This window comes from Lactuca saligna, chromosome 9, assembly GCF_052625555.1.
Source record: "Lactuca saligna cultivar CGN05327 chromosome 9, ASM5262555v1, whole genome shotgun sequence".
Taxonomy (NCBI): domain Eukaryota; kingdom Viridiplantae; phylum Streptophyta; class Magnoliopsida; order Asterales; family Asteraceae; genus Lactuca; species Lactuca saligna.
The window spans coordinates 149,977,958-150,050,046 of NC_136425.1; the positions used below are offsets into that span (position 1 = coordinate 149,977,958).

Sequence of the window (72,089 nt, forward strand, 5' to 3'; positions counted from 1 at the left end):
GTTATAACTCGGATTTTAGAGTTCTTTATATTTCTGAAAACCTTGATATGATAACTATCATTTATGAAATCTTGTAGATGACTTTTGAACATTTTATTTTTGACAATAATTTCATTATATTAAAAGGGTTTACAATTCTTGACTTTTTAGGTCATTACATTGATTCGAAATATCGGTTTGTCACACAAGGTATCTTCCTATAATTTATTCTATCTTTGGAGTATCATTATGCCAGGAGTTTTTTGTGATCTTCCATACATGTTAGTGAGATTTTTAGGGAAGAAGCCAGTAAATTCTTTGCTCGGTGGTCCTATTATTGGTGGACATTTGGTTACTCAACTCGCTCTTTCATATGGGATCTTGAGTCCTAATTATATTCACAACCTAACACGTTTCAAGGACTCCAATTTGACAACTCAATTTTTGAGTCTTATGCAAGTTGTGGTGAATGTTGGTGGGGGATATGTTATACCCCCGCAAGATGAAGAAGTCCAAGTTGGTCTACCCAAGGAGCAGCCTCTTCCGAAAGGAAGAAGGAACGTGAGACGGTGAGGTGAAAGAGGTCAATCGGTGCAACAAAAGGCACCCATGGGAGGAGAACCATCTCACGATGAAATGATGGCAGGTTATTTGATCGGATGAGCGTGAGTATGAACTAGATAGGTGGTACCATGGAAAATATGATCCAACATTTTCACATTGAGCAACCACCTAACTTGGGAAATCAATACCTAATTTGCCCTTCATAGAGCGAGTACTGGTCAAGGCAGGGAGACAGAGCAGGGACTAGCGGAGGACGAGATGACAGAGATGAAGAATGATGTTTATCCTTTTTATTTTTTTTATTTTTTTTCTTTGCTTATTTTGGTGTGCTTTAATTATGGCATGGTTTAAAGACATGTAACTGAAGTATGAGATGGTTGTTTTCTATTTTTCCACAATTGGTAGTTTTGTGCAGATTTATTAGAGTATCGAGAGAGAAGAGAGAGAGAGAGAGAGAGAGAGAGAGAGAGAGAGAAGAGCGTACGAGAAAAGCTGTGTGTTTTAAAGTTACAAGTCGTAGCCCATAATTTTTTATAAGCGTGGGATGATTTACGTGTGTGAAGAGAGATTAGAGAAAAGTGAAGGGTCAAGCAAAATTAAGGTCTTAGAAGAGTCTTACTATATTAAGAAGTTCAAATGAAATGAAGAATTGTTGCAAAAACATTTTGATGTGACCCATTTTTCACGACGTGACTCACTATTTTCACGATGTGAGCAGGATGCCATCGCGATTCAGAATTCAATTTATATCGACACCACGTTGTGATTCAATGAAAAATGGCATTTTTATTCTACTCTTTCAACCTTAGAATGTGGCGTATGTTTTCCCACATTGAGATGCTCTACTTTGAAGATTTTATGCACCACACTTTTTAATTTTCAAGTTTCTGATTCACATTTTGCCGACACATTCACACGTATCAGTAGATTCCAAGTCCCAGTCACATACTCAAGGTGTCCAAATTTTCCACACACGTTTAGAATTCAATCTTGCCACTACTACCCTAGGGGAATTTGTTCCTTTTTCTCCTTTTATTGCTTTTAAATTATTTTATGCATACAATGAAGACATTGTATGATATAAGTGTAGGGTAGGGGTCGAAGAAGGTAAATGCTAGAAAATTTAAAAAATTTTAACAAAATTAAAAATAGATTTAAAATAATAATAAAATTAAATCTAATAATAATTAAAACTTAAGTTGCTAGTATTATGTGAGATGATCCAATGCGAGCTCAAATGTTTAATTGAGTCAATATATGTTATAGTATATTAGTGGCTTCCCAAGTTCTAGTGAAAAGTCATGAGATATGAAAGGTAATCAGGTAATTTTCACAACATAATAAGTTTGGCAGCTTGTACCAGAAATCTATCCAGGAGAGCTTATGTAGTCACTGCACTTATACTAATACCTAGGGGTGACACGACAAAAATACACGACGCAAAACAAAATTGGGACTATACTGAAATTCAATTTCGTGTTCGTGTTAAGTGTAAAAAACACGATGTCATGTCGTGTCGTGTTCGTATCTAAAATTTGACAAGAAGTTGACATGATTTAGCATTTTTTGTCGTGTTTTTCAAGTTTTTTGTGTTATGTATGATTAAATATTAATTAAATAAACTAATTTTTTTTATTATGTTATCTTTTTTGTATCGTGTCATGTTTGTAATTTTTTAATCGGTTTGTTTTCGTTTTAGTTAAAAACACAAGACATCGTGTCGTGTTTGTGTTACATAAAACATTGTCGTGTCGTGTCATGTCAGACAAAAACACGACATGATGACCCGATTTGCCACCCCTTCTAATATCTCTAACCAATAAAGATCGAAGTTAAGCTCTCTTGCTTAAGTATGTAGGATTTGAGCGTAAAAAAGTGAGATATTAAAAAGAAAAAGAAAAAGAGAAATTACCAAAAAGTTGTAAGAATTTTGGAGCTATCAAAGTATGAGTATTAAAAGATAAAAAATTCTAAAGAATCAAAAAGTTGAAGATACAAAAAATCAAAGAAAAAGGTGGTGAACTCAAAGAAATCAAAGAGCAAATATCATTGAAGAGATGAATTCCAAAGAACTTCATTATGGTATCAAAGTTGTAATTTTTCTAGATTATGTATGTTTGGGTAGCTTAACCAAAAACACCTTAAGGTTAAGAAAGATTTCTAAGGATGGATTCGAAGGGTTGAAAAAATGAGTGCCATATAAACTAAGGGGTGAAGGTTCGTAAGGATTGTGAGTATTTAGAACTTGGGCAGTTATTATGAACCTTAGACACAAATATGCACATTGAGATCTTGGTATAATGGTTGAGTTCAAAATGAATTGTCTTATGTGATATTAGTAATGAAACTTTAATTTAGAAATTAGTTTTGCTTGAGGACAGGCAAAAGATAAGTGTGGGCTATTTTGATATTGACATATTTATACACATTTTTAGGCCATATTTTAATACATTTTAAGTAATATTTTGGTTAATTGCAAAGATATGTGATACTTATTGAATTAAATTGTATTTCGCAACCAAAATGAACACTCTTAAAGAATATGGACCAAATTTGACGAGGATTGGAACTTTTAAGGATGGAAGATTGAAAAAAGAAAATTCCAACGAAAAACCAAGATCATGACGTGACATCTCAAGGTCACAATGTGAAGAGTGTATTCTAGAAGATAAGTATGCGGAGGGAAGAATCCTTGTCCAAGGCGGATATTTATTAAGGCCACAACGTGAGAACCCTATTTCACGTCGTGAACCTCGTATTTTCCAAATCTATATAAACTCATTTACATTATCGATTAAAAGAGATTTTGGGAGGAGAGGTATTCGGAGATATCCGATTTTAGAGTTCAGAGGAGTGCACAAAACCTACTTTTGAAGGAGAATTTGCTTGAAGATTAAGGAATTTGAAGAACACATCATCACATCGGTTTGATTTACTTTAATAATGCCGATTTATGTTGAACTTGTGTTATCGTTTTCAGCCACGACTAACTAAACTTATTTGCTTTCGTTTAGCTAGATGAAACCTTGAATCTATGGCTGAGATTATTAATTTATGGATTTTATAAGTTGGGTTTGTGCATGTGTTTGATTATCATTACCTAGCATGTTAAATTTTGTGACTTTGTTGCTTAAATTCAAGTTAAATGTAGCTTAGACCATTATATTACATGAACTTGATTACCTAGTGATTTAGTGACCATTAAAATTACTAGAGCTAGGATCGACTAAATCTTAGATAAGTAATAAAAGTAACAAATTTAGATGTGTTGGAGAACATAATTGTGACCATGATTGTGTTTGATTAGATAAATCTTACATAGCCCATCTATAATCAATAACTAATTATGTGTTAGCTTGTATATGACCATACATGGTAGTTCATGAATTGGTGAAAATATTAGTAAATTTGGACTTGAATTGCTAATTACAAAATAATTGGTAACCAACTTTAATAATCCATAATTACATAGAGAAGAGGTAGATTCGAGCTAAACGAAAGTGTTTTTAGTATATTGATTAAAATCATTAGTTAAGTGTTTAAGTTTGTCTGAACTTGAAAAATCAGATAAAAAAAACCTTTTTAACTTTTGCTTGTTTTTCAGGTTAGTCTGCTAGTAGTTAGGATAGTAAATTAAATCTTTTCCATGTGCGAGAAGGTCCACTGTCTTAAGTCGTAATAGTTAGTTAGATAACTAGTAAAACTGTTAGGTGTAATATTACGACACATCACATAAAATGACAATTATACCCTTTTGATTTAGTTCATGCTTCATGTTCTGATGATTATCATCTCGTGTTTCATGTTCATTGGCTCCAAGATCATAGCAACACCCTCTTCACATGATTATCGTCAGTGTACACCCACACCTACCTATTGTCTTGTTCTTCTTCATCCACCACGAATCTTCCATCACCCCATCATCATCTTATCACAAAACTACGACACAACAAGTATACACTATCACCCTACGCATCAGCCTACATCTTCGAACACATCAGCACCAAGACAATACTTTTGTCTCCACTACAACATCATATTAACACCACCACCATCTTAAATTGGCATATATTCATCGACTTACATCCAAAATTCCTTGTTATTTTGTTTTTACACCCAAAATCACTGGTGATCAGTGGTTTCATCATTCCTGAAGGTTGGTTTATAATCATGCAAATAATTTTTTTGACGAAATTCCTTAATGACTTTAATCAAGAAATTTGCGTTAATAGGCCAAATCCTAGACTGGTGAGCATGGTATTGGGTTCCAGTACTCATTACATACGCTTATAATGTCATCACAATCAATTAAAGAGATGTTTGATGATAAATGAATGAATCAAATATCTTGTGTTTTTACTACAGAACTTACAACATATCTTTGTGTTGAAACTGAACCTTTAAATAAATAATTTTGGTCATGGTTCCACCGTAGCAGGTTAACAAGGTACACTAATAATAAGAGATAAATAGAGAGAGAGAGATATATATGGAGAGAGAGAGAGAGAGAAATTGGCGCTCCAATATGCTTTTTTTTAGAGATGTGAGAGTGGGGTAAAGGGGGAATGCCTTCGTTGATGGTATGGTCGATGGTCACTACCAAGGGAAGAGAAGGAGAGTGTAACGTCCCAAGGTCCAAATCATGGTTATTCATACAATTTCCAAGGTCCAAATCATGGTCTTTCATATAATTGTCAAGGGCCAGATCATGGTCCTTCATACAATTGTCATGGGCCAAATCCTAGTCTTTCATATAATTGACATGGGCCAGATCCTAGTCTTTCACGCAAGAGTCACAAAGACAACTAGCATCCTACATAGTATAGTGAGAAGAATTACCTCAAAAACAATGATAGATACACCAAACTCATATAGATGTGAAACCAATACTACACCCCACCTAATGAAACACCCAAGGGCAAACTCCAGTCTACCTTCTCAAACTAGCAATTTGGAAGAGCTTTGGGACTTCAGTATCAACTATAGCAAGAGCAAATCTTTAGATCCTATGCCTCGTGAGGGATACTGTTAGTATTGTTTGGACCATTCTCGGCACACTTGAGATCATTTTCCTTAACTTTTGAAGTTCCTTGTCCATGATCAGGCTCATTCCTGCATCATGATCCGTAAAGTTAGTATTAAAAGTATTATCATTCATGAAGTTACCATAATCCTTGTTATTAGGGTTTGTGGATCTTCATCTTCATTCTCTCTATTTCTTTGAGTGTCGTCCTGTTGTCCTCTTGTTGTTGAGTAACCTGGCGTTCCAGTCTCTTCATCATAATGAAGAGCTCATTGTTGGAAATCGCTATAAGAGGATCCTGAAATCCTTGGGTAGTGACCGAAGAGGTGTTTTTCTTCGGTGCCTTTGAAGTCTTCTTAGGTGCTTCACTTGTAGGCGGCGGAAGGTTTTTATAGGAAATTGGAGAAATAAAGGAAGAGGATAAATTGGTTAGGTAGACATGATTCTCAAATGATTGTGAACACCACGGTCCCACAGATGGCGCCAAATTGTTTTGGTCAAAAATTGATCAAGTAATATTCAACCAATGTGTATGAGAGGTTGTGGTGTTTGAGGCAATGCAAATATCGAATAGTAATCAAAGTGAGACAACTAAATTACAAGGAAATCCCTTGATCCTTTATAAGATCTCCAGCATATTGCACTTCAATGGCATGTTTAAATCTCGATATGCACTTCAAATTTGCAACTGTGATGCCGAGGATCACAAACAAGTTGTGAATAACCATGCGAATCAACATGGTCAATGTCTCTATCACCTAATCAATGTGTCAGTTAGCCATACACGCTCCATTGATCTATGACAAACATCGAGCCAACCTTTGCCACCAATGTAAATCCCAAATTAGTGTGTCGGTTAACCACACACGCTCCACTAACGTTTGACAAGGGTACATAGTGTAATTCCATGGAATAGCATCATTTTCACATTTTACCCTAAAGTAACTAAGATTGGGAATTTGTAAAACATGTTAGTTACTTTGTAATATTCATTATACTTATAATGAGGTATTAAGTGCACTATCATATCCGCTCGGCTAACGACCCCCCACCAGTCAAGCAAGAGGTGGGTGTGAGTGTACACCCATTAAGCGTCATTTTATAGGTAGCAACCTTATACCCACCTTATAGACCGGCTTCGTGAATGAGGCCTACTAGCGATAAGACTAGCTTTTATTCTTATATATATATATATATATATATATATATATATATATATATATATATATATATATATATTAATCTTATAATAGATAAAGTATAAGGTTGCTTTTTAAATTTGTAAAATCTAAGGGTTGAAATTTAAAACTTTTCAATAATTAAACTTTTAATCAAAGAATTTAAATTTCAAAACTTGAGGGCAAGTTTCAAACTTTTCAAAACATAAGGGATCAAATAACAAATAATATAAATCAAAAAATTAATTTAGTGATTATCTATATTTTACCTAATTCAATTTCTTGCAAGATAAGTTACCCAATTAATTCAAATAATCAATTTTAATCATATAAGGAATTTATTATCTAATCAATTGGTAATTATATTGTGTTTTGGCAAGGATAATCTTTCAATAACAATAAAATTCGTATTTTATCAGTTTAAAACATATATTGCAATTATCCTCTAGCAAAACAGCAAGAAAATCTGAAAATCCCACTGTCGGACGCTCCGATTCGCCGAGTCACTCACTGGACTCGTCGAGTTGGTTTGACTCGCCGATTCCATGAAGTGAATCGCTGAGTCAGTTCGAACAGAGGGCCAGAAAATGTTTTTCAGCAAATAAACAGTCATAGCATGACATACGACAGAAACAAAGCAAGGCTCTAATACCACTGATAGGATTTAGGCATAAGAACAATCCTATGTGCTCATACAAACCCTAATGCTTGGATCTAGGTTTCTCTATTGTATATGCAATGAATCCAAGACTTGCAAACCTTAATCTAGCATACGTAATTTTGAAATTAGCTGATAACATCAGATCTAGATGTTTACCTCTTCAAATAGTGGCTTGAATCTTCTTCTTGAGCTTAGAGTCACAATTGTAACTCCTCTAATGGTTCACAAATACCACAAGCAAGAAGGAAACTTTTGGAGAGGAGGGAGGATGCTAATTTTTGGCCCTAGGGTTTCTTTTAGAAGCATGTGGTCGAAAATTGAAGCCTTGGGGTCTTATTTATAGTGTAGGCTACTAGGGTTTTAGTCTAAACCCTAAAGGACAACTTAGCCACCAAGCAGCCCAAGGAACCTTCTGGAATAAGGCCCTTGGACGAAAATATGATGATCCTTCATCATAATTTTTCTCCCCCTTATTCCATTAGGTTTCCTAGTCCAAAAATCAACTATCTCACATTTGACAGTTTATGCCCCTTTATTTAATTAATCTCTTTTAGTCACCAGATTAATTCCTAATTAATTTATGACTAACACTAATTAAATAAATATTATTCTCATTTAATATAGCATGTCGTTGAAGTCCAAAATCAAAGCTTTAGGGAAGTGGTAATCCAAAATCGAAGCTTGAAGATTTGTTTGAAAGGGGAGGTAAGCCAAAATCAGAAGCTGAAGATTTGTTCATTGCTCGGTTGGGTTTTATTTTTTGGCATATTATTTACAAGTTGTAATTTGATCTATGTTAGAACTACGGATTAATCGAATAATTGTATTTTGGTTTTTGGCAAAATTAGAGCCCTTCGTCTTCCTCCTCCCTCCACTATCATTAACATTTTGCTCCAAACCACCTTTTTCATTGAGGTTCATATACATCTCCATTGAAGTTGTCATATTACAATTATAGAAAAACAAAGAAGATCAGTTTGTAGAAATAGAAAACAGCTAAAGTCGATAAAAGGAACAATCAAAGATATATAATTGTAGAAATCAATATAGTCTCGATTGTAGAAGTCGATACACTCCAAGCCGATACAATCCAACTTGATACAGCCCAACGATGTTTTTCCAATTTACACTATGATTTTGACTTTTACTATCTGATTTTGACTTTGAAATGGCAAGAATCTGGATACTAGAGATATAGGTATGAAAAAGACAAGTCACTATCTACTTTGTTCCCTTAAAAGACATGAAAATAACATAAAGGACTAAATGAGCAAACATGAAATACATTGTTGTGCTATAATTACATTTTCCCATGTTTTTGTAACATAAAACTTACTCAAATATATGATCACTAGGTTATAACCTGTGTACGACACGGTTAACAAAGTAAAAATAAGATAGAAACTATGAAAATTGTAATCATTAATTATAAACTTACAAACATTTATTTTTATACAACATTAGATGCTTTATTCGTAGATATGTCATCGTTATTTTTAATTAATATTTAAAATGGTATCAAAATGATAGTGACCAAAAGAAAAGATTAATTATGTCATTAAACGGAGGACAAATTTTAAAATAAAATAAAATTAAAAAAAAAATTAAATAATAAGAAAACCATAGTATTTAATGAAAAACATAACTAAAATGTCTACATGCCAATCACCCGAAAATAAATACATTAAAGGCTTTTTTCGAATTACTCTTACAGAAGAAAAAAAAGGTATGGAAAACAATTCAAAATATGAGAAGAGAAACTTCAAGGCTCCATTTTATTCCTATATAAAGTGTACTTGATTACTATTCTTAAATCTAAAATTCGTTTGTTTAATCCATGCAATCTATATTTCACTCCAGATCAACTTCAGTTCAGTTCTCCGTTCATCTATAAGTTTTTTTATTCCCATGTAATGTTATTTCTTTAAAAAATCATATGATAATTCTATTAGTTTTTAAATTAAGAAATTGGCTAACATATTTTAACAATATTGTTGGTTTCTACTACGCGGACAATAAATAACAACCAAATAAAAATTACCAAAATGTCCTCAGATGTGGTAGATGCAAATAGTTAGCATATTCTATTTTACCCTTTCTCTTGTATATAAACTTTAATGGTGGCTTAGCAAGGTTACTTTAAAAAGCAAAAATTAGAAAGCATCAAACCTAGAGTTTATGATATATTGATTCAGATCTTGAATAATCATCATTATTGACACATTTACCCTTAATAAAAAAAACGGTTGCCTTGAATTAAAAGAATAAAAGATAGCCAAAATCATAACATGCCTGCAGTTTACTACTAAAACATTTTTCACACATTTACCCTTAACAAAAAAAATGTCCATGATTACATGAGCCATCAAACTTTAAAACAGACAACAAAAAGATAGTATATGCCTTTTTTCATGGCCACCCGGTTACTCCTAAATAACCTAACATGTTTTCTATATTTTGAATTTGTATAATCAAGTACAATTTTTATGAATATAATTTAGTAATATGTCACACCCCCAGACCAAGGATAGCGGAAACGTCCGGGGGTGGAGGACTTCATGTACAATATCACAACAACGTGTATAATAGTGCTCAAAGTAATTGAAAAAGTTACACCAAAGTATATGTTTAGATGTTTCAAAATCAATTACATTATGATGACAAGAGTAAATTGTTGACGGTTTAACATCCCATCCTCAAAGCGCTGAAGTTTTCCTGTTTCAATAATTTCCTGAGAATACAAGTAGTTTTGAAAAAGTGTCAACAATTAAGTTGGTGAGTTCATAAGAGTTTTGTTTGAAGTAGAAACCGTTTTCCTTGTAAAATCGATATAATTTGATTTCCAGAAAATCCAATATTTTCTTAGTTAAGTGTGAATAGAAATATGCCTATATGATGCATAAATGAACCCTAGAATGACATGTAGAGTTCCTCTATAATCGTCCAGCGTATATAAGTTATATAAGGTTTAAATTAGATAAAACGTTGAATATAGTGGGTCTGCCCTAGGTCCACAACCAAACAAGGAACAGGAGATGAGGCGGGCACCACTAATTCTAGGCCAATCGAGACTAAATTCTTATATGACTCAAACATATACGCTCATCTATTATAGTTGAAGTCTAACAATTCTATATGAAATATAGTTTTAATATCATAATAGCTATCCTAAGTGACCCTGGTACATTGTATCGGTACCCCTTTTTGTATATATAAACCGGCACTTTGTATTTGTACCCATTTTGTATAAAAACCCGGTACTTTGTAGTTGTACCCCTTTTTGTATAAAAACCCGGTACTTTGTATTCGTACCCCTTTTGTATAACAACCCGGTACTTTGTATTTGTACCCATTTTTGTATATATAAAACCCGGTACTTTGTATTTGTACCCATTTTGTATAACAAGCCGGTACTTTGTATTTGTACCCATTTTTGTATATAAAAACCCGGTACTTTGTATTTGTACCCTTTCTTTTTGTACGAAGGTGTTATGTAAATGATCATAAACTATACCTATTATAGTTTAATAAAATGTTTGAAATGTATATGTACCCTAACTATACCCATTATAGTTTAGTATATTTCTTTGTGGTGTTTAAGAATTTCATCCTATGTAAGTCAAACGTATAGTACGATATAACTATGATTAACTTGCTTTGTTTTGTACTAATGATTATGATGGAGGATTCTTATAAATTCAGCAAGTAATTCCCTATTATATAAATATATCATAACAAGAAATACATGTAATATATGAAGTTATCAAAGATCTAACACTTTGCTCAACATGTTACAAAGTGTTTTGATAGTTAGAAGCTGTTAATTAATTCTTAGTCTTTCAGCACTGTTTTAGAAAAATCATACGAAGTCGAAAACTAGATCCGTAAATTCTGAGAGTTCAAAAAATGTGTCTAGTTTACTCATAATTTTATCTTGATTTTTGGAAACTTTTAACTTGTCTTAAAATGCTCATATTCACAGACTGGTCCGGATTGTTGTTTGAAATGATAGGCAGTTTTGTAAAAATCACCATAAATTGTAGAAAAATCGTATGGAGATGTGCAAGTAGTCATTTTAAATCTATGAACGTGAACTATTTGCACCTTGTACAGTTTTGAAAACAAAAATGTTTAAGATGCCCAAAACAGTCCGTGAATGGAGTTGAACTTTTCTGATGAAGGCTGTTAGAAAATTTTAGTTATGTTCTTGGTGTTTTAACTTATATTCCCCCCTTAAAAACTTGAGAAAACATGAAAATGTAGGGGTATGAACTCACCTTGAGTGATTTCAGTGGATGGATGATGGAGAGAAGGGGTGTTCAACTCAAGAACACTTGAAGAATCACTTGAAGATTTGAAGATCTAACACAAATATGATGGAGTTTGTGTAAGATATCTTTGATTTGTGTGGAAATAAGTGAGATAATCACAAGGAGAATGGATTATGCTTACCAAATGTGGAAGAACACTTGATAATCAGCCTTGAATCTCGAGTTTGGTGGAGAAAAAGTTTGAGAGAAAAGTGGTGTTTGATACTTAGTGAAATGAGACAAATGAGAGAAATGAGGAGAGAGGATGTTTGTTCCAGCTCTAAAAATGTGGGAATGGGTGGAAAATGAGTGCAAGGGGCATTAATGTGACTTAGGTAAGGTGGGGAGGTGTGGTTAGTCAAAGAGTGGGTGTGGGGTGGTTGCTTGTGACATTGGATAAGGCAAAGTCAACACTCCACCTTTAATAATTCACCCATTTGATTTTTATTATTTAGATAATGATTTTCATCAAAATATGTTTAAATTATGAATATTTAGAGTTTATTATGTTAAAATATAATTTATGGAGAAAATCCCGCTTTAAAATCACGAAAAACGGGCTTAAAATGTTAAAAATATCAAAAATGGGCTAAAAGTGACAAAATCCCGAAATTTGGCCGAGGTTCGGTCTTCTGATGCTGAACCGAGAGAGAGGAAGGCAGAAACCGAGAGGGGAGAAGAGGGAGGGCAGGAACCGAGATGGGAGAATAGAGACCGAGAGAAGAGAAGAGACAGAGAGGAGAGAAGACAGAACAGAGACCGAGAGGCCGAGTAAAGACAGAGAGGCGGAGGCCGAGAAGGAGCAGAGACCGAGGCTCGGTCTCGCATGCCTCAGCCAACAGAGGCTCGGTTCTGGTCCTAAGAGGCCTCTCTTCTTGGTTTCGGTTCCTAAAGCCTATTTTTCTCGTTTTCGCCCCGTTTTAAGCCGTTTTTGACCCGGTTAAGGGTCGGAATGACCCGAATGATTCTAAAAAGTCACGGGAACTTTTGAGAGAGATTTGGGAGAGATTTCACATACTTGGAGAGATTTGGGAGAGATTTGACATTCTTGAAGAGATTTCTCATACAAAGAGATATTTGAGAGAGATTTCACATACTTGGAGAGATTTGGGAGAGATTTGACATTCTTGGAGAGATTTCTCATACAAAGGGATATTTGAGAGAGATTTCACATACTTGGAGAGATTTGGGAGAGATTTGACATACTTGGAGAGATTTCTCATACAAAGAGATATTAGAGAGAGATTTCACATACTTGGAGAGATTTGGGAGAGATTTGACATACTTGGAGAGATTTCTCATACAAAGAGATATTAGAGAGAGATTTCACATACTTGGAGAGATTTGGGAGAGATTTGACATACTTGGAGAGATTTCTCATGAAAAGAGATATTAGAGAGAGATTTCACATACTTGGAGAGATTTGGGAGAGATTTGACATACTTTGAGAGATTTCTCATACAAAGAGATATTTGAGAGAGATTAAGGGACAACGATTGAGAGAGGTTCCATGTGGGACAGTTGTAAGTGTCCGGCTTCACAATGCAAGGCTTGTAAATCCTGTTAAGCCTTGCTTAAGGATCTTACACACTCCCGATGAGTATGCAACATTGTTTTATCGGTTTGGCTTGCCACTTACCGCAGTTTTTAGGTTAAGGAGATCTAGTTGTACGTACTTTTCGATTTATGATTTCTTATCAGAATAGCGAGTTGTTTAGTAAATACTGAACGTAAGTCCTAGTACACAAGGGTTAGTTGAGCTGACCGGTTTGACTTGTTGACTTTATTTGACTTTGAATTGACCAGAATTTGGCGGTTGTCACATCATCCCCCCGTTAAAGGGAATTTCGTCCCGAAATTTGCACTTCGAATGGGGATCCAAGAATTTAGAGGAAAGATGGGGGAAACTTTTCGTAGTACAAGAAATTGGTTATGGTGAGGAATAACTCGCCCGATGTCACATGATTATTACTATGCATGCTTTAATCGATGCTAGATTTAACATATATAGAAATTCGGGATTTAAATGTCGATGTTAGAAACACGTACTGATATTTGGGGCAGTTCCGGGGTGGTTTCTCCCTCGGTGATTGCAAGCACCCTTCCACCACCACCGGCATCTCTTGTTCTTGGGCATTCCCTTTTAAAGTGTCCCGTTTCTCCACACTTGTAACAGGTTGGGCTTACTCCAAAGCCAGGGACCTGGTTGATGGGTCGTGTTGGTGCCTTACAGAAACGAGCAGTGTGCCCCTCTCTGTCGCAGTTTTTGCAATACATCTTTCGGCAAGCCCCAGTGTGATGGAAGTTACACTTGTTGCATTTCGGAAGGGTTCCAGCGTATGGTTTCATGGGAGTTGGCGTGGTGAGGGTTGTGGCAGGATGAACAGCAAAGATCTGTTGCTTCTTAGCGAGGCCTTGGGCTGATTGGTCCTTCTTGTTGTCCCAAAACTTTCTTTCACTATTCCCTCCTCTTGCTTGGGTAAGGGTGGTTGTCATAGTGTCATGGTTGGCATGATGGTTAATGAGTTGTTGTGCTAACTCCTTGGCACTGTCGAAGGTAGTTGGTCTTGAATTTCGGGGGACAATCCCTAAAGGTATCGCTCCAACTTTTTGTCTTCCGGGGTGACCATAGCGGGATAAAGGAGTGCTAGATCACAAAATCGGTTGGTGTAAGTTGTAAGGTCGGAGCCTGCCATTCTGAGATTCCATATTTCTTGCTCCAGCTTTTGCACTTCACCTCTTGAGCAATATTCCTTCAGCATCATCTTCTTTAAGTCCTCCCAGCTTAACGAGTTAGCCACTGCAAGCGTAAGCGACTTAACTCTGCCGTTCCACCAAGTGAGAGCTCTTCCGATGAAGGTGAATGTCGCGTACTTGACTTTGCTCGCTTCGGGGCAAGCATAAATCTCAAAGATTGCTTCGGTTCTCTCAAACCATTGAATTAGTGCGAGGACACCCCCACTTCCATCGAAGGAATCGGGTTTGCCATTTGTGAAGTCCTTGTAAGTGCATTCCTTTGTGCGTCCTGCACTATCCCCGTGGTTAGGGTTTGTGGCTCCAGATCCAGCACCACCAGTGCTATTTGTACCAATTTGTGACATTGCAGCTACCATGGCTGCTGTTACTGCAGCTTGGAACATTTCGGGATCAAACTGAGGAGGTGGCGTTGGAGGTGGTGGCGTTGTACTGCCGGAAGGTCTGGGTCTTTTCCTTGGTGGCATCGTTCTGTCATGAGTTTGCAAAAACAAAATGATCATATGGTAAGTTTCTACTAGTAAAGACAAGTCAGTTGTTATAGAATTAGATTTTTCCTGCATTATTCTCTGATTTAAGAATGCCTTATATATAATTCATAAAGGAAGTCCATATGAATGAACTTCATGAGTTAGTAGGTTTTGTGGTCTCTCTTAGATTTTTTTTTCTCGATCGTGCTCAAGGTGATTGGTGCAGATTGTATGCATTCACGCATTTGCATAAACATCTGCAGTACGATGGAGAGTTGCTCTGCTTTGAATCTCGTTCGGGTAACCCTACGGACCAGGATTGGAAGGATTCTATCTGCTGAGCTTCCTTCGCTTATGTTGTAGAAGCTTCGGTCTCCATTAAATAGCATAGTTTGGTCTTGTTCTTCGCTCCATGTTTCCAAGCACTCTACCCAAGGAGGCGTCGAGCCTTGAAAAATTGGACAAGGGTTAGGATTTAGATCAAGAGTCATCGGGGTTAAGTTCTCCACTTCAGGATCGGAGTCAGAACCATCAGCATAGCCTTCAGTTTGGTGACCATTCCCAGGGGTTGGGTAATCATTCTCTGGCTCCTCTCCGAGCCATTTGGTATTGTCGTGGTTAGGGTAGTACGGGTCGTCGTGTGGATGGAATCCAGCCAGGATATCTTCGCGAGAAATGGAGATATAAGAAATAACTAAGCAAACGTACTAATTAGTTAATTATATGATGATCTTTATCAGGTACTTCAATGCATTGTTTAGTGCATACTAGTCATATGTATTCGGGACAGGATAGACCTTCGAATAAGCGACCCTAACTCTAAATCCCCAATCCAACGAGAACAGGAAGTAAAGCAAAGATCCACAGATTCTAAGTCTATGACGTCCTAGATACATATAATGTTAATGTATCACCTAAGCAATTATCGACTTATTGATAAAAATCTATTTTGTTCTAAGATAAGTAATTATAATAATGCCAAAATACCCCTATGGTATTTCATTGTGGTAGTGTTGGTAAGTTTTTAGACTTGTTGTCACATCACAACCATTCTTGGGCATATGCTAATCACTCCTCGGACCAGCATAGTTGATCAGGCTATGCCACTCCCAAGACTGACCATACATCCCTAGGCTTACCTGTGATATCCAACAATCATTACTTTTGTTTTGTCCTAAAATGATGCTGACCTTAGTATGTATGCATGCATGTATACTTTTAACAAAAGCTATTTATTCCTAAAGGTATATTTGTTTTGAAAACTTTAAATCAGAGACCTTAGTCCCAATGCATTTATAGTTTGTATATCTTATGTGGTTCGATATACTTAGCTCACTATAAACAATGCTCTGATACCAATCTGTCACACCCCCAGACCAAGGATGGCGGAAAGGTCCGGGGGTGGAGGACTTCATGTACAATATCACAACAACGTGTATAATAGTGCTCAAAGTAAATACAACCATCATAAATATAATTGAAAAAGTTACACCAAAGTATATGTTTACATGTTTCAAAATCAATTACATTATGATGACAAGAGTAAATTGTTGACGATTTAACGTCCCATCCTCAAAACGCTGAAGTTTTCCTGTTTCAATGATTTCCTGAGAATACAAGTAGTTTTGAAAAAGTGTCAACAATTAAGTTGGTGAGTTCATAAGAGTTTTGTTTGAAGTAGAAACCGTTTTCCTTGTAAAATCGATATAGTTTGATTTCTAGAAAATCCAATATTTTCTTAGTTAAGTGTGAATAGAAATATGCCTATATGATGCATAAATGAACCCTAGAATGACATGTAGAGTTCCTCTATAATCGTCCAGCGTATATAAGTTATATAAGGTTTAAATTAGATAAAACGTTGAATATAGTGGGTCTGCCCTAGGTCCACAACCAAACAAGGAACAGGAGATGAGGCGGGCACCACTAATTCTAGGCCAATCGAGACTAAATTCTTATATGACTCAAACATATACGCTCAGCTATTATAGTTGAAGTCTAACAATTCTAGATGAAATATAGTTTTAATATCATAATAGCTATCTTAAGTGACCCTGGTACTTTGTATCAGTACCCCTTTTGTATATAAACCGTCACTTTGTATTTGTACCCATTTTGTATAAAAACCCGGTACTTTGTAGTTGTACCCCTTTTTGTATAAAAACCCGGTACTTTGTATTTGTACCCCTTTTGTATAACAACCCGGTACTTTGTATTTGTACCCATTTTAGTATATATAAAACCCGATACTTTGTATTTGTACCCCTTTTGTATAACAACCCGGTACTTTGTATTTGTACCCATTTTTGTATATAAAAACCCGGTACTTTGTATTTGTACCCTTTCTTTTTGTACGAAGGTGTTATGTAAATGATCATAAACTATACCTATTATAGTTTAATAAAATGTTTGAAATGTGTATGTACCCTAACTATACCCATTATAGTTTAGTATATTTCTTTGTGGTGTTTAAGAATTTCATCCTATGTAAGTCAAACGTATAGTACGATATAACTATGATTAACTTGCTTTGTTTTGTACTAATGATTATGATGGAGGATCTTATAAATTCAGCAAGTAATTCCCTATTATATAAATATATCATAACAAGAAATACATGTAATATATGAAGTTATCAAAGATCTAACACTTTGCTCAACATGTTACAAAGTGTTTTGATAGTTAGAAGCTGTTAATTAATTCTTAGTCTTTCAGCACTGTTTTAGAAAAATCATAGAAAAATCATACGAAGTCGAAAACTAGATCCGTAAATTCTGAGAGTTCAAAAAATGTGTCTAGTTTACTCATAATTTTATCTTGATTTTTGGAAACTTTTAACTTGTCTTAAAATGCTCATATTCACAGACTGGTCCGGATTGTTGTTTGAAATGATAGGCAGTTTTGTAAAAATCACCATAAATTGTAGAAAAATCGTATGGAGATGTGCAAGTAGTCATTTTAAATCTATGAACGTGAACTATTTGCACCTTGTACAGTTTTGAAAACAAAAATGTTTAAGATGCCCAAAACAGTCCGTGAATGGAGTTGAACTTTTCTGATGAAGGCTGTTAGAAAATTTTAGTTATGTTCTTGGTGTTTTAACTTATATTCCCCCCTTAAAAACTTGAGAAAACATGAAAATGTAGGGGTATGAACTCACCTTGAGTGATTTCAGTGGATGGATGATGGAGAGAAGGGGTGTTCAACTCAAGAACACTTGAAGAATCACTTGAAGATTTGAAGATCTAACACAAATATGATGGAGTTTGTGTAAGATATCTTTGATTTGTGTGGAAATAAGTGAGATAATCACAAGGAGAATGGATTATGCTTACCAAATGTGGAAGAACACTTGATAATCAGCCTTGAATCTCGAGTTTGGTGGAGAAAAAGTTTGAGAGAAAAGTGGTGTTTGATACTTAGTGAAATGAGACAAATGAGAGAAATGAGGAGAGAGGATGTTTGTTCCAGCTCTAAAAACGTGGGAATGGGTGGAAAATGAGTGCAAGGGGCATTGATGTGACTTAGGTAAGGTGGGGAGGTGTGGTTAGTCAAAGAGTGGGTGTGGGGTGGTTGCTTGTGACATTGGATAAGGCAAAGTCAACACTCTACCTTTAATAATTCACTCATTTGATTTTTATTATTTAGATAATGATTTTCATCAAAATATGTTTAAATTATGAATATTTAGAGTTTATTATGTTAAAATATAATTTCTGGAGAAAATCCCGCTTTAAAATCACGAAAAACGGGCTTAAAATGTTAAAAATATCAAAAATGGGATAAAAGTGACAAAATCCCGAAATTTGGCCGAGGTTCGGTCTTCTGATGCTGAACCGAGAGAGAGGAAGGTAGAAACCGAGAGGGGAGAAGAGGGAGGGCAGGAACCGAGATGGGAGAATAGAGACCGAGAGAAGAGAAGAGACAGAGAGCAGAGAAGACAGAACAGAGACCGAGAGACCGAGTAGAGACAGAGAGGCGGAGGCCGAGAAGGAGCAGAGACCGAGAGGGGCAGAGACCGAGGCTCGGTCTCGCATGCCTCAGCCAACAGAGGCTCGGTTCTGGTCCTAAGAGGTCTCTCTTCTTGGTTTCGGTTCCTAAAGCCTATTTTTCTCATTTTCGCCCCGTTTTAAGCCGTTTTTGACCCGGTTAAGGGTCGGAATGACCCGTATGATTCTAAAAAGTTACGGGAACTTTTGAGAGAGATTTGGGAGAGATTTCACATACTTGGAGAGATTTGGAAGAGATTTGACATTCTTGAAGAGATTTCTCATACAAAGAGATATTTGAGAGAGATTTCACATACTTGGAGAGATTTGGGAGAGATTTGACATTCTTGGAGAGATTTCTCATACAAAGGGATATTTGAGAGAGATTTCACATACTTGGAGAGATTTGGGAGAGATTTGACATACTTGGAGAGATTTCTCATACAAAGAGATATTTCACATACTTGGAGAGATTTGGGAGAGATTTGACATACTTGGAGAGATTTCTCATACAAAGAGATATTAGAGAGAGATTTCACATACTTGGAGAGATTTGGGAGAGATTTGACATACTTGGAGAGATTTCTCATGAAAAGAGATATTAGAGAGAGATTTCACATACTTGGAGAGATTTGGGAGAGATTTGACATACTTGGAGAGATTTCTCATACAAAGAGATATTTGAGAGAGATTAAGTGACAACGATTGAGAGAGGTTCCATGTGGGACAGTTGTGAGTGTCCGGCTTCACAATGCAAGGCTTGTAAATCCTGTTAAGCCTTACTTAAGGATCTTACACACTCCCGATGAGTATGCAACATTGTTTTATCGGTTTGGCTTGCCACTTACCGCAGTTTTTAGGTTAAGGAGATCTAGTTGTACGTACTTTTCGATTTATGATTTCTTATCAGAATAGCGAGTTGTTTAGTAAATACTGAACGTAAGTCCTAGTACACAAGGGTTAGTTGAGCTGACCGGTTTGACTTGTTGACTTTATTTGACTTTGAATTGACCAGAATTTGACGGTTGTCACATAATAGGATTCATGCTATTACAATTTAAAATAAAATCACAAAAGCGATATCACAAATCAATACCAACAGTTAACCTACAATGTCATTTTGTGCTTGTTTCTTTATGTTTTATGTTACCATTGAACCACAATCCAGAAACATTTTTGGAATGTTCAATTCCCATGATCCCCAACTACAACATAATATTCTTTTATCAAGATTCCAATACATTACACAAGCATATATTTTGCAAAATAAGTTTTTTTGTCACAACACCAACGTAAATGACTTCTTAATCCTAGAAATTCACTACATATTAGAAAGACTTAGCCTCAGGAAATTATGTTAGTGATAGATGTCTTGGCAAACTTGCTATGTCATTTTCGCCTTTAGAGGGAAATTAAGACATAATGGCATTTAATCAAAGAAAGAAAAAGTGAGTACATTTAATTTGAATCCTATAAATACATGGAGATCTCCTTTTCTATTTCTTCAAATTCTTGACCGGCGAATATGACCATCTTGACCGGCAAATATTGTTGGGTTGTATGTGCTCTAACATTCCTATAGTGCACCTATAACCCTAATGCTTTGGATCTAAGTTTTCTCTAATTATACATGTAATAAACATTTTCAAAAGCATGAAGCCTAAACTAGCATGAAATGTGACATTTGAATCACAAAAATTAGTTAGAAAGTTACCTTGTGTAGTAGCTTGAATAACTTGGCCTCAAAAAAGCTTAGCACCCCCAAGTGTGATGCCTCAAATGGAATAACAAAACACCAAGAACAATTAGGATGAATATGGAGAGGTTATGGAGACCAGAAATCGGATTCTACTTCTTGGAATGCAAGGTGTTAACCGATTTTAGCTTATATATATATATATATATATATATATATATATATATATATATATATATATATATGTATACATATACATATATATATATATATATATATATGTGTGTGTGTGTGTGTAGAATATCAAGGGTCATGTGTAACCCTAATCCATACCCATAAGCTTCTGATCCACCCATTTGATTTGGATAAATACTTCATCGACCAAACCATAAGCCCATCACAAATCAAACCATGGATCATTAGCTCAACTCATATGTATCAATTTAATTAATCTCTTTTGATCACTAAATTAATTCTCGATCGGTACTAATCAAATAATATGATTTTCTCAATTAATATATTATACTTATAATATATTAATAAATCAAAAAATAACCTCTTACTCAAATATCCATCTATCAAATTGTTCTGGTGAAGGCAACCCGAAATGGACCATGCTAGTATTGGGTCAAGTACATATCAATTATAATTATGGGCTTAGACACCTAATCCAACAATCTCTCACTTAGATAAGTCTAATAATTATAATTGACAATGCAAGTTAAAATCTTATTAGCAATCATAGCTCTCAAAAAGTCGTTATTGAACTCTGACGCATCCATTAGACAAGTGATCATATAATCCTCTGTTCTACAAGATATCGGGTAGACAAAGACATGGAATTAAAGTCTTACTCCTTGTCCAACATTTTGTTTCCTGATTTCTGATTTGTTCGACATAGAACTTAATTGAACACATCAATAGAGTTCTGACCGGGCCCGACACATACGTCAAAACAAAATTATCGTGGGGCTCAAGATACCGTTTTTAATCCTCTTAGGATAAAAGGCACGGATAAACTTCGACTTATATGCTTGTGCTAACTATTCACTGAATCATACATAATAGCACGTTTTATAACATCGAGTTACTGATGCGTTTTCGCACTATTAATGTACAATCAAAAAATAATCGCCAACTCATATATCTTGGTTTGAAGATTATACGATATTATCGTCTCACAATTACTTGTGATAAATTCCATGAAGTGATATGTGAGCGTGGGTTTAGTCCAATACTCAAATCTTATTTCAAGAGCACTCATGAATGTTTGTAGCAATATTTTTCTATGTCTAACACCTTAGACAATCATACAGAAACCCATTCATGACAGTCTTCTTTCATAACCTACTTCCAAAGTATGATCGACTGTGGATAGTTTGAATAATCTTATTATTCTGGAAGTCAAAACATGTAAAATGAAACGATAGTAAATAATTGATACAAGACAGTAACTTTACTTATAAATAAAAACACCTTTTATTCAATCATCAAATGTCAATTACATTTTAACTATTACAAGTTTCTAAATATCTATCTAATCACTAAAACTAATATCGTCCTTCAGCCCGATACTACTAGTGTGTTGCAACTACTTAACCCTACTCAGTCCCTTCGTAAGGGGATCTGTTGGATTTTCTTCTGACGATACCCTCTTAACTACGAGGAGTCCCTCTTCTAATTGATGACTTATGAAGTGATTTTATGTTGATTTTCCTTGATCTGCTATGATCTCTTGGTTCCTTGGATAAGGCAACCGCACTGTCGCTATCACATAAATTCTCCACGGGCTCTTTTATAGCTGGTACAACTCCAAGGTCTCCGATGAAGTTCTTCAGCCATATTTCCTCCTTCGACGCTTCACTCGCTGCTATATACTCTGATTCACATGTTGAATCAGCTACAGTCTCTTGTTTGGAACTTTTACAAGTTATTTCTCCTCCATTTAGGGTAAATATCCAGCCCGACTGAGAGCGGAAATTATCTTTGTCGGTCTGAAAGTTGGCATCACTATACCCTACCACTCTTAAGTCATCACTCACACCAAGGGTAAGGATCCAGTCCTTAGTCCTTCGTAGGTACTTAAGAATGCTCTTTACCACAGTCCAGTGAGCTTTACCAGGATTCCCTTAATATCTTCTAACCATGCTTAATGAAAATGCTACATCAGGGCGAGTACAAGTCATAGCATACATGATCGAACCAACTGCAGAAGCATATGGTATTCGACTCATTTCTACTATTTCAGCATCGATACTCGGACTTTGAGTCTTACTCAGTCTGGCATTGCTTTAGATAGGTAATTCTCTTATCTTGGAATCATGCATGTTGAAACGTTTCAACACCTTGTCCAAGTAGGTACTTTAACTAAGTCCTATTAGTCTTTTACTTATGTCTCTCAATATCCGTATCCCTAGAATATAAGCAGCTTCTCTGAGGTCCTTCATAGCAAAATACTTCCCAAACCAAAACATAACCTCTTGCAAGGTTCGGATGTCATTTCCTATGAGTAGTATGTTATCAACATACAAAAAAAGAAAGCTAGCTATACTCCCACTAGCTTTGACATATACACATGACTCATCCTTGCTTCTTGAGAAACCAAACTCTTTGACTTTCTCATTTAAACAAATATTCCATATATGAGATGCTTGTTTCAATCCATAAATGGATTTCTCAAGCTTGCATACTCTATTTGGGTACTTTGCATCGACTAAACCCTCTGGCTGATTCATGTAAACATCCTCAGCCAACTTCCCATTAAGTAAAGCGGTTTTGACATCCGTTTGTCATATTTCATAATCATGAAATGAGACTATGGCTAGTATAACCCTTATAGATTTAATCTTCGCTACTGGTGAGAAGGTCTCGTCATAGTCAACTCTAGGAGTTTGAGTAAAGCCCTTTGCAACCAATCGCACCTTATAAGTATGTACTTTCCCATCCATGTCGGTCTTTTTCTTGAAGATCCATTTGCACTCGACTGTCTTACGGCCTGGTATGTTGTTAACCAAGTTCCAAAATTGATTGTCATACATGGACTAAATCTTGCTGTCCATCGCCTCTTTCCATTTAGCCGAATCGGGGCTTGCCATGGCTTCCTTGTAGTTGTTAGGTTCATCCAAATTTACCAGTGTACTATCAGTGATAAATGTATCACCTTCAGAAGTAATATGGAAACCATAAAACTCAGTTGCCTGACTAACTCTACCGGAACGCCTCAGAGGTAAAGACTCGTCAATTGGTTCAATAGGAGTTTCCTACTCGGTTTCGGTGCTAGTGTTTGAGGTTCCTTCATAACTTAACTCTTGAATCTCTTCAAGGTCAATTTGCCTCCCACTATCCTTCTAGCATGTGAGTTCCTTCTCGCGGAAAAATCCTCTCCTCGCAACGATGACAACACTGTCACTCGGTCTATAGAAGATATATCCAAAGGATTTCTATGGGTAGCCGATGAAAATACATCACTCACTACGAGGTTCAAGCTTGTCGTGAGTCTCTCATCTTACGAAAGCCTCGCAACCCAAAACCTTGATATGTGATAACAAGGGAACCTTCCATGTCCACATTTCATGAGGTGTTTTGACAACCTTTTTAGTTAAGAGTAGATTAAGGATATAGGTGGCAGACTCTAAGGCATACCCCCAGAATGAGATAGGTAACGAAGCTCGACTCATCATAGAACGAACCATGTCTAGCAAGGTTGGATTGCGCCTTTCAGCTACACCATTAAGCTGTGGTGTCCTAGGTGGCGTCAATTGTGAGACAATTCCACATTCCTTAAGATAGTCGTGGAACTCGATACTAAGATACTCTCCTCCACGGATAGATCGAAACATCTTTATCTTCCTACCCAATTGATTATCCACTTCTTGCTTAAACTCTTTGATCTTTTCAAAGTTTTCTGACTTATGCTTGATTAAGTAGACATAGACATATATGCTATAATCATCAATAAAAGTCATATAGAAGCGGTTAGCATCCCTTGTGGAGGTTCTGAAGGGTCCACACACATCGGTGTGTATGAGGTCCAACAAACCTTCACCCCTTGCACAAGAACCAGTGAAGGGCGACTTAGTCATCTTTCCAAGTAAACATGATTCACAAGTGTCATCCGACTTTAAGTCAAATGATTCCAACACTCCATCCTTTTGGAGTTGGGCTATGCACTTCTTGTTGACATGTCCAAGACAACAATGTCATAAGCATGCTTTATCCAAATCATTGGATGAATCAATATGCAACACATTATTTCCTATGTTATCTACAACCATCACGGTTTCATATATGCCATTGCAAGGTAATGCTCCAAAATAAAATATACCACTAAAATAAGCATTTATAGAACCGATTTCATTATTAAAAGAAAAGATAAAACCTTGTTCATACAAACTGTGAAAGGAAATAATATTTCTCACCATATCAGACGAGTAGCAACAACTATTTAAATCTAGTTTTAACCTACTACTAAGCAATAAAGAATAAACTCCAATCTTGGTGACAGGAGACTTTTTCCTATTCCCAATGATTAAGTTCATCTTCTCGTGCTCCAAATTCCTACTTCTTTTTAGACCCTACAAATCAAAACAAATGTGAACCACATCCTGTATCAAGGACCCAGGAATTAGCATGTGATGAGTTATTATATAGAATAGTATAAATACCTGCAAAGGATGGTTTGATCTTCCCATCCTTTATGTCCTACAAGTATTTAGGGTAGCTTCATCTCTAGTGACCTTTCTCATGGCAATGGAAGCACTCGGCTTCCTTTGCATTGGAAGAGGGTGTGACATAACCAACTTTGGTTCCACTAGAAGAGGATCCAACATGGGACTTTCCATTATGACTCTTGGAATGAGTCTTCCTCTTCTTTCCATTTCCATGTCCAATTTCCAGGATAGGGGCAGTTGCAATAGGAGTGGGTACAATAGATTTTCCTTTCAAACTACTTTCAGCAGTTCTCAAGAGACCTTGAAGTTTGCTTAGAGTGACCTCCTCCTTGTTCATGTGATAAGTCATATGAAACTGATCATAACAAGGAGGTAAATAGTGTATAATAATATCTATATCCAACTCTTCATCGAAGTTGACATTCAACTTCAGCAAGCGGTCCAAAAACCTTTGCATCTTTTGCAAGTGGGCTGTGATGGACTCTCCATCCTTCGTTTTGGCCGTTATCATGGAGGAAATGATCTCATACCTATCCTTTTGAGCACTTTGATGGTACATTTCCATCAAATCCTGGTGCATTTCATAAGGCCAAAAGTCCTCATAGGAATTTTGAGTAGCGATCATTATACACGACACTTTGGTCGTGTCCCTCTCATGAGTTTTGTATTCAGCAATCTGTTCGGGAGTAGCAGTTGATTCATCAATCTCCTTAAGCTCTTTATAAAGGACATATTCTTTGTCCTCATAACGAATAGCCATTCGGATGTTTCGAATCCAATCATTGAAATTCGATCAATCGAAGATGACCCTCCCACATAAGTTCATAAGGGAGAAAGAGCCGAAAGGGATTGGGTTGGAAGCATTGTTTGAAGTAGACATCTGAAAAAGAAAGACAAAGTTTGGATTAGATAAGGATCCTTAATATAACACCCAAAATGGAATATTAAAGCTAGCACCCAACACAATATTCTACAATTCGGAAGAGGGATGTCGTAATCCAACTGTAAAATATTTGAAGGTAGGTAAATGAAGATTTACCAATTTCCACCATGAAAAACTAAATTGAAGATTAGGTTTTAAATGAATATTCCTAGATTATTTTTAGATTCACTGAGCTCTTCAATGGCATGTTTAAATCTCGATTATGCCCTTCAAGTTTGTGACTGGGATACCGAGGATCACGAACAAGGTGTGAATAACCATGTAAATTAGTTTGCTACTCTCGATGTTACACATCACCTAATCAATGTGTCGATTAACCACACACGCTCCATTGATCCATGATTAAAACTAGGCTACCCTTTATCACACAATGTCAGTCCCAAATTAGTGTGTCGGTTAACCACACATGCTCCACTAACGACTTAAAAATGTGCAAAGTGAAATTTCATGGAATAGCACCATTTTCACATTTTTCCTAAAGTAACTAAGATTGAGAATTTATAAAAGTTTATTTACTTTATAATTTCATTATACTTATTAATGAGAATTAATGTCCTATCTTACCCGTTCGGCTAATGACCCTCCACCAGTCAAGGAAGCGGTGGGTGAGAGTGGACACCCATTAAACCACCATTTTATAGGTAGTTACCTTATACCCCGTTATAGACCGGCTTTGTGAATAAGGTCTACTAACGGTAAGACTGGCTTGTCTTATACATATATATATATATATATATATATATATATATATATATATATATATATATATATATATATATATATTAAACTTTAATATTATAATAGTATAGGGTTGAATTTTAAACTTTTAAAATTCCAAGGTTTGGAATTAAAGTTTCATAAATGTAACTTTTCAAGTTCAAAAACTTGAGGGCAAATTTTATAACTTGTGAAGACTTTTGAAATTCATAACTTATGAATTTTTATGTTCCATGAATGAGACCTTTCAAATTCCAAACTTGTGTACAAGTTATGAAACCTTTCAAGACTCTTGAGTTCTATAACTTACATGAGTTAATGATTTCATACATAAAGACTTTACATATTCCATAACTTGAGGACAAGTTATGTAACTTTTTCAAGAACACATATAGATCAAATTAACTAATCCAGTGATTATATGAAGATCATATACTAATTTGACCTAATTTGATTCATAGTACATGATAATTTCAAATTTTACAAATAACTATTATATCACAAAAACAAGTGGTTATCTTAGAATTTGATAAACATCATATTATTGGATGGGGATAAACATTATTATATCATTAAAATTGAATTTTACAAACCAAAACAGTTTATGGTAATGTTCCTAATCCAAAACAGGCCAAAAACTTGAAAATTCTGCCCACTGACTATCCAACTCGTCGAGTGCACTTATGAACTCGACGAGTTCATTATCATAAGGCACCTACTCGTCAAGTTCATACATAAACTCGTCGAGTAGGCCCTGGGATAACCCAAAATTGTCATTTTTCAGCTTTTGAAAATCACACAATTGCATCAATATAATAGAAAACACTCATGGCTCTAGTACCACTGTCGGGTTTTATGTAGTCTAACATTCCTATGGTACACATACAACCCTAATGCTTTGGATCTAGGTTCTCTAATTATACATGCAATAAACATTTTCCAAAGCATGAAGCCTAAACTAGCATGTAAGGTGACATTTGAATCATAAAAATTAGTTAGAATGTTACCTTATGTAGCGGTTTGAATAACTTGACCTCAAGAAAGCTTAGCACCCCAAGTGTGATGCCTCAAATGGAATCACAAAACACCAAGAACAATTATGATGAATATAGAGAGGTTATGGAGGCTAGAAATCAAATTCTACTTCTTGGAATGCAAGGTGTTAATTGATTTTAGCTTAAGAATACACACACACACACACACACACACATATATATATATATATATATATATAGCTAGCTTCAAATGTGGATTGACATCTATTGTGCGAACATGTGGATAGTATTATTCTGTGATAATTGCAAAGAAAATATGTTGTTTGGTAATGCGAATACGTTCAATCTTACATAACTATTGTCATTATCGTGCATTCTCACTAATTAAATCGTTTATAAAGTTATTATAGATTTTTTTAATATTCTCAATCTGTCAAAATGTTGTCAGAATGTTTATTGAGTCGTATTCTGTAAGAATGAAATTGAGTAAAAAAACGATGCGTGAGATCAAAAATGAATAAGAATTAGTGAGAATGCATGAAAATTGCGATAGTTGTGTAATGTTGAACGTATTCACATTAGCAAACAACCTATTCTCTTAGCAATTCTCATAGAAAAGCATTGTCCACACGTTCGCACAATAGTTGTTCATCCACATTATAACCTAGTTCTCTCTCTCTCTCTCTCTCTATATATATATATATATATATATATATATATATATATATATATATATATATGTGTGTGTGTGTGTGTGTGTGTGTGTGTGTGTGTGTAGAATATCAAGGGTCATGTGTAACCCTAATCCATACCCATAAGCTTATGATCCACCCATTTAATTTGGATAAATACTTCATGGATCAACCCATAAGCCTATCACAAATCAAACCATGGATCATTAGCCCAACTCATATGTATCAATTTAATTAGTCTCTTTTGATCACAAAATTAATTTTAAATTAATTCTCGTTCAATATTAATTAAATAATATAATTCCTCAATTAATATATTATACTTATAATATATTAGTAAATCATAAATAACCTCTTACTCAAATATCCATCTATCAAATTGTTCTGGTGAAGGCAACACGAAATGGACCATGCTACTGTCGGGTCAAGTACATACCAATTATAGTTATGAGCTTAGACACCTAATCCAACAAATATGATCATCTACTTCTTGCAAGATGTATATCAAAATTGAGCCATTATAATTGATAATCACAACTTGATCAAAATATGCTATAAAACTTAACAAAATCAAGGTGCACATAAACAAAGTCCACAAGAAAACATTATAAGGAAACCATCAATTTCAATATTATATTATTTTTTATCATAAAACTTAATAGAATCGGGGAAATATTGCAGGGGGAGTTTTACATCTGTTTTAGCTTTAGAATCAGCAACATGCATAGATATGGAAAAAAAACTAATCATGTAATAAAATCAAAAGCAAAGTACATTACTGAAACAAAATCTTTGAAACATAGGATTTTTGGGTAAATAAATCATGATTGGTTCAATAGTTTGAGTAATTAACTAAAGGCTAAACAACAACTCTAAGTTTACATGTAGGGTTAAAGAATTCCCACATTTATCACAAAAAGTACTTATTTTAGCGAGTCAACTGCTATACAAAAAGAAAATAAGTTGAAATAAATACCTATGTGAGCTTATTAAGGGTGTTGTCAATGTCAACAAATTAAAACTCCAAAAACATCTCAAGTTCCTCCATATGTTGCTTACTATTTTCCGAACTCCCCATGTTATCATGTCGCAAAACTCAATGATTTTGAAGCTTCCGATAATCCAGAGGTTAAGAAACAGGAGATATTGGAGCCTAAAATGAGAAAATTATCATAGATAAACACACAAACATTGCTGTTGATAAGTATCTATATTTCATTTTCCTTATCAACAAAAAAAATATCCAGCCAGAAATATTGAAAAAAAAAATCGAACATTATATGACAAAAAATAGAACCTTATTCAAGCAAAACAAATCGATTTATGGATAAAAATGATCTAGCCAATACACCAACCAAAACAAATCGAACCTAGTTCAAGCAACACATATCATTTAGGGCTAAAAATTGAAATACAAATAAATAATCGAACTTTGTGGGGATTTGGTGGCGGAAGAAATCATCATATTTGTTGAGAGAGAAAGAGCCAGAAGAGACATCTTTATTTAACGTTGGAAACTGATAATTTAATTGTGGATTTTAGGGGACTGAATCTAAAAAATAAGAAACGATCGAAGATTGATTTTATGAGATTTGAATATTTGAATAATTTGAATAAGAAAATAGGAACCGACTCATGTTTATTGGATATGAGAGATGAGAGATGTTCTGAGCCTCTGAGAATTTATATCATAGATTTAAGAGGAAAAAAAACACAGATCGACATCGATAAATTTATTAAAAATTTACATGTAATGGAATAAAAAAAAAAAAAGAGGTCGCTTGCTAAAACTAGGGCTTATTTCTTTCACTACAACATCAAATAAACGATCAACAAAGGAAGATGGGTGGAAGTGACTTTATAAGCTGCAACAAATTAAAAATCACAAAACATCATCTTCACGATAGAGATCACTCACAAAACCATTTAACCATAAGGTAGAATTGAAGGTTTCCATTTGATGCAAGGAGGTGGGTATTTTAAATTTGAATCTTTTACCAAAGCCAAGAAATCCAAATTAGAGAAAACAACCGCATGATTTTAGGGAGTAAATAGATGATTAGGGTGGGTGGGAATTAGAGAGAAGGATTAAGGACAACGTGTCACGTGTCAAAATAAAGGTATAAAAAATGAACATGAGGCAGGTTTAAGAGTGTTTTATTAGAAGGGATTTTGCGCCGTAATCCTTAAACGTAAACCCTCCTCTTCTGGTTCTCTCTCCCTCCAAACCGGAAAAATCGAAACACTTTAGCATATCAATGGAGAAATTAAGAACAACTGTAAATCAAATAGCATACACTCCCAAATCTGAAGTACTCTCCACTCTCTCTCCTCTTCATCTCTCTATCATCCCTCTACTCTTTCTCTCTTCCTCCCTCTACAAAATTGCCCTCTCCTTCCGTCACACTCTCCACCACTTCGGCTTCCTTCGCAAGCACAGGTACTTACAAATTACAACTATCTTCATGTTTCCTCTAGTATAACCACATTGGGGTTATTCTTCTCCTCTTGATTCGATGTATCTTTATGTAGGGTTTGATGCGTTTTCATGGCTGTTGAAGGTTACCCGTTCCGGTAATCAGCGTCGGAAATTTAACGTGGGGTGGTAATGGGAAGACTCCGATGGTCGAATTCATTGCAAATTGGTTGGCTAATGATTTTGGGGTTTCACCTCTCATTCTCACCAGGGTACTTTCATTATCGTGTACTTTGACTTTCGTGGCAAACCTCTTACCTTTTTCAATACAAAATTGACGAATTTTACTCCCATGGTATTTGCAGGGATACGGTGGTGGTGATGAAGCTAAAATGCTTCAAAGGCATTTTATTGGAACATCTGTGAAGATTGGTGTGGGTGCAAATCGGGCAGCGACTGCTGCTTCTTTTCTTCATAAACATGGATTCGTTTATCCTCTTGATATCGTTAGTTTCAAGAAACAGATACCAGAAAGACGAATTGTTTCTGATAAAATTGGAGTTGCAATTCTTGATGATGGAATGCAGGTAAACATACCATTTCTTTCTCGTTAATGTTCTTCAATTGGGTATTCAATTTGAAAAGCAAAGATTTTGAAATTTGCTATAATTTCTTTAACAGCATGTAAGCATGTCACGTGATTTGGAAATTGTAATGGTGAATGCATTGTCACCATGGGGAAACCGCCACTTACTACCTTTTGGACCATTACGCGAGCCTTTGACTTCATTTTCCCGAGCTAATGCCGCCGTAATCCACCATTCCGACTTGGTATAACAAATTCCATTCCAACACAAAACTTTACAACAAGGGTATTTACGGAATATCATCTTCTTTACACGAAAATAACGAAATTGTTATTTAATAATCACAGGTTTCAGATCAGAATCTTTCCGTTATTAAATCAACGATTCTCAAAGCTAATCGATTTCTTCCAATATACCTATCTACAATGACACCCACACACTTCTTTAAACCACCACGTGTCTCAATCCAATTATCTTTAGAAGTTGTATATGAAAAGATAGTTTTATGTGTTTCCGCAATCGGTTCTCCTAATTCACTCGTGCAAAAAATTCAAAAGGTATCATTTGTCCTTTATGAACATGACATAACATTACAGACTGTACTGCATTTTTCACGTGCATCTGACTGTGACCGTGACTGTGACTGTGACTACTGACTAGTCCCAACAGGACAAAATTGCAGCTTTTGTCTCGCCCAAAAAGTTAAGGACGTGGACTTGCATTCGATCTTTCCTCTGTGCAAAAGACGTAAATGCTCTCGTTTTCCTCATAAAAGTTTTATTAATTTTTTTTTTTCAATATTTTCTAGATGGGCCCGTTGTTTGTTGACCGGCTAGACTATAGCGACCACCACCAGTTTCAAAACGAGGTACAACTACTTTGTTAAGGTTTGTTTGGTTGGATGGAATGGAATTGAGATAGTAATGGAATAAGTGATTCCGTTCCATGATCATACCAAACACTACCTTACAATATACTTTTTTCACATTCCAATTTCCAACCGCTAGAATCAAATTATAATTTCTATCAAAATACTCGATTCAGGACATCATGAGAATCAAAGCAAGACTCGAACATCTCAAGAACAAGTTTGGCTCCAAACCCATCATTGTCATGACAGAAAAGGTTTGTTAATAATTTAATATTCATAAATCTTTTTCCACTTATCAATCCTCCATAACTTTCATAAACCATCGATTCAAATTGCTTTTTGTGTTGACCGTGATTTGGATCTGGTTGACTACAGGACTATGATCGAGATCACAAGATTCTTGGAAGTTTGGAGCCTTTTGAAGTTTTGGTGTTGTGTTGTAAACTGAAGATTTTAGACCACAAAGAAGATGAGTTCAAGAAGCTGTTGATTTGCTCCCTGAGTTGAATGGGGTGAAAGTATAGTGTAAAATGGGTTGTTTGATAACCGGGTGGATCGGGTCAGGTTGGGTCCAACCCACCTGGGTCCACGAACCGAACCATGTAATACGGGTTTGGTTGCAAATTTCTAAACGATGTTATTTTGTTTAAGTTTAAAATTGTGGTTGAGATTAGACTGATAACAGTTCTTTTTGCTATGAATAGAACCAGGTATTAAGGTTTCATATGAAGTATTGCACAAATCCTAAATGGAAGATTGTTAGAATTTTGGTGGCCTAGTGGTAATTATTTTGGATTTAAACAAATTGTCCTAAGTTCGAAGGCTTTAATCATGGATGGCGAGTTGTTTAAAAAAAACAATTAAGAGTTGAGAAGAAATTATGAATTAATATTTTGGGTATAATATTTAGGGAAAAGCACACTAAAAAACTATTGTATTTTCGGTGTTTTTGGTGTTTAGTAACACTACATATTACGTCCAAGTTGTAACTTCAAATTTGACCTTCTGTCGAAGTGTTTTCCTATGTCAGCAAATTTGACCTTCTGTGATTATTGTTCGTTAAAGAGGTTACAGCATATATTTTATCTAATTTAGTGGCTTTAGTTAAAATTTCGACATTAATTACTCTATTAAACCATTAAATGTTGACAAAACTTCGCTAGTGTATTATAACAATTTAAACATTTGGTTGTGTTTGATTTGTTAGAAAAGCTAGTTTTAAGCTTATAAGTTTATTAATAAGTTACCTTAAGATACAAATAGTTTATCAAAAAAACTAGTTTATAAATTGTTATAAAGTATAAATTATTTTTGTGGTATAAACATTAAATTGCAACAAGCTCAAAAACTAATTTTATAAGCTAGTATAGTAGCATTGGCACACCCAAACACAAATACTAAATTGCAATAAGATAGTTTATAAGCTAATATATACACGCTATACACATTAAAAAAAGACATTAAACTCATGTATTTCGCCATAATTCATATCATTTACATGCGTTAAATTTTGCTTATAATTATGTGAGGTATAGAAAATGGTTAGAATTTTAAAATTAAAAATAAAACGGATCAAATGGGTTTGATGTTGTACGCACTTTATTAAAACATAAATAGCAAACTAGGAAAGAAAAAATGTTTGCGGTGAAGGTGGATCGAACACCTGACCTTCAGATCTTCAGTCTGACGCTCTCCCAACTGAGCTATCCCCGCTTCTTGGTATTTTGCACTGTCTGTAATAATATATTGTTATTATTTGTCATCATCATCAATCGGTCAAGTAGCGAATAGATAAAACATAGACGGCCTTGAGAGTTAACAAAATTAAAACGGGTCAAAGGTGGGAATTTCTTCGAAGTATATTAGTAAAAGGGACGTTTATATCCATTTATTGTTTGGTATGTTGTTTTTACTAAATCACATATTTTACTTTGAGAAAAGTATAATATAATTCTTATATGGCATAATGATTTATAACAATATTAAATTAAATAATCTTAAACTTGTACGGATCCGCAAAATCATAAATTATGCAAGAATATAAGATACGTTATGTTGGATTTTGATTTTGGACTCACTTTATAATTACAAAGCACACATCGTTAAAACCTTTGTTTTACAATGTTTTTCGGTGTTTAGATGCTCATTCTATTTGATGGATGAAAAACAACAATGTTTAAGAAACGTGTGTTTATGGAAGAAAACCATAATGACAAGAAAAATTTCAATTTCAATTTTTGAAACCCTAAAATATGTGGTTTTTAGATTATAGATAACTAGATGTATAATTTAAAAGTACAACCCTCAAAACAAGGACCCTAAAATATTCCTACCACAATATCATTTTTTCGGTACTAATTCGGTTTGTGAAAGTAGGTTTAATTTGAACTTATGGGTAAGCTCGGTCTCAGACCCGTACCAAACCAAAGGGCAAAACTACCCAATACCGAACACACATTAAGTATTGAGTATTATAACATCCCATTTTCCAAACCACTTTTTATTTTTATTTTTTAGAAGATAACATTCATTCATTCAAACATTCATTCATTCATAAAGAAAATCATTGTTTAGATAATCAAAACTCAACTATTCAAATCAGAGTATAAAATTAATGCAGAAATCTCAAAACATAATGTTGATGCACATGTACAATCAAGTATTATCCTTCCTATGATCTGAATAAGTACCTAAAATCATTTAATCAACAACCGCAATCCAAAGCTTAGTGATTTCCCCAAAAATGTCACATACTGTAACACTTGGATCCTAGTATGTTTCATGCCCTTCATTGTTGAAATGTTGCACATTTAGTCCTTGGGTAGTACGCAGGGCGTACCACATGGTACACTTAGCGTACTGATGAGTGCCTTGGTCGGGACTCTGGACACGTACGCGGGACATACACATATGTACACGAGGCGTACGTGTCATTTAGTGAAAACCTAATTTATGGGGTTGCATATAATCACACTTATGGTTCATGTTACCCTCATTTCTCAGCCTCCACTGACCTTATAACCTCATTTCGAAACCCTAGACCTTTCATTTGTGTTTTTGAACTCATTGCGTGCTTCTTGGTGTGTTTTTTGGTTCATTATCAAGAAGAAAAAGTTTGGTGCAAGGTTGTTGATCAAGGAAGAGTTTGTAGATTCTGATTCTCTACTCCATTTCCAGCTTGTTTGAGGTAAAAAGCTATGATCTTGTTTATTAAAAGCTTAGATCTAGTTTATATGATTTTTGTACCTTTTTGGCCCCATGAATGAGATCTAGTGGCTTGACACCACTTCATGAGCTATGAGTTGTCACTCTTGGTGTTTCTGAGGTTCGAAGTCCACAAAGTTGGCACCTTTAGGGTTTAGAATCACCCATGCATGAGATTATGTCCATTTAGTGAAAGTAAAGTACTATATCTTGAAGTTGGGTCCTTTTTGTTGGGTTTTAAGCATTAAAACACTTCTATGGTGCACATGCAACCCTAATAGCTTTGGATCTATGTTTTCTGTAATTACACATGCAATAAAATTTCCAAAGCTTGAAGTCTACAACTAGCATACAATTTTGGTACATTAATCATAAAACTAGTTAGAATAATACCTCTTTATTGTAGCTTGTAGTTTTGGCTTTTCAAGAGCTTAGCACCTCAAGTATGATGCCTCAAATGGTTCACAAACACCATGAACAAAGGAGGACATTGAGAGAGAGGTTAATCACCACCAAAATCCTCTAGGGTTCTCTTAGAACTCATAAGATCCGATTTTTAATCTTAGGGAAATACATATATAGTGTACTGTTGGATTAATATCTAAGTCCATAACTATAATTGGTGAGACTTGACCCGACCCGACATGGTCCATTTGGGTTGCATGGCATCATGCATTTAGATAGACTATAATGAGAGAAATAACACTTAAGGTTGGTTAATATATTATAAGTTCTAATATATTAATAAGGCTATTTAATTAGTATTGATCAAGAATTAATTTGGAATTAATTAAGTGATCAAAAGGAGACTAATTAAATATTTGGGTTGATTGTGTAAATCATTTATTCTTATATATGTGGGCTTGTGATCCAAGATTCCTTATGTTGGACTAAGTCTATGGGGTAACCCATGGATACTCCATGGATTTTAAAATCCATGGAGCATAATGAATGGGTAAAGTTAGGAGTTACATGGTGTAACCCTAATAGCCACCATATAAAAGAATCCCATGGCTCAAGAAATCCACTATTATGGGTGATAGAAAGGGCTAGCCGATTTTATGAAGTGTTCCAATTTCTCTCAAGTCATTCCATGTGTATTTGGTGTTGTGTGAACCATTTAAGGTGTCACACTTAGGGCACTAGGCACTCAAGCTTCATGAAGACATTAGGGATGTCAACAGAGGCAAACGGGACGGGGAGTGCATCCCCCACCCCCGCCCCTGAAATTTCCTTGTTCCCCCGTCCCCGCCCCCACCCCCGAAATGTTCAGCCTTCCTACCCCCGCCCCCGCCCCCGAATCCCCTTTATTACCCCCGCCCCCGTTCCCCCGCCCCCGCCCCCGTTTTGGGCTGTTTTTTTTTTTTTGCTAAAATAAGTTGTTATTTACGCTAAAAGAAACTATTTTTTAGATAACAAATAATTATGTATAGTAGAATTTTACATGTTAAAAATAAAAAAAGTTATGGCATCTTAAAAACATTATACTAACAATTTAAAACATGTTTTTTTGATGAATATTGGAAGCACAAAATCATGTTATAGTTTATTATATTTATATATTTAATATATGTAAGTATATGTGTAATTTATTAATGGGGTCCCCATGGGATTTCGGGATGGGATTGCCTATCCCCGCCCCCGCCCCTAAAATTAAAATGGGGGTTAACCTTGCCCCCGCCCCCGTCCCTGCCCCCGATTTTTTGAAGAAAATTTCCCCAAATGGGACGGGGCCCCCACGGGAATTTTTGACATCCCTAGAAGACATTCTACATCAAAGAGGTATGTAATTCTAACTTGATATATTCATATGAGTCAATGTTATTATGCTAGTTAGGATGAATACCTTGGAAAGTTTATATTTGCATGCATAATAAAGAAAACATAGATCTGTGGTATTTAGGGTTGCATGTACACTTAGGAGTGTTAGAATGCTCAAAACCCAATAGTGTAGGATTCCTAGAGTCATGGGTAAAACCTAATCCATACACTTGGGTTATGATCCATATCTCATGTAGGCCAACTCTTATGGATACTTACATAAACTTAGCCCATCATGGATCAATAGCCCAAACACTATATATTACAGATTTACATAATCAGCCCCCGTTAATTTAATTAGTCTCTTTTGATCACTAAGTTAATTCCAAATTAATTCTTGATGAATACTAATTAAATAACATGATTTCATATTGATATATTATGCTTGTAATATATTAATAAATCATAAATAACCTCTTTCTCAAATATCCATCATATCAGATTGTTCTGGTGAAGGCAACCCATATGGATCATGTTACTCTCAGGTTAAGTACATACCAATGATAGTTATGGGCTAAGACGCCTAATCCAACAGTCTCCCACTTGGATAAGTCTAACAACTATTATTGCAAGTACAACTCCAAAATCCCAACTAGCAATCGTAGCTCTCAAAAGCCGCTCTCGAACTCTGACCTAGTCAAATGATATGACAACCCGAAATTTTTTGCTTTATATAACTCAAGCCAATCAACCTTAAGTCAGACTCGCACCTGCTATCTTTTAGCACTGCTTAGAGTCTGTTTGAGTGTTTTAAGCCTAGTACATTTAAGGAATGAGTGTTAGGAAGTACCTGCTAGATTCACTGTACAACATTCAAGCCTTAAACACCACCAAAAGGAGTTCACGACCACAACACTTGAGTTTACAGCAGTAAACTCAAGGTTGGCCGTAAAATCCCCCTTAAAGCCTCATTCCCTTCATTTTTCTTTCATTCTTACACTTTCAACTCAAGAAACTTTCATTCTCTCTCAAGTATCATCAAGCCTTTCATCCTAGATCTTCAAAAACGTAAGTGTTTCTTCCATCTTTGAGTTAATATCCTTCTTAATCTTGTAAACATCTCTTGATTCATCCATGAAATCACCTCTTTTGGTTAGATCTTCAAGATCATCAACATTCACCAAGAACACACACTTGTTCTTGGTGGCCGAAAACTCCTCAAAGGCCCTCAAAAAAGTGAGTATTCCATCTATCATCTAGTTAGGCATGTTAAACACTAGATCATAGTCTTGAAACAACCACTAAACCATAAACATCATGAGTTTACGACCATGGAATCTCCCTTGGCCGTAAACCCATAATTTGGATACATTTTGGCCGCAAACCCTTCCCATATCCAAGCATTAGACCTTGAACCCTTAATGGGTGATAGATATGACCTTAAAACACTCTCTTTTGCATAATACCCATGATTTTATGGCCATAAACTCCTTGCTTGGCCATAAACTCATCTATCTTGGCCATAAACACCTCAAAAGCCTTCCAAAGTGTTTATTTTGCTCATCCTCTTGTTGAGCAATAGTCCCACAAGCATCCCTCTCATTCAATCACCCCTTTTATGCACATTTTACCATGAGTTTACGGCCGTAAAATCCATGGCTGTAAACACCATTTGGTGTCCATAAACACCCCTTTGATGAATCACATGTGATTCTAACACTTAGTCCAAGTCCCTAAGGGTGTTTCCTTGCATATAGTTGCTTCTAAACACTAAATTCACGCCATTATATGCCATTATATGTCATTTAGTTTCTCGTTTGTGCCTCGAGACTTCATTCGTGGAACTTCTCACTCTTACACAAACCTTCGTTTGAATCACCCACATAACGTGAGTTCATACCCCTATAATCAATCTTTTAACTATTTTAAATGCTTTTAAGGGGGGAATACAAGTTGAACACAATGATAATTGTGTAAATGTTTTGTTATAAACATCTTTTAAAGGGTTTCTTATGTACTTATAAGTAATCAAAACATTTCAAAAACTCTTTTAAACTTACGTTACTTTATAGTTTACAAAACTTTGTTTTCAATGGGCAATCATAACTAAGTAGATAAATGAGTCTTTTATTCAAGTTAGTAACAGTTCAAAACAATCATACTACTAAACTATAATAGGTATAGTTAGGGGTGTAAAAACATACTATAATGAGAAACAAGGAGGAACATACTACATACTAGAATAGAAGGAACATACTAAAACAAGAACAAGATAACAATAATGTGAACCCACTACTTCACGACTTAGCAATATAATTGTTAGGTCGCATTTTGTAACCAACGTCTTCTGGAGGGAGATCGTGAGTTTTGTGTATAGATCTATACTGGATTAACAATCCTACACCTTGTTTCTAGCTACAGTAGGACCTGCAGGTCTACGAGTGACAAATGTCATACCATTTTCTATTTGTTTGAAACGGTGTATCTTATACTAGTCAATCAAGCATGGTTACAACCATATCACTTTTGAACCTTAACTAACAAACTGGTTCTAAGGTAGTTAATACATTCCGTTAAAAGGAGGCCTATAATGCTAACTTTATAATTCCTTATTTTATACACCAAGGATATATATTTATCGGGTCCAGCAGATAGTAGGATGTGTGCCTTCCGCTTCATTTCATGTTCCTTGTTTGGTTGTGGGCTTAGAGCAGATGCACCCAGTCTGCTATCTATTTGATCTTATCTTTATATATATATATATATATATATATATATATATATATATATATATATATATATATATACTTTGTATACACCTAGTAATCATAAGGAGTACCAGGTATGGGTCAAGTCATAGTATACAATTTCAATATATCGTTTTCTAGTACAAAAGCATACTTTTCATATAGAACATGTAGTAGACAAAAATAGAAACTTACCAGTAAAGGGTTTAATCCATTTTAATTAAACCAGTATAACTTTAAGGGCCTTAGGTGGTTAATTCTATAATACCTTGGTCTATACATCATAGTTATATATAATTAATACCTGATAGGTAGTTGGATGTGTGCTTTCCTCCTTACTTCCTGTTCCTTATTTGGTTGTGGGCTTAGGGAAGATTTACACAACTAACAATCTATTCGATATTAGATTATATATAGCTAGTATAAACCAAGTGATTATAGAAGGAACCATTGTGGTTACCATTTTTACTAAAGGGAACAAGGGTTTTCCTTAAAGAATGTTTTCATCAAATATAAAGGAACTATTACAATTAACTCCATGAATACCAAGTGAATACACCAGGGTTATATAAAATGGAGATCTAACAAGTAATGGAATGTGTGACTTCCGCCTCATTTCCTGTTCCTTGTTTGGTTGTGGGCTTAGGGCAGATTCACATAATCAGTTGTTTGTTTGATCTAGATTCTATATAACTTGTATCCATAGAATTCATAGAAAGGATTGTAGAGTCATTTTACTTATCTCTCTTCATATCAGAAGATATAGGATCTTCTGGAGGAACATGCGAACTTTTCTAAAAACGACTTACAACTTACTTGACATCACTAAAATCTTATGAACTCACCAGCTTAAATGCTGATCAACTCTTTCAAAATAACTTGTATTCTCGGGAAACTAGTAGACAGGTACGCGCACTGGGATACTGAAGATGGAGCATAGTAGTTTCATGTATTATTTTGTTATGTACTTTTGGATTCAATCTTTTGTGAGTCACTACTTGTAAACACTTTAATATTAATACAATGGTTGCTTGTTACTTTGATTGTTATGATGCTTGTGTTGTGATACTAAACATGACGTCCTCCGCCCCCGAACATTTCCGCCGTTCCGGTTTGGGGGTGTGACAAATGAAGCGTCCATTAGATAAGGGATCATATATTCCTCCATTCTAGATATCATATGAACTGAGACATGGATTATAATCATTCTCTCTGTTTATATGTTGTTTCCCGATTCTCGATTTATGAAGACCGACTAATTGAACAAATAAAATCAGTCCAGGCTTGGCCAAGCACTTAGGGTGTCATCACTAAATCATCTAGGGGCCCACATATATCGCTTTTATCTTGCTTTAGGTAAAAGGAATGGATAAAACTCGACTCAAATGATTGTGTGTACTTAATCATCAAATCACACACAACAATATGTTTTATAACACCAAGTTACTGGTGCGTTTATATATGCCAGTGTGCAACCGACTTGTAAACTACAACTCACATGTCTTGGTTTCAAGAATATAAGATATTATCATCTCATAATCACTCGTGATAAAATACATGAAGTGATTCAGATGAGCGTGGGTTTATTCCAATACTCGAATCTTATTCCAGACGTACTCATGAACACCGCAACAAACTTGTGCTATGTCTAAACGCCTTTAGACAATCTACAGATGGATTCATCACATTCTTGCCTCAATACCTACTTCCAAAGTATGATCGATTGTGGATGGTTTAAATAACCTAGTTATTCGGGAAGTCAAAACATGCAAAGTGAAACACAATAATAATCAAATCCAATATGGTCTGAAAACTTTTGAATATACATAAAACACCTTTTATTTAATCACCATATTGATTACACATTATTCATTGTATAATGTTTCGATTTATCAACTAAATACTTGAATTAAAACAATAGTCATCCCATGCTCCAAGCATGTGCACTATGTTTTACCTATGGTCCTTACTTTGTGAAATAGATCAATTATAAACATTTCCAATGACACTCATTTCACAATTCCAAATCCTTATCATAAGTGTGAGAATACCAAGTTCTTGCCACTTACTGTAATCTGTTAGATTTTAAGCTTATATGCAGTGATCTTTTTGTAATGACTATGTACACAAGTCACATAGACTTTGCCAATTACAAAACTTTCCATTGGAGATTTCTACTAGACAATTCCATAGATACGAATTCTCATATTCAAAGCACATTCCTTTGAACAACCTTCTTGCATAAAAGTTTCTAACTTACTCATAGATTCTTGAAATCAAACTCCCATTATGGAAACTTTTCCATAATTACCATATAACTATCCATTCTTATTGAATCCTATCAATTCATAATGATGTCAATATGGTCCAGTCATTACTATACTTCCAATTTCCCACAAGTGACTAATCCTTAGTGAACCTTGGATTGTCCTTAGCAATTGTTTAATCACTTTATTCATATCTAGTTCCAGTCCTTTTTCCCTCTTAATGCCCTAGGCATTTGGAAAATTAGAACAGAAGAGTATTATAGCACATGCAATCGATCCTATATCTGAAACATATGGGACACGATTCATAGTCTCGTACATAAGGATCTGATACTTTACCAGTCTCTTGCTATAACATTTCCATATATAGAATTTCCTTATGTCGAATATTTTCAACATAACATTCATATATGTCCTTGACTAAATTTGATTAAAATCGCAATCTAAATGTAACACCAGGTTTGAGCATTGTTTGGAAACTTGCCAATGGAGAGGTTTCATGCATGGACTTGGCAAGTTGGGAGCTCAACTCATCGAGTAGGGTCATATTTCAGGGGCATGAATCAGAAGTGACTCAGCGAGTCAGAAGGGTGACTCGCCGAGTCAGGGTTGTTTAATGAAAAACCCTAATTTTGGGATGTTCCCCTATATAAGCCTCATTAAATGCTCTTGTAGCCTCCCTTAACACCATAAGAGGCTGTGTACGGCCATAAACTCCCTGGTGTGTGAAGTGTGTGCATTTGAGAGCTTGACTTTGGTAATTTGGGAAGGAATCCAAGCTTGGAGAAGAACTATCAAAGGAAAAACACTAGATCTAGCATCTAGTGCGTCTTGGGCATTCATTTGAGCTATGCATCTTTTATCTTAAGCATAAATTCTATTTGAGAGTTGTGACCAACTTTGAGGAAATGGTAGCAAGATTAGATATGGACCTATCACAAGGATATGGTTCCAGATCTGGACCTTTTTAGGCCCCAAATATCATAAAGTTGCATCTTTCATTGAGCTCATTCCCTCTCCATGCAAAAGAACCTTGTATGTTAGTTTTCGTGTTATGGCCACATGAGGCTATGCATTCATGTAAATTTTGCAACTTTACGTGATATCTTCACTTGGAAAGTATGGATCTGAAGTTTGAAACCTTAAATACCACTGGAAAGAATTGATTACGTGAGAACTCGTCGAGACCCTCTGGTGACTCAACGAGTCGAGAGGGTTCACGGCCAACGGTTTACAGTCAAAGGTGTATGGTTGGTGGTTTACGGTCGTAAACACCAAGGAACTCGACGAGTCCCTCAAGTGACTCAGCGAGTCGACGAGTTAAGTAGGGTACCCGATGAATGAATGATTGTACTCAACGAGTCAAGGTCAATATGGACTGTTGACCTTGACAATAGACTTTGACTTTGAACGGGGTTGATCCCGAGGGGTATTCTTGGGATTATGTTGAATTATTTATTCATTGAATATAGACAATTGAGAAGGAGCAGCGTGTGGAATATACTTGACTTCAGCTTATCAGTTCAACTTTCGAGAGGTGAGTCTTCTCACCATACCAATGGGTCTAAGGCACCAAGGCCGACCAATTTTATGATAGTTGGTATACTTGTTATGTAGAGGTGTGTGATATGAATGTATGCATGATATACAGTAGAGATAGCCTTTGTGGCTAATGGTAGAGACAACCTTATGGCTGATGGTAGAGATAGCCTTGTGACTAATGGTAGAGATAGACTTTGTGGCTAACGGTAGAGATGGCTTGTATAGCTAATTGATATGTTCCAATGGTAGAGATAGCTTTTATAGCTAACTGACATGTGATATGTGGTAGAGGTAGATTTGTAGCTAATGTGATATGTGGTTTGTGTGGGGTATGCTCTAGGGTACTCACTAATCTTTCAGCTTACCATTTATGGGTTTGTTTTAGGTACCTCGGAGCCCAAGGGCAAGGGCAAGGCGTGATGATGAAGCGTGCACTCTATCTCTCTTTTCCGATATTGTTTGGGGGACACTCTGGTGTTTTGAAAATAATAATGTTGTAATGTTGATGGTTTTGAAAACGATTGTTGGAATCTTTATGTTTTATGAAAAATGGTTGTCTAGCAAAAAATGAAAATTTTCTTTGTAAAATTTGGGTCATTACACTAAACTTTTAGAATTGAAATGAATTATAAGTTCCTATCCCTTAATTATAGCAAAAACAACTTTTCAAACCCTGCAACTTTGCGAATTGAAACTTTTGTTATCTATAATTAACATCGCTAACTAATAACACTTATCATAATAATTATGATCCCACTAGCATAATAATTATTATCTTACTAGCATAACACTTATGCCCCCACTATCTTTGACATGTACCCAGAAATAAGCTAGACTTCTAGAAATCAATACTTGTTGACTTTCTTACCAAAGTTCAGATTTCTGATACGAGATGCTTTGATAAGCCTTTATCTAAGCTCATACACCTTTTATTAGAAAGCTCATATGTGTGTCTAAAATATTCAGAACTTACAACAATAAGTTCTGAATGTTCAAACTATTTTCCATTTCTCACAATTCGAACTATGAAGGGTGATGTTGTAGTCATAATCGAATTTGAGAATGGAAATATCACAATTGCTATCTCCTTAAAATCTACTTAGTGAAAGTGTTTCCTCACAATCATTTTCATGAATTGGAGAGAAACCTTATGACACTTAGATTTTATGGTGTATGTGTTCCTATCCATGTGAATTTGTCATGACCATAATCACAAGACAAGGTTAGTGACAAATCCAAACTCATATGGACTGAACTTGTTCAATCTTAATTTCTAGCCACCTGGCATCTCAAAGGCCTACCATTGCTTCCAAGTTGTTATGCAAACAATTTATCACTCATAGAACTCACATGCATAGTCAACTTTAACTGGAATTGACACAGAAACAAGAATATGTCAACACGATAGGTTGAAAAGATTCACGCCGTGTGCTAGTGATTAACAATAGGTTTATTCTTGATTAGTTCTTGTAACTTTTCAAGATCTTTAAGACTCCCACTGACCTCTTGACATATAAGATTCTCTTTTTCAAGAAACATTCCTTGATAAACAAATATTCAAGAGTTAGTGTGGTTTCTTATCGAGACAAACACTTCACACAATTGGTCTTAGTTGGTCTTTGTCTTATCCAAGACATCACAATTTACGAATTTCAATTGTAAAGGAGTAAGAAACATTCTACTCTACATTTGATAAGTATTATAAACCTTTATTAAGATTATGTCACTTAAGTTACAATCTTGGAGTATGACTCTAAGACTTGATTTTGGAACGAAGTATGATTCATCTTCTTGATTTAACCATTTCAACAATTCCTGATTCCTCTTCTTACTCATATAAGTGCACTAAGGTGTCCTTAGAGGATCAATTATGATATGGTTTTCATAATCACTAAGATGATCATAAAACACAATACTATGGTACTCTCCCTTCTTTTCAGAATGGAGAAACTTTTATCTTTCTTCCTAATTTGATTCTTCTTATTCGTTCTGCTCTACATTGAAATTGTTTCAATGAATTAGAATTACACTTAATCTTGTAAGTATAACCATATTTAGTAAACTTTAGTAAATCATGACGAATAGTCTTATTGTTATTTGTGGTGGACCTGACCAGCGCACAACCAAGTGTACCCGATCCCCTAGTCCTTCACTTGACTCACATATACATGTGAACAAGGAATTAGTCTTAATTTTCCAAAGATGAAAGTTCTCATTTATCATACAATACAAGTTGCATGATTCCAAGTTCCTGGACAATTGAAACTTGGGTGATGAGAATCTTTCCTTATTTGGTAAATTATGACACTACCACAAACGAAAGAATCAAATCCATATTGCTAAAATTAGAAACATACAAACATCAATATTCACAAATGCCATTGCAAGGAAGTATAAATAAGATATAATCAAAATTGATCTTCATTTATAAAATGCGGAACACTTTTCCTTACAATGCAAGTACATATGAAAACTATGTTACTTAATATCCCTAAGCAATCTATCATAACTCCTAGCATTAGCTCAAGAATCCAATCACCGAACCATGTGATCGAAATCCTTCTATTCACGATCAAATTCAACATGTTTTTCCTTTAAGCTTCCTTTAATCCTACAAAACATCAAAATGTAATCTTATCACATCATGTATTTAAGAATCTACACATAGGAACTTAATAGAGTCAGATAGTGGACTTACCTGAAGCAGAGTCAAACTTCTTGACTTTACCATCCTTATGATCCTTCAAGTAGACACGGCAGCTTCGCAACCAATGCCCTTTCTCTTGGCAATAGAAACATATGGACTCTTAGGGAATAGCACACGGGTCAATCCCATACTCAGCCTTTCCCTTTCCTTTGGAAATAGAAATCTTTTCTGGACTTCCAATGTTTCCACTGTCAATGTCCATGGAAGTTTGGGAAGTAGATCTTCCAATCAAATTTGCTTTACCAGTGCACCAAATCATTTCTGATTCAGCAACAATTAGGAAATAGGTAAGATCGATAGAGGACATGTAGCGGTCTGTCATATAGTAATCTTTAACGAAATCACTATATGACTTAAGAAGTGACTTAATAACCAAGTCAGGAGCCAACTTCCTTGACACAACGACTCCTAACATTCCCAGCCTGTCAATGTGTGACTTCATCTCCAAGACATGTACACACACCTTCCATCTTCATGTTTGTTTTACAATAGGGCTTGAGTGACCTTGAAATTTTCAAGTCTTTTAACTTGTGGGTTAAGGAGAATTATTGGAGAAGGTGGAGGAAGTGAAGTTCCACTCCAGCACAAAGAAGGGATTAATCTTTCACCTTAATTGTCTTGTGGAATATCATCTTCATGAGGAAAGCTATTTCCATAAGATTCGGGAAGACCGTAGTTGTCTGACCTAGACATCTATAATGGGAGATATTCAAGTTAGTTAATTTAAGTCTTTAATATAACACCCAACATGAAATATTAAGTCTAGGACCCAACACAATATTTTACAATTCGGAAGAGGGATGTTGTAATCCAATTGTAAAATATTTGAAGGTAGGTAAATGCCGATTTACCAATTTCCACCTTGAAAAACGAAATTGATTATTAAGTTTTAAATGAATTGAAATTCCTAGATTCTTTGAGTTTCATTAAAATTTTCAATGGCATGTTTAAATATCGATTGTGCCCTTTGGGTTTGTGAGTGGGATGTCAAGGATCACAAACAAGGTGTGAATAACCATGCAAATGTGTTTGGTACTCTTAATGTTACAGATCACCTAATCAATGTGTCGGTTAACCACACACACTCTACTGATCTATGATTAACATCAAGCTACCCTTTGCCACACACTGTCAGTCCCAGATTAGTGTGTCGGTTAACCACACGCGTTCCACTAACGACTTAACAAGGTGCAAAGTGCAATTTCATGGGTTAGCACCAAATTCATATTTTTCCTAAGTAACTAGGATTGGGAATTTATAAGTGTTTAGTTACTTGGTATTTTCATTATACTTTTAGTGAGAATTAATGTTCTATCCTACCCGTTCAGCTAATGACCATCCACCAGTCAAGGAAGTAGCAGGTGAGAGTGGACACCCATTAAACCACCATTTTATAGGCAGTAACCTTATACCCCCCCCCCCCTTATAGACCGACTTCGTGAATGAGGCCTACTAACGGTAAGACTGACTTTTTACTTATACATATAATATATTTAACTTTTTAATTTTATATAGTATAAGGGTTTATTTTAAACTTCTAAAATACTTGGTGGTTTAATTCTATTAATAAATTATACTCTTAATTTAATTAATCTTAAACCATGTTATTATGGATTTACTAAACTTCTCTTTTAATTAAACACTTTAATTAATTTAATAAAGTCAATAAGGTGTAATTAAACTATTCAAAGCATCCAGGTTATTCAAAATTCAAAATTACCAACAATTAACTTAAAATTTTGACGGTTATCTTTTAATTGGAAGAGGATCATCATTACCAAATCAGAAAATACATTTTTATGATTTCAAAACAGTTTGTGGTAATGATCCTAAACCAATTCTAGCCAAAAACTCAAAATTCTGCAACTAGAGCCATCAACTCGACAAGTGCATGATCATGAATAGTCGAGTTTCCCTTTTACTGAGTGGACTCATCGAGTCAGCAAGTGGAATCGGCGAGTTCATCAGTCAGAGGCCAGAAAATCGATTTTTCAACTTTGAAAATTAACAAGCATCAAAAATAACAGAAAACAATCCTAAGCTCTGATACCACTGTTGGGTTTTAAGTACTATAACACTCCTATGGTGCACATGAAACCCTAATAGCTTTGGATCTATGTTTTATCTAATAAAAATGCAATAAAATTTCCAAAGCTTGAAGCCTACAACTAGCATACAATTTTGGTACATTAATCATAAAACTAGTTAGAATAATACCTCTTTATTGTAGCTTGTAGTTTTGGCCTCTCAAGAGCTTAGCACCTCAAGTGTGATGCCTCAAATGGTTCACAAACACCATGCACAAAGGAGGACTTTAAGAGAGAGGTTAATCACCACCAAACTCCGCTAGTGTTCTCTTAGAACTCATAAGATCCGATTTTTAGCCTTAGGGATATATATATATATATATATATATATATATATATATATATATATATATATATATATATATATATATATATATATATAGTGTAGGATTCCAAGAGTCATTGGTAAACCCTAATCCATACACTTGGGTTATGATCCATATCTCATGTGGGCCAACTCTTATGGATACTTACATAAACTTAGCCCATAATGGATCAATAGCCCAAACACTATATATTACAAATTTACATAATCAGTCCCCGTTAATTTAATTAGTCTCTTTTGATCACTAAATTAATTCCAAATGAATTCTTGATCAATACTAATTAAATAACATGATTTCATATTAATATATTATGCTTGTAATATATTAATAAATCATAAATAACCTTTTTCTCAAATATCCATCCTATTCAGATTGTTCTGGTAAAGGCAACCCAAATGGACCATGCTACTCTCGGTTCAAGTAAATATCAATTATATTTATGGGCTTAGAAACCTAATCCAACATTTTTGGGGCATTCAAAGTCACCAAGTCAGTGACTTTATGGTTCTAGACGCTTATTAGGGACTATATCTATGGTTTGGACTTCTAGTCTTAAACATTAAGTGCTTAAAGTGGGTTTTGGCTTAATGGGTGAGTACGTTGGGCGTACAAGCCTGTACGTGCAGTGTACAAGCCATTTAGCATGTACGCTTAGCGGACATCTGAGTACTCCCCGCATACTCAGTCTGTTGGGTTTTGCATTTTGGGCTTCGAGTTTGGGCCGTTCTTTTGGGCTTATGTACTTGGGTTCTTGTTGGGCCATCTGAGTGCAAGTGTTTTGGACTAGGAGAATATGTGGGCCTTAGGGTAAGGCCCATGTAAGGTTCTGGGCCCAATTTGGAAAATTGGGCCAAGTATGGGCCTTGAACAGTTAGTTGAATTTTAGGCCTTTTGGATTATAGGTTTGGGCCTAAGTCTTGGTCCAAACTCGGTCAGGCGTATAATGGTATTTTTATCCTAATTATGGACTGATAGCTATGGATTAGAATCTAATTATTAATCAGATGTTATTTGGTATTCATAGCTCGGGGATTTATCGATTCACAACAACAACGAGTGTGGGATCTTTTATCTGTCGATTGAGGTGAGTTTCCTCACTGGATTTAGCAGGTCTAAGGCACCAATGTCGGCCCTTATTGTTTATGTTAGGATGCCAGGAGTATGTATGACCCTTTCATGTGTTATGTGTTGATATGTATATCGGGCGGGGCTCAATGTCGGGCAAGGCCCGATGATTGAATCATATGCTATTGTTTTATGATCATTATATGTGTTAGCATGATTATATGATATATATATATATTTATATATAGTGGGAAGGGACCGATGTCAGACAGGGCCTAAGAATAACAGATATGTAATATCGAGCGGGGATCAATGTCGTGCGGGGCCCAAAGGAGGGAGGGGGTCCAGTATGTTATTTATTATGTATGGTATGGGGTAGTTTGGTGAACTCACTAAGCTTTCTACTTACAGTTTTCAATTTATGTTTCAGGTACTTCTCGTTCCAAGGGGAAGAGCTCGGAATGACTGCATTACACACACCACATAGTTCTGCTTTTGTGATTTACTTTGATTTGAGATGATGTTTGATACACTTATCTTATTTGGATTGTATCAATGATGTCTTTGGAATAGTATTTAAAATTGAAATTTTTGGGTCATATTTTTGACGTTACAAGTTGGTATCAGAACCTTAGTTTGAGGGATTCGGGCACACTCTCGGGTCTATCTGAACTCAAACTGAGGGTTTGGTATAATTTTTAAAAAAATGTTTTTATAAAAGGTTTTCTAATAAAAGAAAAAGGGTTTGGTACATGCGATCGACCGAGATCAAGTAAGTTTTCCCAAATTACCCATACATGTTTCTGATATGCTTGAATCTGTAAATCGCATGCTAGCTAGGACTAAGGATCTGCTTAGTTTTTCATGATAGAATTCAAGGAGAAATGCGTTTGTATGCCTGTTGTATGAGCTTGTAGAATTGCATGCTAGTATTGATTAGTGAGTGATAGGGTGGCCTGATTAGGTGGTGCTTGATTCTGGTTACTTTATGCTCGAATGTTGCTTGCTTTGTGTTTTTAGGAGTTCTTACCAACTTCAGCTTTTAGGAGTTCTTACCAATTTCCATATGGGCCCGTTGTTTGTTGACCGACTAGACTATAGCGACCACCACCAGTTTCTAAACGAGGTACAACTACTTTGTTAAGGTTTGTTTGGTAGGTGTTAAAATCATGTATTATACAGGTTGATTAAAAAAATATTAAATATTAAAATGTAACATTAAATATTTTTAAAATAAAATTTCGAAGTAATAAGGAAGTAAGAAACATATTCAGTTCAATTTAGGGTTTACAATGAATACTTTACATATATTCATTACTGTCACATTTATTACAATAAATACTTCAAATATATATATATATATATATATATATATATATATATATATATATATATATATATATATATATATATATATATATATATATATAAGTATTATGTGGATATATTCAGTACAATTTTTAAAAAATCCAAAAAATGGCAAGTGTCAAAACTCATAAGAGATTGACATGTGGTAAAATGAATCTTCATTTATTAGAGAGGGGGAGAGAGAGAGAGAGAGAGAGAGAGTATATATATATATATATATATATATATATATATATATATATATATATATATATATATATATATAAGTCCCACACAAAAAATCTGGAATACGTGTTACGGAATTAGCATATCCGAAGCACGATCTACCCATATTAAATTTTCAGCTTAGATTCATCAAACAAAGTAAGTTTTACACTTTAAGTTACTTTGCATTTGATTTTCTGAAACGATTTATGTATTCTGGATTTGTCCAGAATGGTCCGGAATACGAGGAACAACTCCTGAATATTCGGATTATCTTTTTATATATAATTTTCTCATTGTACGTGTATGAATCTGTAACACCCTAGTTTTCAGGTATTTTCAAATCCCTCCTTTGGTTTAGATTTATGTCATTTTTGTCATCGAATTGAAAGGAAGTAGCCTTGGGAAGCCCTAGAAGCAAGATTGTACTTTTAGGGTAGGAGGTGTACGCTAAGCGTACATGTGAGTACATTGGGCGTACACATATGTACGTTGGGTGCACTCATGTCCGAAGGAAAACCCTAATTTTTAGGGTTTGTGGAGTATTTAAGCATCTTTATGGACCATGTATCCCCACCTCTTCAGCCTCGAAAACCATTGAGTCGTTTTTGGCAAACCCTAGCCCTTTAAGAGTGATTTTGAGCTAGAAGTGTGTTCTTGGTGTGTTTAAAGAAGAAATAGTTGCATCAAGGAGCTTAGAAGTTGAAGTAAGCTTGTGGATCTTGGATCATTACCTCCTTGAGAAGCTCCATAAGGTAAAAAGTCTTCACTTTGATGCTTTGTTTGCTTGGATCTGATTTTAGTAGCTTTATGATGTTCTTCTTATCCCAAAAGCCCCATTCTTATGCATGTTTGGATTTGGACGATTTGGGTTGTCCTTTCAGACCATAGGAAGGGTTCTAAGCCATAAAAAATGAGGTTCCTTTAGCTAGTTTGTCTCTATGTTTCTTGTAGAAGGTCTTAATGGATTAAGTGTTGGATAAGGTGTCTAAGTCCATAACTATTTCTGGTATGTACTTGACCCGACCCGGCATGGTCCATTTGGGTTGCATGGCACCATGCAATTGGATAAACTAAATGAGAGAAATAACGCTTGGAGATTATTAATATATTATAAGTTCTAATATATTAATAATATTATTTGATTAGTTTGATCAAGAATTAATTTAGAATTAATTAAGTGATCAAAAGATAACTAATTAAATATATGGGTTGATTAAGTAAATCATCCATATCTTGTATAGTGGGCTAAAAGGCTCCATGGATCATCAAGTTGGGTTCCACCCATAGGATGCTCCATGGATGCTCCATGGGAGTTACAAACCCATGGGTCATGGAAATGAAGAGTCGTGACACATTAGGGTTTAACCCTAGATGTGTCAACACTATATAAGTAATATGATCTCCTCCCAAATCGGTTACACTAAGTAGTAAGAGGGCTTGGCCGATTTTGAAGAGTGTGTATTCTCTCATAAGTTCTTCCAAGAGCATTTGGTGTTGTGTGAAGCATTTGAGGCATCACCACTTGAGGTGCTAGGCTCACAAGGTTTCAAGGAACACAAGCAACAACAAGGTAAGTTATTCTATCTATACTTTATGTTAAAATTGTTCCCCATGTATGCTAGATAGGAATATAACCTTGGAATTCAACTTTGCATGACAAATTAGACAAACATAGATCCAAGGTTATTAGGGTTGCATGTACACTTAGGAAGTGTTAGTATGCTCAAAACTCATCAGTGGTATCAGAGCCTAGGCTTGTTTGTTCTTATTTGTGTTTAAAAGTTGAAAACAGAATCGAAAATTTGCTGTCTGCGATCGGACTCGCCGAGTCCATGTGTATCTTCAACCAACTCGGCGAGTAGTGCTCATGCACTCGGCGAGTAGGGTCGAATGAGTGCAGAATTTCGATTCAGTTGCTGGAAAATGAATTAGAAACATTACCCTAAACTGTTTAAGTAAATGTAAACTTGTTTTTGGTGGTGTAATGTCTTGCTAATTCATTTACAACAACTAGTTATCAAAATTACAAAGTTTTATGTAATTTTTGATTATGTTCATATTCATGTTCTTGTTCTTATGATGTTTTAGATGATCATAGGAATTATTTGTAACCTATTTGGTAGTTTAATTCTTGATCATAATGTGTTTTAATGGAGTCCATAACTTATCCTTAAGTTATGGAAAACCAAGAGTCACACTTGAGTTAAAACCATTAAGAAAAACACAAGAGTTATAAAAATGAAGAGTCTTCATTTTATGACTCTATTAAACTCATAAGTTACAAGAAATGAAAAGTTTTGAAAGTTACAAAACTTGCCCTCAAGTTTTGGAACAAGTAAAGTTAAGTTAAAACTTTAGTTCCAACCCCTAGAATTTTAAAAGTTAAAATTCAACCCTTATACTTATATTATGATAATTTAATAATTATATATATATATGTATAAGAACAAGTCATCTTACCGCTAGTACGCCTCATTCACGAAGCCGGTCTATAAGGTGGGTATAAGGTTGTTGCCTATAAAATGGTGACTTAATGGGTGTATATTCTCACCCACCGCTTGCTTGACTGGTGGAGGGTCGTTAGCCGAACGGGTAAGACAAGGACTTATAAATTCTCATTCAAAGTATGATGAATATATAAAGTAACTAAACGTTTATTAAATTCCCAATCTTAGTTACTTTAGGAAAAATGTGAATAAGGTGCTAATCCATGAAATTACACTTTACACTTTGTCTGAGTCGTTGGTGGAGCGTGTGTGGTTAACCGGCACACTAACTTGGACTTAACAAGGTAGGTAAAGGGTGACTTAAGGTTTATTATAGTATCGGTGGAGCGTGTGTGGTTTACCGGCACATCGATTGAGTGATAAACTTTAAGGGTACCAAGTGATTTGCATGGTTACTTCACACCTCGTTTTGTGATCCTCGGCATCCCAGTCACAAAACCTGGAGGGCACTCCCGAGATCGAAACATGCCTTTGAAAAGTTCATTGGATCTCAAAGAATCTAGGAATTTCTAAAACCAATAAAAACTAAATATTTAATATTTCGGTTTTCGTGGTGGAAATTGGTGAATCGTCATTCACCTACCTTTCAAATATGGTATAGCTTAGATTACGGCATACCTCTTCTAAGTTATATTATATTGTGATTGGATCCTAGCCTTAATATTACATTTGGGTGTTTTATTAAGGACTCTCTTAAATCTAAACTAAACTTGTTCTTCTTTCTCAGATGTCTTCAACTAATGCTTCTGGCTCGAATCCTAATGGCTCCTTTACTCTTATGAGTCTGTGTGGGAAAGTCACCTTTGATGGATCCAACTTCAATAAGTGGATCAGAAACATCAGGATGATTACCCGCTACGAGGACAAAGAATATGTCCTTGACAAGGAGCTTAAGGAAATTGACGAGTCCACTGCAACTCCCCAGGAGATCGCTGACTTTCATACTCATGAAAGAGATGCAACCAAGGTGGCTTGCATCATGTTAGCCACCATGACAGCTGAACTCTAAAAGTCTTACGAAGACTTCTACCCTTATGAAATGCACCAAGATTTGATGGAAAGATACCATCAAAGTGCACGACAAGAGAGGTACGAAGTCATCTGCTCCATGATAACAACCATGATGAAGGACGGAGAGTCCGTCACGAGCCACATGCAGAAAATGCAAAGGTATGTGGATCGGTTGCTGAAGCTCAATGTGAACTTCCCTGAGGAGCTTGCAATAGATATCATTTTGCACTCCTTACCATCGTGCTATGATCAATTCCGCATGACATATCACATGAACAAGGAAGAGGTCACCCTCAGCAAACTTCAGGGACTTCTCAAGACCGCAGAAACAGGTCTTAAGGGGAAGTCGGTTGCTATCACTCCTACTCCAAAAACAACTCCGGTCTTGGCAATCGGGCAGAGTCGAGGGAGGAAGAGAAAGAGATCTTCAAAGGGTACCAAGGCTCGGACCCTTGATGGCTCTTCTTCAAGTGGAACCAAGAAAGGTTTCATTACTCCTTCTTCTGACCCAAAAGAGGCTGAATGCTTCTATTGCCATGAAAAAGCTCATTGGAAGCGGAACTGCCCAAAGTACCAGCAAGATGTGAAGGATGGGAAAGTCAAACCCAACCATGCAGGTATTTACACTATCATTTCTAATAACTCACCCCATTCGAAATCTTGGGTCCTTGATACAGGTTGCGGAATTCATATTTGCTGTGACTTGCAGGGACTAGGAAGAAGTGAGAATGTGGAGCAAGGAAGAATAAACTTAATCATGGGGAATAGGAAAGTTACACCTGTCACCAAGATTGGAGTTTATACTTTATCGCTAAGTAGTGGGTTAAATTTAGATTTGAATAAGTGTTGTTATTCGCCAGAAATGGCAAGAAATATTATTTCCTTTCATGCATTGTACAAACAAGGTTTCACCTTTTCGTTTGATAATGAAGTTGGTTCGATTAATGCTTTCTTTAATAATGTACTTTATTTTAAAGCATTACCTTGTGATGGTGTGTATGAAGCTGTATCTATTGTAGATAACTTAGGAAATAATGTTTTGTGTATTGATTCTAATAATAATAACTTGGATAAAGCATCATTATGGCATTGTCGTCTTGGACATATAAGCAAGAAACGCATAGGCCAACTCCAAAAGGATGGAGTCTTGGAGTCGTTTGACCTAAAGTCAAATGATAGTTGCGAATCATGCTTACTTGGAAAAATGACAAAGTCACCCTTCACAGGCTCATGTGAAAGGGGTGAAGGTTTGTTGGACCTTATACACACGGATGTGTGTGGACCATTCAAACATGCCACAAGAGATGCTAATCATTATTATTTGACTTTTACTGATGATTACAGTAGATATGGATATGTCTACTTAATCAAGCATAAGTCAGAGACTTTCGAGAAGTTTAAGGAATTTAAACAGGAAGTCGAGAATCAATTGGGCAGGAACATTAAGATGCTTCGATCCGATCGAGGTGGTGAGTATCTTAGTTCAGAGTTCCTCGACTATCTAAAGGAATGTGGGATTGTCTCACAATTGACACCTCCCAGGACACCGCAGTTGAATGGTGTGGCTGAGAGGCGTAATCGAACCTTGTTGGACATGGTTCGTTCCATGATGAGTCGAGCTTCCCTACCAATCTCATTCTGGGGGTATGCCTTAGAGACTGCCGCCCATATCCTTAATCTAGTCCCTACAAAGAAAGTTGCCAAAACTCCTCACGAGATGTGGACTGGTAAAGTACCTAAGCTAGACCACATCAAGATTTGGGGCTGCGAGGCTTTCGTGAGACGCGAGACTCATGATAAGCTCGAACCCCGAAGCGAGAGGTGTATTTTCATCGGCTACCCACAACAATCCTTTGGTTACCTCTTCTACAGACCTAGTGACAATGTGGTCTTTGTAGCAAGGAGAGGAGTCTTTCGAGAAAGAGAGTTTATAAGCCAAGGAGACAGTGGGAGGCAAGTTGATCTTGAAGAAATTCAAGAGTCAAGTGGTGAAGGAACTTCAAACTCTAGCCCTCAACTTGAGGAGGAAACTCCTGTTGAGCCAATTGACGAATCTGTACCTCTGAGGCGTTCCACGAGAGTTAGGAGTGCACCTGAGCATTACTATGGATTCCATATTACTGCAGAAGGTGAGACACTTATTAGTGATGAGACACTAGTAAGTCATGATGACCCTAACAGCTACGAGGAAGCCATGGCAGGCCCCGAGTCTGCTAAATGGAAAGAGGCTATGGATAGCGAGATACAATCCATGTATGACAATCAAGTTTGGAACTTGGTTGAGAATGTACCAGGTCGAAAGACTGTAGGGTGCAAATGGGTCTTCAAGAAGAAGACCGACATGGATGGTAAAGTACACACTTATAAGGCTAGACTGGTTGCAAAGGGTTTCTCTCAAATTCATGGAGTGGACTATGATGAGACCTTTTCTCCGGTAGCCAAGATTAAGTCTATTCGGGTTCTGTTAGCCATAGCCGCATTTCATGACTATGAAATTTGGCAAATGGATGTCAAAACCGCTTTCCTTAATGGAAAGTTGGCTGAAGATGTTTACATGAGTCAGCCAGAGGGTTTTGTCTGTAACGAGTACCCTAATAGAGTGTGTAAGCTTGAGAAATCCATTTATGGATTAAAGCAAGCACCTCGCAGATGGAATCTTTGCTTTGATGAAAAGGTCAAGGAATTTGGCTTTTCTAGGAGTGAAGATGAATCTTGTGTATATGTCAAGGCTAGTGGGAGTATAGTTAGCTTTTTGGTATTGTATGTGGATGACATACTACTCATAGGAAACGACATTCCAACCTTGCAGGAAGTAAAGTCCTGGCTTGGAAAGTGTTTCGCTATGAAGGACCTTGGTGAAGCTGCCTATATTCTGGGGATAAGGATTTTGAGAGATCGGAGTAAAAGACTAATTGGACTTAGTCAAAGTACCTACTTGGAGAAGATTCTGAAGAGATTCAGAATGCAAAACTCCAAGAAAGGAGAGTTGCCCATCCAGAGTAGCGCCAAGCTGAGTAAGACACAAAGCCCTAGCACTGAGGCTGAGATAGCAGAAATGAGTCGATTACCTTATGCTTCGGCTGTAGGTTCGATCATGTATGCTATGACGTGTACTCGACCTGATGTAGCCTTTGCCTTGAGCATGGTTAGCAGGTTTCAGGGGAACCCTGGCAAGGCGCACTGGATTGCGGTAAAGAATATTCTCAAGTACCTACGAAGGACTAAGGACTGGGTCCTTACCCTCGGTGGGAGTGATGACTTGAGAGTTGTAGGGTATAGTGATGCTAGCTTCCAGACTGATAGGGATAACTTCCGCTCTCAGTCGGGCTGGGTCTTTACCCTAAATGGAGGAGCAATTTCTTGGAAGAGTTCCAAGCAAGAGACAGTGGCAGATTCTACTTGTGAATCAGAGTATATTGCAGCTAGCGAAGCGGCAAAGGAGGCGTTATGGCTGAGGAACTTCATTGGAGACCTTGGAGTTGTACCAGCAATTAAAGAGCCGATGGAAATTTTCTGTGATAGTGAAAGTGCTGTTGCCTTAGCCAAGGAACCAAGGGATCACGGGAGATCCAGACACATCGACAGAAAATACCATTTCATCAGACATCGGATCGAAGAAGGACTCCTCGTGGCAAAGAGGGTATCATCAGATGAGAATCCGGCAGATCCCCTCACGAAGGGACTGACTCGGGTTAAGCATCTCCAGCATGCTCGGAGCATAGGGCTGAAGGATGATATTAGATTTAGTAGTTAGATAATCTTGAAATTTGTAAAGTGTAATTGACATTTGATGATAAATAAAAGTGTTTTATTTATGAGTAAAGTGTTGCTATCTCTTGTCGATCGTTTACTATATTTCTTTTGCATGTTTTGACTTCCAGAATAATTTTGTTTGGTTTAACATATTATTCAAACCTCCACAGTCGGTCATATGTCGGAAGTAGGTATGAATCAAGACTGTCATGTTTGGTTGTAGAGGTCTGGGACAAGGCTACAACAATCATGAGTGCTCATAAGTTCTGAGCATTGGACACAACCCACGCTCACTGGAATCACTTCATGGAATTCTATCTCGAGTGATCGTGAGACGGTAATATCATATAAGTCTTTAAACCTAGAGATATGATTTGTTACTTACGAGTTGGTTATGCATTGATTGTACGAAAAACGCATTGGTAACTCGATGTTATAAAATCGTGCTCTTATGTGTAATTCAATAAGTAGTAGAACAAACATATGAGTCGAAGTTTATCTGTTCCTTCTTGGATTAGAAGCTGATATCTGGGCCCCTCGATGATTTTGTTTTGACCTATGTACCGGGCCCGGTCAGAACTAGATTGATGTGTTCAATAAAGTTCTTTGTCAAACAAATCGGAAATCGGGAAACAAATGTTGGACAATAAGTAAGACATTGTTCCATGTATTTGTCCGACTGATATCTAGAACAGAGGATTATATGATCACTTATCTTAAATGGCGTACCATCATCTTCTCAAGTTTCGAGAAACCTTGTAAAGAGCTACGATTGCCGATCGGTTCCTGAAGTCATACTTGCAGTAATAGTTACTAGACTTATCCAAGTGGGAGACTGTTGGATAAGGTGTCTAAGTCCATAACTATTTCTGGTATGTACTTGACCTGACCCGGCATGGTCCATTTGGGTTGCATGGCACCATGCAATTGGATAAACTAAATGAGAGAAATAACACTTGGAGATTATTAATATATTATAAGTTCTAATATATTAATAATATTATTTGATTAGTTTGATCAAGAATTAATTTAGAATTAATTAAGTGATCAAAAGATAACTAATTAAATATATGGGTTGATTAAGTAAATCATCCATATCTTGTATAGTGGGCTAAAAGGCTCCATGGATCATCAAGTTGGGTTCCACCCATAGGATGCTCCATGGATGCTCCATGGGAGTTACAAACCCATGGGTCATGGAAATGAAGAGTCATGACACATTAGGGTTTAACCCTAGATGTGTCAACACTATATAAGTAATATGATCTCCTCCCAAATCGGTTACACTAAGTAGTAAGAGGGCTTGGCCGATTTTGAAGAGTGTGTATTCTCTCATAAGTTCTTCCAAGAGCATTTGGTGTTGTGTGAAGCATTTGAGGCATCACCACTTGAGGTGCTAGGCTCACAAGGTTTCAAGGAACACAAGCAACAACAAGGTAAGTTATTCTATCTATACTTTATGTTAAAATTGTTCCCCATGTATGCTAGATAGGAATATAACCTTGGAATTCAACTTTGCATGACAAATTAGACAAACATAGATCCAAGGTTATTAGGGTTGCATGTACACTTAGGAAGTGTTAGTATGCTCAAAACCCATCATTAAGACCTTACATTAAGGACTTTATGGATGTACAAAGTCATAAAGTTTGAGACTTTATGACTTTAGAGTACATTTGGATGGTGGATATGAAATATGGGCTTAAGTGCTTAAGCCATTAACCATTTAATGGAGATTAGAGGACTACGAAGTTACGTCCAACGTAGGTGGGAGGGCGCCCCGCATACTCTGTCAGTCACCCCATAAGCTGGTCAATGCAAGGTTTCTAGTACACTCACCATACCTCCAGAGTACGCCTCGCGTACTCGCATGGGTCAACCCATCATGTATTTAACTCGGATGGGTTGACTCAGCTGGGTTGACTCAGTGGGTTTATTGACTTTGACCAGTTAACTTGGAGTTTGACCATGTTTGAGTAAGTTTGAATTTTGAGGGTATTTTGGGTACTATTGGGATTTTGATGGAATTGGTCACTTGGTAGATGTAGGCATTGAGTAGAGAGCTGAGATTCGGAGTCAGACATCATCAGTTATGTTCGGCTTGTGAGGTGAGTTTTCATCACTATACTTTAGGGTTGAAGGCACCAAGGTCGGCCCATTTGATAACATGATCTTGTTGATATGATGAGTATGGAATAGATATGCATTCTAGTTTTGATATTCTAGTATGGTAGATCTATAGGACTACCTGTGATATTGTTTGTTTATCTGTATATGATTATCTGTTATATGTCGACATATTGTGTGGGTTGGGTTGAGTTTGTATTACCCCGTGATGTAGCCAACAAACCCTGGAGCAAACCAAAAATAAAAATGAGGGTCGGGGAGGGCATCCCAGACTCTTATTGTGCGCTCATAAGCATTCCAGATACGAGTTGGGAGCCGGGAAGGGCATGTCAAACTCATACTGAGGGCTTAGTGGTTTTCAGTCTGAGGACTGATCAAGCCGGGGAACAAGCTAGACATAAGCTATGGGCCCAGGGGGCAAGCCAGACTTATGTTGTAGGCTCAGGGGTAATCCAACCTGTTAGCTATGGACGCATTGCATGTTGTTATTATATATGTGCAATGTGTATGTGTATTGGTATTTTGGGGGAACTCACCAAGATTTGGGCTTACAGTTTTGGATTATATTTCAGGTACCTCATAGGATTGTGGTAAGGCGAAGGCGTGATCGTGCACCTCCTCAGGTTTTGATTTTATGATTTCGGAATAACTCTGATATTAAATCTGTTTTGGAAACTATTTGTAAACAAGGTTGATTTATGGGTTGTTTTAAAAGTTAAAATTTTTCATGAATTTTATGGATGTTACAGAAACTCATGTAAGTACTTTGTAATGTGTTTCAGATCGGCTGTTTTAGTCTGAAATTAGGTATTGTAGGGGTCACAGAAGGGTAATGTAGGCCCGGAACACAATGAATGTGGTCCGGAACCCGATAATCTATTCTGGAATATTGATCTGGAATAACTATACTTATAATTTTTTTACTAAGCATTGTTTAATAACCCATGTTAGTCCACAGACGAGTTAGTGTATATATTAAAAAAGTGGGTTTTACGGACGACAAAGTTGTGTTCCATTTACATGAGCTTTCGGAATTGCATCCAATAAAGGTAAAATCGAAAAACAATAATTTTATAATTATAATTTACTTTTATGGTAATGTATTAAAATGCTCTTGGAATTTTGTTTTTGCAAAGACACCCATAAATTAAGAAAGAAATTAGAAAGGATGTTAAAACTTAAATTGAAAGCATATAGAACTCCGAAAGATGGCATCAAAGCAAGTGCACGCAAACCTGTTATGATAGACTAGTTGCAATTATGTTTTTTTTTCGTATGGATATGTTTCAGGAAGTGTTTTATTTATTATTAAATACTTTTATGCATATTGGTTTTTAAATAGTATATTAATATAATTTCGGTAAATTCTATTTACAGTCTCCAACATCTAGTGATTCAAACGATATGGATGAGTTTCCTATAGAGTATGTTATACCACGTCTTGAAGACGAACAATTATGTCTTGTTGATACGACTGCATTAGAAATGATTCGTGATTATCAACATGTTAAACAATGAATGGTAATATTGGAAATCCCATTACCGCCTTCACCGGCTGAGGACAGGAAAAAAAGTAGCATTTTATAACATGCAAATGCTCCTCATTACCATGTCTAAAGATATAAGATAATTTGTGAACACAATGGACATCATCAAAAAAACACGTATGACAACTCCAACAATAGAAGATCGATTCGAACTGACTAATAACGGTTTCCATAAATTAGGAAATTGTAAGGGATACATATTTTGTTCTCGATCAATAAAATCTCCTCTAATTCTAACAACATCTGTTAGACGATCCCGTCTGCAAGCAGCTTATTAATCTCTACATTTTCATTTTCAATCCACTTCTTAGCTTGTTTCACTTCTTTCATAGCTTTAGCAACCCATTTTTCTTTTTCATTTACTTGTTCCGCTAGATAGTCTGCACATTGATTTAGTGTGCGACTTCTTTCAAAGTCCCTTTTGGAAACGAGTTATTATCTGAACAAACATAACAATCTTCTTCTTCACAATGTCAAACACCATCGTGAGTTGAACTCAATCCAATTTTATTTCAACATTGAGGATGCATGTTTTGTGCATTTTAAGTTCCAAAAGCAATGTTTGAAATAGCCATTCCGAAAAGTGGCTCCGAAATGAGGGTCCAAAATATTGTCAGGAATCTATGACATTTACTATTTGGAATGACTACACATACTATCAGGAATCTATGACTTTTACTGTTAGGAAATGACTACACATATGTCAGGAATCTATGACAATTACGTACAAAAGAAATGTCTAGAACAATGGTCTAAAATAGTCGGTCTAGAACGTGGCTCTGGAATGAGAGTCTGAACTATTGCCAGGAATCTATGACATTTACTATTCGGAATGACTACACATGTGTTAGGAATCTATGAATTTTACTATTCGAAACGATACACATATGTCAGGAATCGATGATAATTATGTTGGATTAGTGTCTAAGTCCATAACTATTTTGGTATGTACTTGACCCGATGGTGCATGGTCCTTTTGGGTTGCCTTCACCATAGCAACTTGATAGGATGATTTATGGAGAGTAAGGATTAAATATGATTTATTAATATATATTATGGGAATAATATATTAAAGGAGAAATCATATTGTTTAATTAATATTAGTCAATAATTAATTGGTAATTAGTTTTGTGACTAAAAGAGATTAATTAAACTTAAGGGACTTGAATTGTAATTATGGGATAATTGCAATTTGGGCCATGGATTGCCTTATATTAAGGGATGGAAGAATTCTAATGGGAAACCCATAAGGAAATCGTCCATGGGCTTAATTAAAGGAGTCTATGGGTTGCTTAGGGCTTAAGCATCCAAATTAGGGTTTCCTTGTTAGATAACCCTAATAGCCCAACTATATAAAGACCCCTTAAGGCTCAAAAACGTGGCTAATGATCTTGCTAGGGTTTCTACACGTTTTTGGTAGCCTCCATCCTCTCTCCTCTTCATCCTCTTGCTTATGGTGTTTGTGAGCCATTAGAGGAGTGACACTTGTGACTCTAAGCCTTCCAAAGTCAATTCAAGGTGGAATTAGGATTGTTATTGCTACATAACAATCAAGGTATGATCTTAAACCTAATTACATATTAATATGATTACTTGTATGCTAGAATTAGGGTTTATAGTCTTGGATTCAAAGCATGTACAATAGAGAAACCTAGATCCAAGCATTAGGGTTTGTATGAGCACATAGGATGTCTTATGACCAAAACCCATCAGTGGTATCAGAGCCATTGGTTTGGTTTCAATTGTATGAACTTGATATATTAGGGTTTATTGCCAATAAACCCTAGGAGGCTAGGGTTTTTTTTGAGATTAGGGTTTGCAAACCCTAATTTGCAAGAGTTTGAATAAGATCTTCAAATCCTTTCCTTAAACCCTTAAATTTCGAAATCTATGGTTTGTTATAATCCCTTGATTTTCGAAATTTGCCTCCTCCCCAAGATAAGATCCTAATTTTTAGGGATTTGGATTATCCCATATCTTGTAATTATCCTTTAATTGTTATATATGGTAATTCAAGATCTTGCATTATCCATCCATATTTTCAAAATCTATATAGATATTTAAGGGATTAGGATAACTTAAATGTATAAATGGTAATTATCCTCATTATTTAGATAATCCCTTATGATTTAATAATTAAATTAATAGTCTAATTCAAGATAATTATTAAATCAAGAGTTTTAATATTTAAAATTTTAATTTAAATGTCATAAATCGAAATTTTAAGATAGATTAAAACTAAATTGTTTTCAAATGTTTCAAAACTTGCCCTCAAGTTTTGGAATTTAAAAGTTGATTAAAAAGGTTTAATTAGGAGTGTTAAATTCTAAAACCCTAGTATTGTTTTGAAAAGTTCAAATCACACCCTTATGGTTTTATTAATTAATTAAATGTATAATTAAGAGAGAGTTAATAAATCCATAATGTTATGGTTTACATTTAATTAAATTAAAAGTGTAATTTATAAAATTAAACCACCTAGTATTTTAAAAGTATGAAATGCACCCTATATTATATATAACATTAAAAGTCAAACATTATATATATGTATGAGTAAAAGTCAGTCTTACCGTTAGTAGGCCTCATTCACGAAGCTGGTCTATAAGGGGTGTTTAAGGAAATTGCCTATAAAATGGCGATTGAATGGGTATCCACTCTTACCCACCGCACTCTTGACTAGTGGAGGGTCGTTAGCCGAACGGGTAGGATAGGACGAAACCTTCCATTATAAGTATAATGAAATACAAAGTAACTAAATGTTTTTCAAATTCCCAATCTTAGTTACTTAGGCAAAATTGAATTGATGCAATTCCATGAAATTACACTTTGTGCCCTTGCGAAGACGTTAGTGGAGCGTGTGTGGTTTACCGGCACATTAAATGGTTTTGAGCAAAGGTAGCAAAGGATGACTCAATGTTTGTCATAGTTCGGTGGAGCGTGTGTGGTTTACCGGCACATTGAATAGGTGATTGTAACATGTGAGGGCACCATGTAGTTTGCATGGTTATTCACACCCGCTTTGTGATCCTCGGCATCCCAGTCACAAACAAGAGGGGCATATCGAGATTTAAACATGCCATTGAAATTTTCAATGAATCTCAAAGGATCTAGGAGTTTTCATAGATTTAAAAACTTAAATTTCTTTTTCGTTTTCATGGTGGAAATTAGTGAATCGTCATTCACTTACCTTCAAATGTTCTGCAATTTGGGTTACGGCATCCCTCTCCCGAGTTGTAGGATATTGTGTTGGGTCCTAGCCTTGGAATTTCATTTGGGTGATTTACCAAGGACTCAATCAATCAACTAACTTGAATTCGTTTTTCTCCCAATGTCAAAATTCGACAACTATGGTCTTCTCAAATCCCGTGGAACAAGCATTCCACATGAAGATGATATTCCACGATTCGATCGAGGAACAAGAAATCATGCTTCACTTCCTCCTCCTCCTCCAATTATTCTCCCAAACCCACAAGATTGTAAAATTGAAAGGTTCAATATCACTCAAGACCTTTTGGAAAGTAAACATAAAGAGGGCAAGTCGGTGTGTGCACACGTCTTAGGGATGAAGTCACACATTTATAGATTAAGAATGATGGGATCCGTTGTCGGTGAAGCGATGGCTGTTGATTGGGTTCTTCAGTCACTTCCTAACTCGTATAGTGAGTTCGTAAGAGAGTACTATATGATGAACCACGACGTGACACTTATAGATCTCACCTACATGCTTATTGCTGCTGAATCAACAATGGTTTGGCGCAATAGAAAAGCAAAGTTGATTGGTGAATCTGCCTTCAAGACCTCTATGGATATAGACAATGGCAATGAAAAGACATGCAATGATCGAAAAGTTTGATCATAAGAGAAAGGCGATGTCTGAGGTAGTTCCATGTGTTGTTCCAAAAGAGTCAATTTGCTTTTATTGCCAAGAGAAGGGGCATTGGAGACGAAGTTGCCCTATTTACCTAAGAGATCTAAGAGATGGGAGAGTCAAAAGTATGACTACGCTTTAGGTAAGAATCCACTATCTAACTCCATTAAGTTCCTATTCATTGATTCTTAATACATGATGTGATAAGATTGCATTTGAATGTTTTGAAGGATCGGTGAAAAGAAAGGAAGCTTGATAAGAGAGCAAGATGAATCTAATCACAAGAGATGGATCTTGATAGCATGGACTTGAAGATTGGATTTTGAGCTTAGATAGTTATGATTGAGTTGTTAGAAATTCTTCATTTTTTACATAGTTTTCAATGGATTTTGCATTGTAAGGACAAATGTTTTTCCGCTGCTTTTATAAATAAAATAAATTTTGACTCACTTATTTATTTATTTCCTCGCAATGAAATCGTTATGAAAATTGATGTTTGAATATTTCTACAACGAATGGATCTGATTCCTAGTTATGTTATTTATTGAAATGTCAATAATTTGCCAAATAGAGAGAGTTTCTCATCGCCCAAGTTTCAATTGGACAAAAACATGGAATCATGCAACGTGGATGCACGATGAATGAGAAATTTCGTATTTGGAAATTAGACTAATTCATTGACAAAGTGTCAAGTGAAGGACTAGGAGATCGAGTACACAAAGTTGTGTGTTGATCAAGTTCACCATAAGAGTAACAAAGATATTCGTCATGATTTACTAAAAGCTTAGTAAATATGATTACACTTACAAGATTAAGTGTAATTCTGAATTGATTAAAGAGTTTAGATCAATAGTAGAATGAATAAGAAGAATCAAGTAGGCAGAAAGATAAGAGTTTCTCCATTCTAAGAAGAAGGGAGAGTAGCTTTTATGCTTTATGATAGGTCTTAATGATTAAGAACCATATCTCAATTGATCCTCTAAGTGAGTCTTGGTACAATTGTATGTCCAAGAAGAGGAATCAAAGATTAAAGAAATGGTCAAATCAAGAAGTCAATCATACTTCGTTCCAAAACAAGTCTTAAAGTCAAGATTGTGACATTGAGTGAATAGTATTAAGAAGGTTTATAACATTCATCAATTGTGGAAAGTTGTGATGTCTTAGATAAGACAAAGACCAACTAATACCAAAATTATGAAGTGTTTTGTTTTGATAAAACCTACACTAACTCTTGAATATTTGTTTGTCAAGAAATGTTTTGATAAGAGAATCGAATATGTCAAGGAGTCAGTGGGAGTATTAATAGTCTTGAAAAGTTTCAAGAACAAATCAAATAAACCTTATCGATCATCACTAGCACACGAGTTGAGGTTTACAACCTATCGTGAAGACATTATTTTGTTTCTGTGCCAATCCAATCGAGTTAATTATGCATGTGAGTCCTATGAGTTCTCATTTGAATGCATAAAAGGCAAGGACCTTGATCAATGGAAAGTACATTGATAGGAAAAGGTGAGCTGCTTAACTACTTGGAAGACGTGGTGGGCAACTGTGCTACCATAAGGCAAGAAATCAAGATTAAAAAACGCTCGGTCCATATGAGTTTGAATTTGTCGTAAACTTTGGTTTTAACAAATTCACATGGATAGGAACAAATACACCATTTAAATCTAAGTGTCATAAGATTTCCTCCTTCATGAAAATGATTGTGAGAAAATGCTTTCACTAAGAAAGATTTTAAAAGATAGTGATTGTAAAATTACATTCTCGAATTCGATCATGGTTACGGCATCCCTTTCCATAATTTGAATTGTGAGGTTTGGCAATTAGTCTTAATTGTTAAGACACACATATGAACTATCTAAGGCAAAAGTGTATAAGTTCAAGAAGCCTTGATAAAAGATTATCAAAACACTAAGTATTAGAAACATGGACTTAAGAAATTCAATAGGTATTGTCTTTCTGAAAGTTAAGATGTTTATGAATACATGTCGAAGCTAGTGGGAGCATAAGTGTTATGTTTTATAGTAATCATCATGATAGTGGGAGCATGAAAGTTATGATTGTATGATTATTATGGAAAGTATTGCAAATTGGCAATATTAATTATAGAAAAACAAGAGTTATACCTTGCAAAGTCATAAGGGTTGTAAAGTTGTTTTGCTATAATTAAGGGAGAGAATATTATGCTTCATTTCAAATCTAAAGGATTAGGTTGAGAAAATGTTAATAAACTTAGTCAAGGGTACATAGTATGTTCTTAAAGTTTTGATTATGATTACGGCATTCCTCTTCACAATTCGAATTTTGAGAACATAGAAAATAAAACATTATGCATCGTGTCCCATACGCTTCGGGTATAGGATCGATTGCAAATGATTTAATGTTTGACCATTCTAAAATTTTCCAAATGTCTAGTGCATTTAGAGGGAAAAGGGACTAGAATTGGTTTTTACTAAAATAATTAAACAACTATCAAAGGACAATCCAAAGTTCGACGATGATTGGTCGCTTGTGAGTAGTTGGAAGTATAGTATTGGAAATTATGGAAATGTTTCCATATTGGATGGACAATATCGACATAATTACGAATAGATAAGATTCTATTAAGAATGAGTTATCATATGGAAATTATGGAAACGTGTCCATATTGGGAAGTAAATATTGAAAATCTATGTCTAGATTAGAAACTTTTATGCAAAAGGATGTTCAAAGGAATGTACTTTGAGAGAGAGACATCATATCTAAGGAATTGTCCTGCAACAATCTCCGATAGAGGGCTTTGCAATATCATTGGCAATAGTCTTTGAGACTTTGGTGCAGTGACATTACAAAAGGATCGTTGCATAAAGTGTTAGAATCTAGTATATTCTATAAGTAACAAGAATTTGATATTCTTACACTTAAGATAATAGATTTGGAGTTGTAAAATGAGAATGATTGGAAATGTGTTCAATTTGTCTATTTCACAAAAGTAAGAACCATAGGTAAACATTGTGTGCATGCTAGGAGCATGGGACAAGAGTAATAATTCAAGTAAGAAGTTGATTACCCGAAACGATAAATAATGAGTAATCGATATGGTGATAAATAAAACGTGTTTTGTTTATACTCAAAGGTTTGAGGCCATATGGGATTAGTATTATTCTTGTGTTTCACCTTGCATGTTTTGACTTCCAGAATAATTGAGTTTATTAAGAATAATCGAATTATTCAAACGGGCCACAGTCGTTCATATGTTGGAATTAGATATGAATGAAGATTGTCATGAATTGGTGTGTGGATTGTCTAAAAGAGTATTAGACATAAGCAAATGTTTGCTGCAATGTTCATGAGTGCTTATGAATATGATTTGAGCATTGGATTAAACCCACGCTCACTTGGATCACTATCTCGAGTGATTAGTGAGACGATAACATCTTATATTCTTCAAACCGAGATGTGTGAGTTGTATCTTGCTAATCGGTTGCACATTGATAATATGTAAACGCACCAGTAACTTGGTGTTATAAAACATATTGTTGTGTGTGATTTGGTTTGTGAGTGCAAGCAAGCATTGTATCAAAGTTTATCCGTTCCTTTTATTCAAAGAATAAAAGCGATATCTTTGGGCCCCTAGATGGTTTAGTGATAACATACGTAAATGCTCGGCCGGGCTAGGGCTAATTTGATTTGTTCAATTAGTCTGTGGTCATAAATCAGAAATCGAGATGTAGTACAAAGAGAATGATTAGAAATCATATCTCATATGATATCTAGAATGGAGGAATATATGATCCCTTATCTAAGGACACGCGTATCAGAGTTGACAGCGGCTTTGGAAAGCTACGATTGCAGATCGGGATCTGAAGTCATACGCAGAATAGTTGTTAGACTTATCCAAGTGGGAGACTGTTGGATTAGTGTCTAAGTCCATAACTATTTTGGTATGTACTTGACCCGATGGTGCATGGTCCTTTTGGGTTGCCTTCACCATAGCAACTTGATAGGATGATTTATGGAGAGTAAGGATTAAATATGATTTATTAATATATATTATGGGAATAATATATTAAAGGAGAAATCATATTGTTTAATTAATATTAGTCAATAATTAATTGGTAATTAGTTTTGTGACTAAAAGAGATTAATTAAACTTAAGGGACTGGAATTGTAATTATGGGATAATTGCAATTTGGGCCATGGATTGCCTTATATTAAGGGATGGACGAATTCTAATGGGAAACCCATAAGGAAATCGTCCATGGGCTTAATTAAAGGAGTCTATGGGTTGCTTAGGGCTTAAGCATCCAAATTAGGGTTTCCTTGTTAGATAACCCTAATAACCCAACTATATAAAGACCCCTTAAGGCTCAAAAACGTGGCTAATGATCTTGCTAGGGTTTCTACACGTTTTTGGTAGCCTCTATCCTCTCTCCTTTTCATCCTCTTGCTTATGGTGTTTGTGAGCCATTAGAGGAGTGACACTTGTGACTCTAAGCCTTCCAAAGTCAATTCAAGGTGGAATTAGGATTGTTATTGCTACATAACAATCAAGGTATGATCTTAAACCTAATTACATATTAATATGATTACTTGTATGCTAGAATTAGGGTTTATAGTCTTGGATTCAAAGCATGTACAATAGAGAAACCTAGATCCAAGCATTAGGGTTTGTATGAGCACATAGGATGTCTTATGACCAGAACCCATCAAATTATTGTTCCAAATTTAGGGTCCGAAATATCAATTGCGGAATGTGGCTCCGGAATGTGTTTTTGGAAAAGTGTCAGGAATCATAATCGTAGTAAATGCCATTATATAAAGGAATTCAAGCGTCCAAACTTTTTACCTTGTTAAATTTACTACTAAAAGTTCATTTATCATAATCCAAAGAAATGACATACTGCGATTGTGGCTCTCAAGGTATTATACGAACATCAACGACTAGAAATAATCCTAGAAGGCTTTTTTACGCTTATCCTAAAGAGGTATTGTCACACCCCAAAACCAAGAACGGCGGAAACGTTCTGGGGCGGAGGACGTCATGTAAAGTATCACAACAGTGTAAAGTAGTAAACAAGCAACAACATCATTCATGGCATTAATAGTAAGATTTTAATACGCGTGTGTTCTTTCATAGAAAATGACATGAAAATAAGTAATCAAAATAAAAGATGAGTCTTGACTGCTCCGTCTTCTCCAAAACCTGGTCATCGTACCTATCTACTAGTGACCTGAGAATACAAGTTATTTTGAAAGCATAGATCAGCATAAAGTTGGTGAATTCATAAGTATTTTATTGTCATTGATTTGTAAAAACTTGTAATGAAAGACTTGTAATTGTTTTGAGGAAAAGTTTGTATAAGTATGAAAACCCTAGAAAATCTCATATTTCCTACTAGTATAAAAAGTAGTCTTCTACCAAGACTCGACTGTTCTGAAGGTTTGAACCTCTGCAAAAATGAAGGTTTTTCCCTTGTACAGCTATTATTATTAAA

The 72,089-nt window shown here is 35.6% G+C and overlaps 1 protein-coding gene and 1 non-coding gene across 3 annotated transcripts; one reads left to right on the forward strand and one right to left on the reverse strand.

Annotated features, from left to right (window-relative positions):
• Nucleotides 1-30,815: 30,815 nt before the first annotated feature.
• On the forward strand, nucleotides 30,816-33,239 carry LPXK (tetraacyldisaccharide 4'-kinase family protein). 2 transcript variants are annotated; one of them, XM_078976646.1, is made up of 8 exons: nucleotides 30,816-31,081; nucleotides 31,203-31,329; nucleotides 31,423-31,644; nucleotides 31,739-31,888; nucleotides 31,992-32,201; nucleotides 32,453-32,512; nucleotides 32,689-32,769; nucleotides 32,891-33,239. In XM_078976646.1, the coding sequence occupies exons 1-8, from the start codon at nucleotides 30,900-30,902 to the stop codon at nucleotides 33,020-33,022; spliced, it is 1,164 nt and encodes a 387-aa protein (XP_078832772.1). In that variant the 5' UTR covers nucleotides 30,816-30,899; the 3' UTR covers nucleotides 33,023-33,239. The 2 variants fall into 2 exon arrangements, with proteins under 2 accessions (XP_078832772.1, XP_078832773.1); XM_078976647.1 differs by having other exon boundaries at nucleotides 30,949-31,081; nucleotides 31,174-31,329.
• A 916-nt stretch (nucleotides 33,240-34,155) lies between these two features.
• Nucleotides 34,156-34,228, reverse strand: TRNAF-GAA (transfer RNA phenylalanine (anticodon GAA)). Its single transcript has one exon. It is a non-coding gene; the product is annotated as a tRNA-Phe (tRNA).
• Nucleotides 34,229-72,089: the final 37,861 nt, after the last annotated feature.

Bases quoted from the DNA above. Each gene is read 5' to 3' on its own strand.
- LPXK (XM_078976646.1), top strand. From the start codon at position 30,900: ATGGAGAAATTAAGAACAACTGTAAATCAAATAGCATACACTCCCAAA. The intron at 31,330-31,422 runs GTACTTTCATTA...TGGTATTTGCAG, and splicing joins CACCTCTCATTCTCACCAGG to GGATACGGTGGTGGTGATGA. The intron at 31,645-31,738 runs GTAAACATACCA...TTTCTTTAACAG, and splicing joins TTCTTGATGATGGAATGCAG to CATGTAAGCATGTCACGTGA.